A 72,089-nucleotide genomic window follows, 5' to 3' on the forward strand; every position below is an offset into this window, starting at 1 on the left:
TATTGCTATAATAATCAAATTACTGCCATCAGCAGGCAGGCAGTATGCAAAGACATTTCACACAGAAGTTTATATCTTAACTGCAAAACACTGGTTTCACATGATGCAAAAAATAACAACTACGTACGAGTTTACTAGCAACAGGTGAAAATGAGCAACATGGGTAGCTACCCAGTAAAGTAAACATAATAGTTTTTTACTGACATTTAAAGTGAAGCTACACGATGAAACAAAGTAGCAACATTAAAATTCTGAAGGAACATTATGACTTCAGTTTACGTGGTAAAAACACACTGAAGAGTATTTCACACAGACATGAGAACATTCTAAGTGTCAAATAAGGCAACTTTTAATAGCCACTCAACATTTAGAAAAGAGTATCAGCAAAGGTTAAATAATGCTGCCAACAAACAGTAAAAATATTAGTTCAAAAGTACATGGTCTGAAAATAAGTGAAGATAAAATATAGCTATGCATAAGTTAGAAAGAATAATACTGTCCAGCCAGTAACTTCAGCTAGCAATGCAATCAGATACAAAACAGCATTTATGTAGCCTAACGGGGGAAAAAGATCCTCCTCATGACCTAATCAGTTATGGTCCCCTAACAACCCTAGCTTTTTATAAAATTTAGTGACACCATCTGTGAAACATTTCTATACAGAATAGCAACGTTTTACCATCCCCAGACATATCATAAAGGTATCCTTTAAGTGTATCAGAAATGTTCCTTGTGAACACCACTGAGTATAGAACTTTCAGAATTATACCTACTTATATCTGCAGGGATGAGGAAGTGATGGGTAGGTATTGTGTTAAGCAAAGGAATGCAGAAGGTCAGATGGTAGTGGATTTTGTGAAAAGGATGGACATGGCTGTGATGAATACGTATTTTAACAAGAGGGAGGAGCATAGGGTGACATACAAGAGTGGAGGAAGATGCACACAGGTGGATTATATCTTATGTAGAAGGGCCAGTCTGAAGGAAATTGGAGACTGTAAAGTGGTGACAGGTGAAAGTCTAGTTAGGCAGCATAGGATGGTGGTTTGTAGGATGACACTGGTTTTCAAGAAGAGGAGGAGGATGAGTGTGAGGGCAGCACCAAGGATCAAATGATGGAAATTGAAAAAAAAGGGTAATTGTGAGGTGATATTCAGGGAAGAGTTAAGCCAGGCACTGGGTGGCACTGAAGAGTTACCTGGGTATCTGGGTAACTACAGCAGAGTTAGTAAGAGAGATGGCTAGAAAGGTGCTTGGTGTGACATCTGGAAAGAGGAAGGAGGACAAGGAGACCTGGTGGTGGAATGAAAAAGTACAGGAGAGTATACATAGAAAGAGGTTGGCAAAGAAGAAGTGGGATTGTCAAAGTGATGAAGAAAGTAGACAAGAGTATGAGGAGATGAGGTGCATGGCAAAGAGAGAGGTGGCAAAGGCTAAGGATAAGGCATATGAAGAGTTGTATAAAAGGTTGGACACTAAGGATGGAGAAAAGAACCTTTACTGATTGGCTAGACAGAAGGACCGAGCTAGTAAAGATGTGCAGCAGGTAAGGGTGATAAAGGATAATGAGGGAAACATACAAGTGAGGAGAGTGTGTTGAGCAGATGGAAAGAGTACTTTGAGGGGTTGATGAATGAAGAGAATGAGAGGGAGAGAAGGTTGGATGATGTGCGGATAGTGAATCTTGATGTGCAGTGGATTAGCAAGGAGGAAGTAAGGATAGCTATGAAGAGGATGAAGAACGGAAAGGTTGTTAGTTCAGATGACATACCTGTGGAAGCATGGAGGTGTTTAGGTGAAATGGCAGTGTAGTTTTTAACTAGATTGCTTAATGAAATCTTGGAAAGTGAGAGGATGCCTGACGAATGGAGAAAAAGTGTTTTGGTACCAATTTTTAAGAATAAGGGTGATGTGCAGAGCTGTAGTAACTACAGAGGGATTAAACTGATCAGTCACAGCATGAAGTTATGGGAAAGAGTAGTGGAAGCTAGGTTAAGAAGGGAGGTGATGATTAGTGATCAGCAGTATGGTTTCATGCCAGGAAAGAGCACTACAGATGCGATGTTTGCTCTGAAAGTGTTGATGGAGAAGTACAGAGAAGGTCAGAAGGAGTTGCATTGTGTCTTTGTGGATTTAGAGAAAGCATATGACAGGGTGCCTAGAGAGGAGTTGTGGTATTGTATGAGGAAGTCGGGAGTGTCAGAGAGATATGTAAGAGTGGCACAGGATATGTACGAGGGTAGTGTGATAACGGTGAGGTCTGCAGTGGGAATGATGGATGCATTTAAGGTGGTGGTGGGATTACATCAAGGATCAGCTCTGAGCCCTTTCTTATTTGCAGTGGTGATGGACAGGTTGACAGACGGGATCAGACAGGAGCCCCCGTGGACTATGATGTTTGCAGATGACATTGTGTTCTGTAGTGAGAGTAGGGAACAGGTGGAGGAGACCCTGGAGAGGTGGAGATATGCTCTAGAGAAAAGAGGAATGAAGGTCAGCAGGACTAAGACAGAATATATGTGTGTGAATGAGAGGGAGGATAGAGGAATGGTGAGGATGCAGGGAGTAGAGGTGGGGAAAGTGGATGAGTTTAAGTACTTGGGATCAACAGTTCATAGTAATGGTGAGTGTGGAAGAGAGGTGAAGAAGAGAGTACAGGCAGAATGGAGTGGGTGGAGAAGAGTGTCAGGAGTGATTTGTGACAGACGGGTACCAGTAAGAGTGAAAGGGAAGGTCTACAAGAGGGTAGTGAGACCAGCTATGTTATATGGGTTGGAGACAGTGGCATTGACAAAAAGGCAGGAGTCAGAGCTTGACGTGGCAGAGTTGAAGATGTTAAGACTTGCACTGGGTGTGACGAGGATGGACAGGATTAGGAATAAGTATATTAGAGGGTCAGCCCAGGTTGGAAGGTTTGGAGACAAAGCCAGAGAGGCAAGATTATGTTGGTTTGGACATGTGCTGAGGAGGGATGCAGAGTATATTGGGAAAAAGATGCTAAGGATGAAGCTGCCAGGTAACAGGAAAAGAGGAAGGCCTAAGATAAGGTTTATGGGTGTGGTGAGAGAGGACATGCAGGTGGTTGGTGTGACAGAGCAAGATGCAGGACAGAAAGAAATGGAAACTGTTGATCTGCTGTGGCGACTCCTAACGGGAGCAGCCAGAAGAAGAAGAAGAAGATCTGCAGGGCTTCAGTTTAATAGCAACAGATATATGCTCATTTATTTTCTTTTTTGCATTATAGGTATTTGCTCATTTTACCGCATCACCATGTACTGCAGTATATTCCAAGCAGACCTTTCAATTAAGAAAAAAATATCGTCCAGTGACATGAGGAAAATACAACTCCTGCATAGTAAACTCTTCACTTGATTCGTTAAATGAAGGTTTCCTGTTCTTGTGTGTTTTGCTGTCTTTCAGTTAAGGCAACTGATATTCCTTAATTTCAGTATGCATATACATTCATTGCCATCATCCTAGTTCTGAAACTAATCTTTTCAATTAAGTCCAAAGTTAATTTTTTATAAGATGGGTTAATAGTTTCCTACTATATTTATTGAAATCAAACAGTTGTTGAAATTAAACAGAAAGACATCAGCTGAAGTATCTTAGAATGTAAACTACCCAAGAAAAGGTAAAATGTTGCTTTTCAGTACACAGGCAGTAACATTTCAAATAAAATGCAGCAACATGGCTTTTGTGATGTACTTGTTAGTTTTATTTTAGGATTTATGTGCTAGTTTTATTATATTTGTATCTGTTCTGAAGCCATTCTATTTGATTTGATAATTTTGGCAGTGAAAACAGAATATAAAAAGTATTTATTTATTTATTTATTTATTTATTTTATTTATTTGTTTGACATTTGTTTACTGGGAAAGTCTGACTGAGGTCCTAGCATCCCATTTTCAGCAGAGGCCTGCGGATAAAAGTTGCAAGGTACATGGTAATTAATAAAACTTTACAACAGAATTCTTATACAAATAAAATATACATATCAAAGAAATTTCACTGGAAGGGACATGCTAGACATTCACAAAGGCAACCAAAGTAGGAACTCTACTAGAATCCTGATTAACTACCTGAATAGGAAAAAGGGAGGACAGACAGCACAGAGGGAAGCACAGGAGTAGACGAGAGGGTGAAGAAGGGAATCAGTGTGTGCAGCAAGAGTAGTAGACATGGAAAGACAGGAGAGATGTGAGGGGTAACAGAGGTGCAGTCAACATGTAAGTATAAATAAAAGCAGAAGTAGCAGGGAGAGAATGCAGAGAAAGCATAAGTGAGGAGCAGAGGTAGTCGAGGACATAGTTAGAGGTGTGAAGGTTCTTGTAAAAGATAGCCAAAGCAGGGGGATATAGAACTAAGTGGGCTTAGAGCAGGGAAAGATCCATGCTTTGCCTAAGGATTCTTTCAGTGAATATTTAAATTAAACAAAGTTAGAGGTATTTCTAATATTTGTTGGAAGATCGTTCCAGGCTTTGGTGATGTGATGGGAGTGTATGCAAGTAAGGGGAAATATTAATTATAATTAAAAGTATAATGACTTCACATCTGATTTTCAGGCATATATTACAATAACATTTTACAGCTCTCTGGCAAAAGTGCAAGGAAAGCATAGCTTGCTTCTTTCATGGACTCTTGATTTTTTAATATTGGTCAAAAACAGCATGATTATCAATTCCAGCTAAATAGCATTATAGGTCACCAAGAATGTAGAACATTTATTGCCAGAGCAAATTTCAATTGCCATTTTTATTTTCTTATCTTAACTCATGGTGGTACTGGGACAAGTATGGGCAGTTAAAATAAGAAATATATTATGAACTTTAACACATCCAAGCAACCTGCATTTTGGGAATTGAAAATCTATAGCTGGAAGTGTCTAGTAAAAACAATAAAATAGTGATTAAAGTATCGTATTGTATTCAAAGTAAATACATGCATTCATAGGTTCACAGATTAGTACTAGGCTACCTATGCTTTGGGGCATCTACTGTGGTGCACAGTATCCTCAAGACAGGAGAACATGGATCACAGACTGCATGCTGTGGCAGAGCTAGCCAGTTGACGGTGTAAAATATGGCTCTGGGTGATTCAGTCATGTTGACTAATGTCTCCAAATGGGCATGTATAGTTACCAGTGATAAGTGGGGTGAGGACCTGGTCTACTCCGACCTACCCCAGGGACCCATGCTAATGGTGGGAAGGGTGCATGTGCCCCTATTGGCCAGTGTGTGCCCACCATAAAGCTCAGTGGGCCTGGGTCAATAAGCTAATGTCCTGGCAATGTCTAATTGCCCAGCCTGGGTCACCTGGGATAGCTTTGTTGAGTGAAAACTGGAAGTAAATCTAATCAACCTGCCAGACACGAACTAAGAATTGCTACACTTAATGTGGGTTCAATGATGGGACACAGCTTGGAAGTGGATGGCATGATGATACAGAGGAGGCTGGACATCTTATGTATCCAAGAGACAAGATGGAAGGACAGTGAGCAAAGCCACTTGGCATGGGATCCACAGTCTCCTACTCAGGATGGGGACAGGCTAGAAATGGTGTGAGAATAGTGGTGAGAGAGAAGCTTCAGAAGGCAGTGAGGGATATCATCAGAATTAGTGACAGACTCATGACAGTCAGATTCCAATGTAATGATAGGGCAGTATTCATAATCTCAGCATATGCCCCACAGCAGGGTTGTGATGGTGAGGAAAAGAATGCAGTCAGACAGCAGTTGCAGGACCTACTAGATAAAGCAGGACAACATGAATTAGTGTTGATAATGGATGACTTAAATGCACATGTCAGGACAGATAGAACAGGATAAGAGGACTGAGTGAGTCCACATGGTTGGGGAAACAGGAATAAAGAAGGAGAGGCCATTCTATACTTCTATCTAGCAAATGGCTTGATAGTAGCTAACACATGGTTCAGAAAAAGAGACAGTCACAAGATCACATACAAGAATGGCCAACATGCAACTCAGGTAGACTTACTCCAAGTAAGGAAAAGGCACTGGGAAGAATCAGTGATTGCAAAATCATCCCCAGTGAAACGGTCAGCCCACAGCATAAATCACTGGTTGCCCCAAAAAATTGCAAGCAGTGGTCAGAGAAGGCTCTGGCTGAAGACCTGGAAGTTGACTGGAGAGAAAATACAACAGTTGAAGGAATTACTCAGGGCTCTAACACCCCAAGAAGAGGCGGAAATAGGTGGAGTTGAAGAAGAATGGCAACGCCTCAAAACAGCAGGTGTGATGACTGCAGAACAGATATGTGGCTGAGCCATCTATGGAAATAAGGTACACAAGGAAAACTGGTGGTGGACTGCAGAAGTCCAGGAAGTCGTCAAAAAAAAGAAGGAATGCAGGAAAAAGTGGGAGATAAAAAAGACCAACCAGGCTAGGAAATAATACTGGTTGGCTAACAAAGAAGCTAAGAAAGGAGTTACAAAAGCAAAGAATTAGACATCAGAGGCACTCTACCCGCTTCTGGGAAGTGACTCATTAGGTAGCACAAAGAAACTACATCAGGTTGCAAGACAAAGACAGAAAGACAAAGAAGATAGTCAGATATCCTTCATAAGGGATGCCAGCAACAACTTGCTCACCAGTCCACAGGACATCAAAGCCAGATGAAAGGAGTATTTCCAGCAGCTTCTGAATGAAGAAAACCCCATGGAAGTTTTATTGCCCCAGAAACAGCCTACGATGAGAGAAGAATAGGAGCCCACCCTAGATGAAGTGAGAACAGCACTAACGAAAATGAAGTCAGAGAAAGCAGCAGGCTTGGATGAGGTCACAGCAGATGTGATAAAGATGCTGGATAAGATAAGGGAGGAATGGCTCCTGATGGTACTCATAGCAGTGTGTAGAAAAAGGCATATCCCTGATGACTGGAGATGACTGGAGAATAAGTATACTCATGCCAGTGTACAAGAACAAAGGGGACATCCACAACTGTGGGGAGTACAGAGGAATCAAACACCTATCAGTTTGCATAAAAGTTCTAGAGAGTGTGATTGATAAACAGATATACAGAGTTGTACAATGTAAGATGGAAGATGAGCAGTTTAGATTTAGATCAGGATGCAGCACAACTGACCAAATGCAGTGAGGCAGGCAGCTGAGAAGAAACTAGAGATGAGAAAAGAGTCCAAATGGGCATTCCTAGACTTGGAGAAAGCATATGACAAGGTCCCAGGAAAGCTGATCTTGGCAGTACTGCGGTGGTTCAAAGTCCCAGAAACATTGTTAGAATTAATGCAGGCTATGTACAAGGACCCAATGACTAAAGTACGAACAGTGTTCGGCTTGACAGAAGGGTTCCCATTGGGAGTGGGTTTACACTGGGGTTCAGGTCTGAGCCCACTAAACTTCATACTGGTGAGGGATTACATTAGCAAACAGGTCTGAATGCCAAAGAAGCTGAAAAGTAAGATGTACAAGACAGTAGTGTGACCAGTACTACTGTATGGTACAGAAACCTCGGCAGTAAAGGCAGAGCAGATGAAAAAGCTAGAGGTGATGGTAAGGAAGTGCCTGGGAAGGGTGGTAGGATGCACTCAGACAAATGCAGGAGAACATAAGAGCATAAGTCAAAGTAGCTCCAATTGCAGAAAAGATTAAAGAGAACAGATTATGGTGGTTTGGACACGTGCATTAGGGCAGAAGACTATCTGGCGAAGAACATTTGGGGCAGACAGGAAGAAGGTAAGATGAAATGAGGACATTCAGCAAAGAAGTAGATGGATTGTGTGAAAGATTACCTGTGACAAGTCAGGCAGGAGTGTAGCATTGAATCGAGAGAGATATCAACAGTTAACACGATTCCCCAACCCCATGTAAAAAATGGGAAAAAGGGGGCTTATGATGATGATGATGATGAACTACACTTGTGGGTACTGGGACAAGTGTGGGCATTTACAACAAGAACTATATTATGAACTTTAACACATCCAAGCAATCTGCATTTTGGGAAATGAAAATCTATAACTGGAAGTGTCTAGTAAAAACACTGAAATAGTGATTAAAGTGCTGTATTGTATTCAAAGTAAGACATCCAATCATAGGTTTACACTTGTAGGGCATTTAAAGCCTAACCAGTTAAGCCATGTAAGAATCAAACCCTACACCTTGTGTCTACAAAGTAAACATCTTAACAATTATGCCAACCTCCTTCCTCCTCAAAAAGTTAAGCTGTGAAGGGTTTATAACTACATTTTCAAAGGTGGAGAAAAACACTTTTTCTTTTTTTTTTTTCTCTCTCTCTGGCACGCTGTTTAAATTGAGTAAGTGTATAATACAGATGATGGATTAACTGTTAAAGGTTCTGAACAATAGAATCAAAAGACTGGAGAAAATCACTTCTTAATTTTCTTTGTCTTGCCTATCTTGGAATACATTTATCTTCATGGTGTAAAACAAGAAGAATTACTTACAATTAAACATATTGTAAAACTCCAGTGTTATTTTAAAATGCAAACAGCATTAACAATGATATTTTAATCTATCCTACCGAAGAAAGTCAGAAAAATCTTAAATCTAAATACCACATGCTTTTACTAAAGAAAATATATTTTGATTATTTCAACTAAATAAAAACTGGAATGGCTCAGAATAGATGAAGGGCACCTTTAAGAATACATTTTATGTTAAAAGTAATAATTTTAGTCTAGCAGTTATGGCTTACATTTCTTTCGGAGATAATGATCATATTTTTTTCTCAGTGGAACCCCCCAGATAATAAAATCAAGGATGTGCAGATAACAACAAGATGAGCCCTCCCAAGAATTCCAGGGAATCCCCTGCATTAATTAAATTGCTTCATCATGTTTTATGAATAATTTCTTTTTGTGTCTTTAAAAAGAGAGGGCAGAACCTTCCTTTTGCCTCAGTGTAAATGTTAAGCACTGGGTCTATTATGTTTCCCTCAAATCCACAGCTACGCTTTGCGCTCTTATTCTTATGAAATCAGTCCTATGACTTTAGAAGTTATTAGTCAGACATACCAGGAGAAAATATATGAACATGACCTTCTGGCCTTAGTGCTACATTTTTTTTTTATTTTCTAATTTATAGTAATGGTTTAGATTAAGATGGTTGCATGATTCTTTATAATGGCTGACACTTTGCTCTGACCAATATAACAATTCATTAGGTGCAGATAGCAAGAGCTGTAGCTACAAATGCAGTTCCATTTCAAAGACATGGCTAGCAATACAAAGTAGGAGGAGAAATGTTAGGTATATGCAGGTATATGCATGCTGCTTTTGTTTAGAACTGCTTCATGTACCTCAAATATTACATATTATTCGAATAAATATAGCCTAGTAAATTTAGAGGAATAGTTTACTTGTTAATTCCATAGCAGTGTATTCTATATCTGTTTCAGAGTTTCATTCCCTACTACATTTAAGATAAATTCTTGATCTGACTTAGCATGTTTAGGAAACAATCTTTCCGTTGTTAAGTCCATGGTAATGTATGATAATTCCAATTGTTTCCAATTTTGTTTTATTGTCACTTTGTAGTTCTGCATTTTTATGTTACTCTACTCGTGCTTTGCCTAACTATAAATGCATTTAGTGTTGCTTTAGTTAAATTCTCTGTACAACCAGAAGCTATACAATATGGGCCAATCTGCCTAATTGTTTAAAGTTGCTAAATATATAATTTTTAAATTTATGTTTTCTTAGCAGAGTTGGCCTTTGATCATGTTCTGTTCATCTGTGTTTTCTTTCCTGATTCTGATGTTGTCTGTTAGAATTTGTTTATTGCAATACACTGAGGCACTTGCATGTTAACGTCCCACATCTGACCCCCCCCCCCCCCAGGCCTGGAGTTTCTTTTATCTTATCCTGTAAAATTAATGCTATCTGCTAATTCACTCATGGTTACAGTTGGCCTACATTTTTGTCAATTTTCCTAGATAACTCTAGTTGCAAAATGTTAGGAGTTACCAATGTTTAATTCAAAGAGGTGTATATACAGGCAGTTGGAACCTCAGTTCTTTTGTACTAGTCTGATGCACTGTCTGACTCTGTATCATGGATGTAACCTTACCCTTCCACCCGATTTTTTTCTGTAAAACCCTCATGTCTGCTATAGGAAGGACAGAAAAGAGATCCATAATAGCAATAAAGTTATACTGCACATTTCTAGAGGTCTACAGACTGTAATGTGTGATGGATGGAACAGAAACTCTACATAGACTGTATTATGATCAGCATTCATATTGGTGTTTGTTTCTAAGGCTTTCTAATGCTTTGACCTCCAGTTTAGGTGAGATTAAACACAATGTGTAATTGAATATGCATGCAGTCATAACTAACTGATTCTTGTTAGAAGTGTTGAGAAGTGTGATATTCTTTAAAAAAATTAACATAAACATCACCAACTACTATATATTACTTGATACATTAATTTTAAGTCTCGTATACATGTGTATCTAGATTGGATAATGATTTTCTTCCTGAAAGGCACACCCATTTACTTGATTTTCCATTCTTTTTTTTTCTTTCTTTTTTTTTTGATGGCCCTCTCAGAGATGACTCTCCAACTATTGGAGTGGAGTATAACTTCCTATCTGAAAGACATAGTCCTGTATATGATGTTCCTTGTCTTTATGCCCATTTCAGTGACACTGTCCAATTTCTGAGTTGGTAAGAAGACTAAGGTTCCTATAGATATCATTACCTTCCATGATTTTCAGTGTTTTTCTGAACCATCTCATCTGGATGACCTGGTGGAAATGTAGTGGTAAAAGGTCTGGACTTTCTAGGGCTCAGAATCAAATTAATGCTATCCTTGTCATAGCCAGCCATGGTTAACTCAATTCATTTGTGCAGCAGAGGGTTTGGGAATGCCAACATATTTATTAACATAGTCTACACTCAAATAAAACATATGTATATCTCTGTATGCATTACATTTATTATGTGTTCAAGTTATTAGCATAATTCGCAAACAGGATTCTAGCTAATGAGATGCTGACATAAAACTTCTATGCACTGTGTGCTGAGGGAGCTAGATCAAAGTCAAATGGAGCCCTAAACAGGGTAATGGATTGGGCTTTCCCCTACACAGCACCTCCCATACACAGCTCCCACAGTGTTTCCAGTGTCCCATTGCCTATTACTCCACAGTTACCATTAGCACTGTTCATTCCTCACAGTGTGCATACAGTTTTCTGCTTTACTTCTACAATGACTACAGATATTTGGATTTAATTTAAAACTTTTATTTCAAATTTTATAGCATAAACACTGATAGACATTTGCTAAACAAAGCAATACAATCTCAATGAAAACAGACAGCATTAAAACTTCTTTGCCCTTGAAACTCACATTCACTGAAACAGCACTGAAACTCACATTCAAAGAAAATGTGTCTAGCCAGTGGCAGATTAAGTATACCTTTAGGCTTCTTTCAAATCATAGGCCCCTTGCACACATATTAAAGACCGTTCAAGCATGTAAGAGTTCTTTGATTCACCTCCCTGATTGTATTACATTATATCTCTTGTATAACACAGCACCACTTATTAGTGCGTGCTTTAAATTAATAGTTTTGAACATTGTTTTAAGTAAGCAATGAAATAACTAGAAGCCAAAAATCCAAACAAACAAACCAAATAACATTTTTGAATGAAGAAGTCCTGGTTACTAATCAGATGAAAAGCACTTCATTGAATAAATCCTGTGTGGACTACTCCTTTGGTGGCTTTTGTTGCTTTCTAAGCAATGAAATAAAATATGAACCAATAATGACAAAATTCCCCAATTCAGAACATTGCACCATTTAAGGCCACTAAACTTCTATCATTACAATCCGTCAATATCAGTCAAGATGCGCAATCTCTGCAGAAGTAAATGTCATCTGAATAATTCAAAATTAAAGAGATCTGTAACTATTGAAGAGGTTGCTGCTAGCAAACAACTTTATTTTTCAGTGCTTCATCTACAAATCAGTGCCTGTACCCTTAAAGAATAAATTGCCTAAGTTACATAAAAAAATTTATGCTTGTAATATTGCAATAGGGAATGTATGGCAAACTGATAAGAGATTCATAGTTACTAGACATCTCATCCAATGGAGGATATACTCAGCACCACATCCCCTAGCACCCCATCCCCTTTAAAGTAAAACACAATGTCAGCAATTTATCTACATACTGTCAGAGTAGAACACACAGACTTAAGCATCAAGTATGCTACTTGCTGTGCTAATAAGCTTTTCAATTCTATAGCATAATAGTGATTTCATTTGCTAAACAAAATAGTTGCACATAGTGCTATTCCTGTATGGAGTGAATGGTGTCTGTTTCCGCATAGCCTTAACAGCAGTGCACCTTGCATATTCATGAAGGTGTGGTACTGCTAAGGCTAAGCGGAAAAGAACACTACTGAGTGCAGGTGGTGTGTTTTAGTAATGCCCACATTTCCAACATGCCCTCTGCACTCTGAAAATGCTGTACAGCACTTTCTAAGTGCTTTCAGTGTCTGTGGACACTGAAAGTAAGAAATGTAAATAGGAAGCAATGCAAGGGGTGTGTGACAGGTACTGTTGAACAGCCACTGGATTGTCAAAGTGCCATACAGCACTTTTTAACTGTTGCCAGTGTCCTCAGACACTAAAAGCAGCTATTTAGATAGTAAATAATGCAGGGTGTGTGTGATAGGTACTGTTACATGCACCTTGCATTGTCAAAGTGCTGTACGGCACTTACTTACTGCTGTCATTGTCCTCGGACACTGAAAGTGGCTATTTAGTAAGCAATGCAGAGGGTGTGTGACAGGTACTGTCACACACCCACTGCAATGTGCAAGGACCCAATGACACCTTTAACATGTCCCAACCTCTCAGAGCAAAAAGCTGGCCAAAGCCTAAAATAATGGGGGAACAAATAGGGACAGATCATAAAAATTGTCCGTACAAACTTAGAAAGTTTATAGAGGAACAGGGTTTGTATTAACATAACAACATGTAGGGAAGGATTAGAAGTCTGAAACTCAAATGTATGCCATTATGTAGTGACTTCAATACTGATATGTCCCATACACATAGACAGTTGATAGAATGACAGGTAGTGCATTACCAAATATGACTTACAAGTAGTATTGATACATGTAATTAAAGTGCTTTTATTATTATTTTTTTCAGTTCTATGTTAAGTTTAAGTGTAGCTGAGCGGGTTTACTTGTTATGGTCCTCTGCTCAGCATTGCTTAAACATCTCATAGGAGCTAAATAAAAATGTTTAGCAAAAATCCTTAGCAACGGCATATCGTAGTGGTTAGAGGCCTGGCTTTGCATGCAGGCACTCAAGTACCAAGACAGACACTTTATTTTTATATGGAAAAGCATGGTTAAAATTACTTTTTTATGTTAAATTATGTATTAATTGATATTTGTTACCCAGGGTAGTGTAGCTCGTCCAAAATGGAAGTGTGAATGCATATAACATGTGAAATCACCCATGTGAGTGCATATAACATGTGAAATTACCCATGTATACACAAGTGTCCCATACAGTATAGTCACACCCCAAGGTAATGTAAGGAAAACAAATAAGGAAATGCCATGTAAAGTAAATCATATACATATAATAATATATCAGTAATGAATTCATCTACAGTCCTGATATTTTTTTAAAATGAAAATTGAACAATGCTAAGCAGTGCTCAGCTCTGCTTAGCCAGTTTAAGGATTGCTTAGACATAAATTCTAAGCAGCAGTTAGCTCAGCTAAGTGGATGTGCACACTGTTAAGCAGTGCTCATCATTTACCCCTTTAAGCACTGTTCAACTTATCTTAGTAGATTTGCACACCACTTAGCTGAGAACCATGATGACAGACTGCTGCAGGGCCAGTACCAGGGCTCTCAGTACAAAGCAGAGGCCTGGGACCATCTGGCACGTAACCTCACCAGTGCCACAGGAATCCCCCAAACTGGTGAGCAGATATGGCATCATTATGCTGACCTAAAGCAGAAGAAGGGGGAGCTGTTTTCCCAGTGGATCCAAGATGCTCGGGCATGGAATGCTCCAGCAGTTAGTAAGAATCTCATACATAATTGTACCAAATCCTAGCCTGAGTATGTGATAGACAGGTATGCATAATGTTTGTTTTCTCCCCTACAGCTGCAGCAGAGAGGGCTAGCAATTCCGAGGCCCATGCTGACAGACTGACAAGGCTGCACCAACAGGCTGGTGAGTACAGATCTTCCTTGCAGTATATAGTGAAATAAATAAGAAGGAATAAATCATTTACTGCCAGTAGGTGCAGTGTGTTCAGTGTCTAATGATTGAATAAAAGTTTGCCAGACTAATATTGACCTACAGGATATGCAGTAGTAAAGCACTATGTCATATAAATATAATAAAGACCTAAACCTCCAACTGTTGTGTTTACTCTGGTATGTTGTTGTACAGATAAAATGTGTACAGGTTCTTCACAGCAAATATGGCTTTGACAGCATGAATTTACTGTGGATGTTCTGAGAACCAGCTATTATGAAAAACAGTAGATTGTGGAGCTATAAAATAAGTTATAAATGAAATATGAAATATGTTATGCATGAAGATCTGAACCCTGAATAGTAATGTCTAATATATTATAGTGTGTCCCCTGCAGCATTGTCTTGTGTTAACCTTTGCTTTCCATATTGTATTATTTCAAAGGATTTATATACAGTACACTAACTATCTGTCATGCATGAATCTCAGGATTACAAGGTCAGACTGTCTAACCCACAGAGTAATAGACAGAAAGCAGTCAAACAGGAGACAGCAGTTCCCCAGTAGCTCAGTGTGAATGAGAAATAGCCCTGTTGTTCATTTTAGAACACCCAGACATGGTTGGAATCCAGGGAGTGGTACTGAGATGTGTGCATATATACACTCAAGAAATCTTGAATATTTGTAGAAACAGTCAGATAGTGGTAACAGATATTTTCTCCACAGGTCTTACAGGTAAAGAAACATTTGTAGTAGCTGTAGGAAGGGTATACCAATACACCGTGTACAACTGTCCCACTATCCAACCCCATGTCTGCAAATGACAGCAGGATAGATACATACACCATGCACTCTTCCCGATACATGTCTCTCAAGTGTCATGCTGTCATGGCTAGTGGTCACTGCTGCCAATCACCTTGGACACAGATAGGAATCCAGGTGAAGTAAGCCAGTAGCAGACACACACAACATCAGTGCAGGGTACCCTTTCTTTGTCAGATATGTAATGCTGACATGTACAAGCCCCCCTGGTAATGTGGCCATAGTTGTCCCAGTCTGCCCCATACCATTACAGGTTGACAGTTTGACAGGTATGTATATGCTATAAAAGCTATGGGCCATAGGTATATGTAACGTGAGGGCAGACCTGTAGAGTACCGAGCAGTACTGTTGTGAAAAACAGAAGCCTATACAGTTGTTAATGGACTTTTTCTCTCCCCCACCCCTCATCTGCATCACTAATTATTATTCATATACTATGGATATGTTTTTCTCAAAACTTAATTTTGGGACTTCTGTTCTATTATTGTCCATATATTTAATTGGTTGCATATTAACATACCATGTTCAAATACCATTGTTGGCGGCATGTTGCCACCAGTGTAACTAGCATGCTGTTACAATGCCTACTGTTGTTCCATTTATGCATGTGTTCTGTTTGCTATGCAACTGTTTCAAATCTGTTGGTTTGGGTTAACTGGAACAACCACACATGGTGTTATAACTAATTTTGAAATGTTTTGTTCATGACTAACCAATACATTTTGGCATGACTAACCAATATATCTTAGATAACCTCAACACCATAGCATGTCTGGGAAGGCAGATCCCAGCAGATCTGCCTGTCCTGCCTCATCTGGCTGTGGCACTGGGCCCCAGCAAGTCTGGGCCTAGCTTGCAAGTTCCTCATTTGCTGGTCCCGCACCACTTTTGGGTGGAACCACCTCAGGGGATGGGGTCCGTCACTGCCCTTTTGACGGGTGTGGAGAGGAGCCTGACACCAGCCAAAATTTCTGAGGTATGGTGCACAGTGTCATCCACACTGAGTTGGATGGATGACTATGCCAGATGGAGGGCTGCCTGGTGGACCTGGAGGGGCAGGCTGCCCCTGTTGTGCAGCCCCCAGCACAGCCACCTTCAGGGCTGTAAAGGTGCAGTGGTGACTGCCCATGAGTGAGGACCTCAGTCCCACTGTATCCATTTGGGGGCTCATGGGCATCTGATTCCCAACCACCTTCCCCATCCAAGGTGTTTATTCCCCTCGTGTGTCATATACTGCCCCTGTCTGCTGTCTTGTGTGTCTTGTCTCTCTGTGAATGCAACATATCCTACCCAACCTGCATCCCCAACATACCTACAGCCCTTCCCCAACATCCCACTCTCACCTTAATTAAAAAGAAAAAAGCGCATCTGTCCCACAAAAAATCATCGACACATAGCTCTATATTTTATCCTTGTGTCCAGTGACATAAATAAATCAACACTCAAAGTACTCTACAAAATATGTTGCCAACACCACGTCTTGTGGGGTGTGAGGCTGGAAATTCAAAATGTTCCATATCAGTCACAGCTGTTGCTGCAGTAGAAATGTGAGCTATGATCCTTTCCTACACCTATTCTGCACATCCCTAGCTGGTTTTCCTAATATTTTACCTCCTGCTTTTCACCATTTCATCACTTTCCAATAACCTTTTTTCTTTTCTTTATTTAAAAATAGCATGGGTGTAAGCGGGAATAAGCATCAGTAAGTGAAACTAAGGGGACTTAAGTGTCTCTTAGCATTGCTTAGCTTTAGACAAAACTGAGGAAACCCACTTACAACTGCTTAAAAGTTGGTGTCCAATGAACGACAGACCAGGAAAAAAAAGATTTTTAATGAAGCACTTTTCGTTTGACACTATATTCAAACTTCATAAGAACTAGAACTAATAGATATTATTCTCTCAAACAATTATTTTTTATTCGATAATGAATATTACCTCCAAAAAATCGGGGTCATCATGGGCTCCCCATGTGGAGCCAGCCTGATGAATTTGGTCATGGTGTACTAGGAAACAGAGTACATCTTCAAGAAACGTGATATTCAAGACATTATTTCTTTTTATGCACATTATCTTAATGATATATTCATTATACTTAAGGGGAACATTTCACAAGCCACATGCTTAGTGGAATACCTCAATGGTACCAGCAACTTTTTGAAATTTACCTTTAACTATAATGCAGATGAGATAGCCTACTTGGATATTCACCTCAAGAAAGACAGAGTGAGAAATAGATTCATAGCCGAAATACATAGGAAGAGTACCTATTCTAATTCTTTCCTACACTTTTCTAGCTGCCAACCCTACCACGAGAAGCAGTCAGTGGTTAAAGGTCAATTAGTTAGGGCAGATAGAACTGTCACTTTAGATGAGGATTTTCTAGTTGAATGTCAAACATTGAGGAATATGTTTCTGCAACGTGGCTATCCTAATAACATGATTGTCTCCTGAATAGAGGAAGTGAAGGCTAAGAGGCTCAATGGGGTGTATTTACCTATCTTAAGTGTAGCCAATCTCTAAGCAAGTTCAATAGCCCACACCATAGTACAACTACTGCCCTCCTTTCCTTTGTTGACAATCAACAACAATCATAATAACAAACTCATATCCTCTGCCCTCTTTCTGGACCTATCAAAAGCATTCGATATGGTCAATCATCAACTCCTTCTTAACATCCTTGAAACCCTACGTCTGGACACTCCAGCACTAAACTGGTTCAATGCCTACCTCACTGGTAGGCAACAAGCTGTCCTGTGGCAAAACAGAATATCAGGACTGCTCCCTAATACCATAGGTGTTCCTCAGGGCTCGATACTCGGCCCACTTCTGTTTTCCATCTTCATAAATGACCTTCAATCAGTCATCCCTAAATCCACCTGCATCCAATATGCTGACGACTCCACCTTAATCTGCTCAGACGTCTCCCTCTCAAATCTCCAAACGATCACACAACATTGTTTTTCACTAGTTGAAAAATGGTTCACTGACTTAAAACTCCTACTCAACCCAGCTAAAACGAAACTATTACTTTTCTTCCCCAACGTCTTCTCACCCCTAGGTAAAGAACTCCCAAACACTAACAACATAACCTTCCATATTAAATCCAATAATGGGACCCCCGTAACCCCTGTCACCAGTACCAAACTGCTAGGTGTTACTATTGATCATAAGCTCAAATTCGACATACACATTACCCAAACAGTAAAGTCTGTTAACAAAAAACTAGGATCTATGTACAGAATTAAAAACTTCTTAACTCCCACTACCAAATTAACTATTGCCCGTACCCATCTCCTCTCTTCCCTCCTCTATGTTTCCCCGATCCTCTCTTTTCTCAATAAACGTGAACTTAACATGCTCTCTCTTGCCTACAACCACATTGCCAGATTTATTACAGGTTCCCCTTATCGAACCCATCATTGCCTTAACCTGAGGAACCTTGGCTGGTTGGAACTGCCTAATCTCCTCAAACTTAGCCAACTCGCCGAAGCTTATAAAATAATCAACCATCCTGATAGAACTCCCTCACTGTGCAGCATTCTGACTCCATATACTAACCTCAACAGTCTCCGATCATCCAACAGCATCCAGATCCTAACCATTAAAGCAAAAAAACTCAGGCGGGGAATGCCCTCTACGCCAATTCCATTGGCAAGCAGTGGAACTCCCTGCCAAACAACCTTAGACTTACTACCTCGCTCAATCAGTTCAAATTCAACCTTAAGGAATATCTCTCCACACAATGGATATGTCCATGTCGTGAACCTGACTAACTACATATCTCATACCTTCTAGTCCCACATCCCTAGCCCATTTCCCTAATGCAGATCTCTAAAATCTCTCATTCCTTATAGTAATGAGGAAGATCTCCGATTCCAGTCTATTTTCCATTAATATAACGAAATCAATGTTTTTGTATAACCTCCTGTCTGTCCTTTTGTCTTATATAACATCTATGTAATTTTTTTCATTCCTGCATATGTAATCTATATTCTCTTTTTAGTAACTATACTTTGAATCTTGTAATTTAAACATGTACTTCCATTTTGTATTGGAGCTTTTCTCCTCGGGCCTCTACTGAAAACGGATATGTATCCAGCTAGACCAGCCCGGTTAACAAATGTAAAATAAATAAAAAAATAGTCCAGGAGACGGCTTACTCAACATATGGGGACAGGATTAACACCAACTTCACTATGAGTCTTATTACAACTTATGGTGTAGGTAGTCCAGAACTGTCTCATATTATTCACAAAAACTGGGGGTTATTTAGGAATGATCCCTTGGTGATGGATAAAGCAGGTGTGTTTCCTAAAATTATTTTTAGAAGAGGTTGCAACATGAAAAACTTGATAGAGTCTAAGCGCACCAATGTTTCAAAACACCCTGGCATGCTTAGATGTGAGATGTGCAGGTTCTGTAAATTCATGGGTGTAGGCAAGACATTTGAAATCAATGGCAATGTTTATAGGTCTAGGAATAAGTATAATTGCAACTCTAAACTAGTTTTTTATCTAGCAAAATGTGAATAATGCCCAGCATACTATATAGGGAAGATGAAATGGAAGTTCCGAGAATGTGTTTATGAACACCAATATGCCATTAGTTTCATAGTTTCATAGTATAGTACTAGGCTATCTGCCCTGGGGCATTTGTAAGCCTAGCCATAGGGATGTGGCTTTTGCCACCCCATGAAATGGTACAAAGATGTACAGAATAAATCTAGAATATTGTGCCTCTGTCTAGTAGTTGACACAATGAAGGTCCCCTTATATAATAGAGTTAGTTTACTGTGCCCCTGTCTAGCAGTGACACAGATGTGACCCCTGGGGAAAACTTACGATCTCCCATCCACTCATCAAGATTTCTCTTGAAGAGAGTCAGTGAGGGGCTCTGCCTAATACGAACTGGGATCCTGTTCCAAAGCATGGGAAGCCTCTGGGTTATGAATCTATCCCTCCAGCATGTCCTATTCATACTTTTGCCGAGGTTTAAGTCTTTAGCTCTCGTGGTCTTGATGGATTTGGATTTTTTGAGGTGGAGCATGTCCATCAGATCCTGATTGGACATGGCCTTGTACGTCAGGCAGAGATCACCTCTGAGCAGGCGGTATGCTACTGAATAGAGCTAAAGTTTCTTTAGTCTGGCAGAATAAGACATATGTTGGAGACCCTTGATCCTTTTGGTGAGGTACTTTTGTGGTCTCTCCAGCTGTTGCAAATGCCGGGTGAGGTACATACCAAATGGGGCATTGTACTCAATCATGGGTCTGATGAGGGAGGAATATAGGGGTACAATGACATCCTTTGATCTGGATGTGAATCCCTTCATGATGAGGTGTGCAAGGTAGAATGTTTTTCTAACCACTTTGGCAACGTGGATGTCAAATGAGAGGTCACTGTCTACTTGGGTCCCTAGGTCTCTGATTACTTTTTCCGTACTCAGTGGGTTGCTGTCTATGTGATAATTTGTGGGTACTTTGTTTTTTCCAAAAGGGATGACTATACATTTTTTGGCATTTAGTTTAAGGCTGTGACTACGGCACCAGTTGTCCATTTCAGTGAGGCCTTTTTGTAGGATGTGTGTGTCTGCTGGTGTATCAACTATGGCGCCTAGTTTGCAGTCATCTGCAAACTTTGTCAGCCACAGCCCTCCCATGTTTGCTTTAACATCTGAGAAATAAATGCCGAACAAGAGGGGTCCCAGGACAGATCCCTGTGGGACACCACTTGTGACTGGCTTTGAGTCTGACATTGCTCCAGCAATTTTAACTTTATGGGTTCTGTCCTTTAGCCAGTTTGCAACCCATCTAGTGACATAAGGGTTTACTTTTAAGCTGTTTAGCTTATCTATGATGCCTGAGTGGAGTATTGTGTCGAAGGCCTTAGCCAAGCCCAGGTATGCTGTATGGACTGCTTTGCCCTCATCAATGACTCTAGTGACTGTTTTGAAAAAGTCAACCAGGTTTAGAAGGCAGGATCTGCCCTTTACAAAGCCGAACTGGGTGGGGTCAAGTGTCTGTAGGTCCCCTATGTCTCTGTTTATGCGTTCCATAATGATTCTTTCCATAGCTTTGCAGACCAGGCTAGTTAAGCTTATGGGGCGGTAGTTTCCAGGGTCTGTAGAGGCACCCCCCTTGTGGAGTGGGACCACTGTTGCTGTACGCCAGTGTTCAGGTACATATCCCAAAGTAAGGCTAAGGTTAAATAGCATTTTTATGTGTGGGTTTAGCTCCTTTTGGAGTTCACGTAACACGCTCCCCAGGATACCGTCAGGTCTCATTGATGCTGTGTTTTTTGCTTTTTTAGGGCGGTTCTCACTTGGACATCTGAGATGACAGGGAGATTACATTCAGCTGGGATAAGTATTTCTTCTTTTGGGGGTGAAGGAGGGGAGAAATTTGCACTGAACCTGTCAGCCAGAATGTTAGCAATATCTGTGGGTTCAGTGTATTTTTTGTTGTTGTGGACCAACTCTGAGCATATCTGAGGTTTTCCGCCCAGGTTTCTAACATAGCTGAAGAAGGCTTTGTGGTTATCTTCAGTGTCCTTAGCGATTTTTCTCTCAAAGTTTGCCTTGGATGTTTTTATGAGAGAACATAGTTTTCTGCTAATGTTGATCAGAGATGTCTTCCCTTCATGGGATTTCGCTCTGACGTGCAGTAGCTTCCTTCTTTTGTTATACAATTTGTTTATGGCTGAGGTCCACCAGACAGGACGCTTACATTTGGAGGAGAGGGACATGGATTTGTTTGGGATTACATGATCCATGCATTCTTGGAGATGTCCATAGAAAGCATTTCTGAAGGATTCGGCATTGTGGGATGTGGTATCCACTGGCACAGTGGGCTTAAAGGATACCATCTCAGTTTTAAGAAGAGTGAAGTCTGCTTTTGAGAAGTTTTTCACTGTGGTCTTTTGAGCTGGGGGTGGAGGTGGGATATGTATATCCAGGGTGATTAGTTTGTGGTCAGATCTCACTAGTGAGGGGTATACCTCTGGTGTGGAGAATTTTGTCCCCATGTTTGTGATGATCAGGTCTAGTATATTATCTCCCCTAGTGGGAGAGGTGACTAGTTGTTCCAGTGCATTTGAATTTATGAATTCCAGGAACTTTTGGGCTAGGGTATTAGGGCTAGAATAATGTACCCAATCTATGTTTGGGTAGTTGAAGTCTCCCAGTATGATGGTATTTTGTGATACATTCATATCCTCCAATGTCTTCAGGAAGGCTAAGTGGGGTTCTTGAGATTGGGAGGGTGGTCTGTAACATGCTACCAGTTGTATAGCAGTTTTGCCTATAGTTAGTTGCACCTGTATGGTCTCTGATGCTTTATGTGTTGCTACTAACCTGGAGGTGTGGGTGTCCTTTATGAATATGGACACTCCCCCTCCCTTTGTGGTTCGGCCCGGGTTTTGGGGCCGAAAAGCATGATACGAGGTATAGCCTGGTAGTGCTGGGGTGCTATCAGGAGCCTTGAACCAGGTTTCAGTTACTGCACAGATGTCGATGTTCTCCATGCTTAGGAGTGCATCAAGTGCCTGCATCTTGAGATTTAGACTTCTGGCATTGAGCAGCATTACCCTTAGTTTTTTTCCATTTTTGTTTTCTAAGGAGGTGGGTTTGTCTTTTGAGCCTTGCCTAAAAAAGGCACTATGGAGGTGGCAAGAGCCTTAGCCAATATCCGGAAGCCCAGTGATGACAGGTATAAGCCATCCCTTGTGAAGCAGCGTGGCTTGTCCAACATATCATCCCAGGCAGACAGACATTGGAACCCCTTGGAATGACACCAGTACTTGAGCCAATTGTTAAAGCTGATCATCTTGTCTTTGTATTGTGGTATCATTCTTGGTGAGGGCAAGATGCTGCTCAGGGTCAGGGTCATACCAGCCTGGGCTACATAATCGGAGAGCTACTCTATGTCTCTTTTCATGTAGTCCAGGGAGATATGTCTCAGGTCATTCACACCAGCATGGACAATGACGGAGTCATATTTGTACTTGCTTTGGAGTGACCTGAGTGCATGTGTTATGTGGCGGATCCTAGCTCCCGATAGACAGCTCACAGTCACCTTCTCCTTGTTCAGTCTGGTCAGTGGGACATCAGTGTGTCTGACTATGGAGTCACCTATTACTAGTGTATCAGGCAAGGTGTTTGGCCTTAAGGGCTGCGATTGGTCAACACACTGATTTATTGAAGTATGTGTTGCATGTGTTTTGTTTTGAGGTGGTGGATTTTTGGATGTCTGCTTTGGGAGCCTCTGATGTTTTGGTAAGTTTTTTATTAGAGCCTCCGAGTATGTCTTGGTGTTTTTATGTGTTTGGTTTGCAGTTGTGGTAGGTCTATGTGGGACTGGGATTGTTGTGTGTGTGGTTGCCATCTCCTCCTGTCTGGTCATGCCAGCCCTGAGTTGAGAGAGTTCAGCCTCCAGTTTGGCTATATAGTTGCATCTCTCACATGTATTTGTGTTTGTTGGGAGGAGGAGAGGGTTGTCTGTGTACATGAGACAATTGTAGCATTGTCTCAAGATACCAAGATTGACCAGCTGAACTGGAGACGACGCCAGTAATCTACCACTCGACATGCTAGAACAGTATAAGGGAGTGGTATACCTTTAAGGGAAGTGGATATTCACAGGGGTGGTAAGTAGATGTAGTGCTTTACTTAGTACGAGAGTGCTTACTTAGTAGAGAAGTATTGAGAACAAGTGCTAGGCTTATAATACAGTGAGTAGTCTGGTTATACTAAGAGTAGAGCTTCCTTAAGGGAAAATTTGAAGAGCAGACTTGGCGGAGCCAGAAAAAGTTTAACCTTGTTTAACCGGATTTTAAACAGTGAACTACAAAAGAGCTAGAAATGGTCCAAAACAACCAATTACTACAGCTTCTTGTGCTGAGGTCACTTCCCCCAAGGACAGGTAGGCTGGGGCTCCCCACTCCCACTGGTGAGCAAAGAAACTTCCTTCTATCCAAGTAAGGTAATGGACAACACAGGAACTACACCACAGCCCAGAATACAGCAATGCCTGTAAACTGGTCTAAACTAGTCGAGGAAGGTGGGAAAACAAGGATTTTTTTTTGTTTTTTAGTTTTTTTGGTATAAACACGCAGAAATTGCAGAAACAGTGATAAATTAGTTACACAGGCTAGCACACTTTAGTGGGCAGCCTCCACAGTTAAATTAAACAAACAAACAAGCACACTTTTGATCAAATTTGACTAAAATGTAACTCTAAGTGCAGATTTTAAAATAATGCAGCAATCAGTTAAAAAACAGTTCAGGCTAGTTCAAGGTAAGCTACAGAAGCTATTTCAAGTGAAAAAAAAGCAGAGATACTTAAATCCAGAAGGTAGTCGCTTTTCTGAGTTCCCTGCTGCTAGGACCACTCTATAAACCCACGTGGAGCTTGTCTGAGCAGTATAGCCAGAAAAAAACGCCCAGAGGCGGATTTTAAACAGTGAACTACAAAAGAGCTAGAAATGGTCCAAAACAACCAATTACTACAGCTTCTTGTGCTGAGGTCACTTCCCCCAAGGACAGGTAGGCTGCTCAAGGCTCCCCACTCCCACTGGTGAGCAAAAAAACTTCCTTCTATCCAAGTAAGGTAATGGACAACACAGGAACTACACCACAGCCCAGAATACATCAATGCCTGTAAACTGGTCTAAACTAGTCGAGGAAGGCGGGAAAACAAGGATTATTTTTTGTTTTTTTGGTAGAAACACACAGAAAATGCAGAAACAGTGATAAATTAATTACACAGGCTAGCACACTTTAGTGGGCAGCCTCCACAGTTAAATTAAACAAACAAACAAGCAAACTTTCGATCAAATTCGACTAAAATGTAACTCTAACTGCAGATTTTAAAATAATGCAGCAATGAGTTAAAAAACAGTTCAGGCTAGTTCACGGTAAGCTACAGAAGCTATTTCAAGTGAAAAAAAGCAAAGATACTTAAATCCAGAAGGTAGTCACTTTTCTGAATTCCGTGCTGCTGGGACCACTCTGTAAACTCACGTGGAGCTTGTCTGAGCAGTATAGCCAAAAAATAATGCCCAGAGGCGGATTTTAAACAGTGAACTACAAAAGAGCTAGAAATGGTCCAAAACAACCAATTACTACAGCTTCTTGTGCTGAGGTCACTTCCCCCAAGGACAGGTAGGCTGCTCAAGGCTCCCCACTCCCACTGGTGAGCAAAGAAACTTCCTTCTATCCAAGTAAGATAATGGACAACACAGGAACTACACCACAGCCCAGAATACAGCAATGCCTGTAAACTGGTCTAAACTAGTCGAGGAAGGCGGGAAAACAAGGATTATTTTTTGTTTTTGTTTTTGGTAGAAACACACAGAAAATGCAGAAACAGTGATAAATTAGTTACACAGGCTAGCACACTTTAGTGGGCAGCCTCCACAGTTAAATTAAACAAACAAACAAGCAAACTTTCGATCAAATTCGACTAAAATGTAACTTTAAGAGCAGATTTTAAAATAATGCAGCAATCAGTTAAAAAACAGTTCAGGCTAGTTCAAGGTAAGCTACAGAAGCTATTTCAAGTGAAAAAAAGCAAAGATGCTTAAATCCAGTAGGTAGTCACTTTTCTGAGTTCCCTGCTGCTAGGACCACTCCCACGTGGTGCTTGTCTGAGCAGTATAGCCAGAAAAAAACGCCCAGAGGCGGATTTTAAACAGTGAACTACAAAAAAGCTAGAAATGGTGCAAAACAACCAATTACTACAGCTTCTTGTGCTGAGGTCACTTCCCCCAAGGACAGGTAGGCTGCTCAAGGCTCCCCACACCCACTGGTGAGCAAAGAAACTTCCTTCTATCCAAGTAAGGTAATGGACAAAACAGGAACTACACCACAGCCCAGAATAGAGCAATGCCTGTAAACTGGTCTAAACTAGTCGAGGAAGGCGGGAAAACAAGGATTATTTTTTTGTTTTTTTGTTTTGTTGGTAGAAACACACAGAAAATGCAGAAACAGTGACAAATTAGTTACACAGGCTAGCACACTTTAGTGGGCAGCCTCCACAGTTAAATTAAACAAACAAACAAGCAAACTTTCGATCAAATTCGACTAAAATGTAACTCTAAGTGCAGATTTTAAAATAATGCAGCAATCAGTTAAAAAACAGTTCAGGCTAGTTCAAGGTAAGCTACAGAAGCTATTTCAAGTGAAAAAAAGCAAAGATACTTAAATCCAGAAGGTAGTCACTTTTCTGAGATCCCTGCTGCTAGGACCACTCTGTAAACCCACGTGGAGCTTGTCTGAGCAGTATAGCCAGAAAAAAACGTACAGAGGTGGATTGTAAACAGTGAACTACAAAAGAGCTAGAAATGGTCCAAAACAACCAATTACTACAGCTTCTTGTGCTGAGGTCACTTCCCCCAAGGACAGGTAGGCTGCTCAAGGTTCCCCACTCCCACTGGTGAGCAAAGAAACTTCCTTCTATCCAAGTAAGGTAATGGACAACACAGGAACTACACCACAGCCCAGAATACAGCAATGCCTGTAAACTGGTCTAAACTAGTCGAGGAAGGCGGGAAAACAAGGATTTTTTTTGTTTTTTTGTTTTTTTGGTAGAAACACACAGAAAATGCAGAAACTGTGATAAATTAGTTACACAGGCTAGCACACTTTAGTGGGCAGCCTCCACAGTTAAATTAAACAAACAAACAAGCAAACTTTTTGATAAACATAGGGCTGAGAACACACTGGCCAAACATATTTTGGCAGTAAGTGGCCATAATTTTAAATTTAGGGTGATAGACCAAGTGATCTTGGATGGTAGAGGTTCACAAGGCTCTTTGAAACTTGAAGAACTGGAATTGTATTGGTAAATATACTTGCATGCCTATAACCATACAGGTAAAAATGATGCATGCTCGATAGCCTGTCTCCTAAGAGTCTTGTGAGGTAATTTTACATCCATTTTATTTTACTTTATTTGATCTAATTATTTTCTTGTAGAAGAATTTTAATACATATTTCAGATAGAAGTTACATTCTTTGTAGCTGGTTCAGAATGCCTTATTCGAGTTTTGTATTGAAATTTATCAAGTTGTATATGCTCAGATCATACAATAATTTGTTACATACTGAGTGCAGGATTTATTTTAGGTATTAATGTGCTATACAATATAGTATATGTATATTTTATGTCATTGTTATGTATCACAGGATTACTTATATATATATATATATATATATATATATATATATATATATATATATTTATATATGTTTGTAGATTGTGTATGGTTTAATGAATATTTATTGCAGAGGGTAGGACTAGTTGGCCTTGGTTTATTTTGATTGGTTGTGTTGGATCACATGATTTTCTAGGCAAAATTTTAAACACTGTGTTTTTTATATGTTCTTACTTGATGAAGTTTGAATATAGTGTGAAACGTAAAGCACTTCATTAGAAATCTCTTTTTTTCCTGGTCTGTCATTCATTGTACACCAAGTTTTCATTTGTTTCAATAGTTTTCTTTTGTTTTACATTGTTTCAACTGCTTAAAAGTGCTCTAATCACTCTGCCTCCATCAGCCCTTGCTCTACCCAGCAACAAAATAATCAATACTGCCAAGACTTGAACCCATGACCCTGTGCACTACAATCACAGCACCATAACTCTACACCATCTGAGTTGTGGGCATTTATAATGCTTTTACAAACATATCATGCACTACAATCACAGCACCATAAGGAAAAATACACATCCATAGTACTTTTATATACATATATATATATATATACATATATATATATATATATATATATATATATATATATATATATATATATATATATATATATCAACCTCTTACTGCAAGACTTCTGCAAAAAGCTTGACAAAGTAGGGGGATAAAGGGCAAACAATAGTGGCATATGTGAAATATGGCTGTTATAAGCGTAGACATCTGCTAGAGTAGCACAGTTTGTTTTAATATGTATTTTCTGATAGATTTCAGGTCTGAAACACAAATGATTGTCATAATTTACTGATGTCAATGCTCACATCAACCCAGTGATTTGTCAGAATCCCACACCTGTTAAGAGGAACAGACCAAACATATGAGCCACACATCTGGACAGTGTATAGAAATCTGGACAGTGGAGAAATATGACTGCAGTCATGTAACAGAAGGGGAAAAATACTGAGATCTGCCAACCATTTCACCAAGCACCTTTTGAACTACAGTCAGACCAACACAACACTATCCCAAATCAGCTCTGAGGAATTACTCATGGATTTGCAAATATATCATGCACTACAGGGATGTAACTGTAGGGAAAAGTAGACATTGGTGAGAAATGTTCCACCCACAATCATTTGCACTACAGTCACAGCAACATACCAGTACCCCAACTGAACTCTGCAGTATAATGACTGTTTGACCAAGCATACCCTGATTGCCAGTCACATACTACAATGACATGTACTGCCCCAAGTCACAGTCTACTGGGAATCCTGAGGTGTTACAGGACATTTCTTAGTCTGCCCCTACAAACAAATATTCCTGCTAGACCACCAGCAACTGTAGCAGCATGCACAGTCAGACAGAAAAGGATCTATGACACTCACATCTGCCACTCTCCCTATTCAGCCCAACAAACATTTACATACTACACTGCTACACAATCTTGGCAGTCTGTTAACAATGGCCAGACATACATATTCTCAACTGTTCAGATTTCCACAGAATGTCCAGGGTGTGGGACCATATTTATGGCCACTACCGCATACCACTTCTGGGAGTCTGCTAAGTCACTGGGACTATATCAGGAGTGAGGTCACTAAATAATGATATACTGTACCTCTGAACCTCTTACTGCAAGACGTCTGGACAAAGCCTGACATATTTGGGAGACAGGGGGCAGAAAAGAGGAACATATCTCACATAATGGTGTTACAAACTGAAACAGTTGCTGATGTTACAGGGTTTATTGTAACATAACATCTCTGAAGGATATGATGTCTGAAACACAAATGGATATCAACATTTACTGCCTTCAGTCCTTACATTATCCTACTGATTTCTCAAAAAACAGAAATTGTCTGAGAAACAGACCAAATATAAGAGGCAAACACCTGGGCATTCTCCAGACATCTGGATAGTTAAGAGGTATGTCAGAGACATATCACTGTCAGACGTCATGTCAAACAGAAAATTCATGCCCAGACAAACCCTGCTAATCTAGCAATCTTCTATGTGTACCTAACTCTGGAACTATGTCCCCCATTTTGTTGGGCTGTCTCCAAATTTCTTGTTCTGAGAGGTATTTCCACTTACCTTCTGTGAAGCTGTAGCCCCAAAACCTCCATAATGTCCTCCTCACGGGCAAAGAAAAGGGGCAAGGCCCACATGAAGGACTTAATTATAGCCCTGTGTTGCTATGGCATTTGCTAATGGAAAGACAACACAGCTGTTCTGGATGCAAGTAGCAAGTGGGAGACACCAATTGGTGCACAGGCCATCACATTCTCATGAGCATTATCTACAAAAGGCAAGCTGCTGCCTATGCAAAACAGGCCTGAACCTGTCTACTCAAAGACAGACTGTGACTACAGAAACCTAAACATTTACATTATTCTGAGGAAACTCTTCAGGACTATAACAGGTATGTCAATCAATTAAGCATGTAATGGAATGCAGAAGAGGGGATGCAATAATGTGAAATAGGAAGTTAAACACTAGGTCACAACAAGACTTGCTGGACTCACATGTTGCTGTCCAGCACCTATGGCCATTCCTGTGGCCCTGTCTGCAGTGACATGGATCACAGCTCTGGTCCCTGAGTCACCCCAACAAAGGTAATCTCATGTATGACTACTACGAGAGTGTCTGTTGTCCAATACTGACAGTGGCACTACTAGACCAGCTACCTGGGATGTTGTAAATATTAATATGTCATCTGTGAATGCTACTACGATACATATGCTTGTCTTACAAATGTAAGAGACTTATATAGGGTATGTGCATAGTAAACAACTGGCACAGACGTGCGTGTTGAACTGTATGTTATATACTGAGCTTATACCTTCCAACTGTCCAGAATTTTGCAGACTGACTACATGTTTGCCTCATATTTGTAGTCAGTGCCTCATACAGTTGTGTATTGTCTGGCAAATCACTGGGAACCCAGTAAAGACTGAAGTCATAACATAATAGCATACATTTGAATGTCAGGTGTCATATCCTGCAAAGTATTCCTGTGAATGCGAAACCGTCTTTGCTAGCAACTAAGACTATTACAGCTAGATTTATAAAGAGTCACTATTTTCCAGCCTTTGGCCCCCATTGATGTGTGCCTTTGTGCAGCTGTCTTGCTCTAACAGGAACAAGGAGGCATAGCATGAAACTCATGTCATTGCAATTGTACCTTGTCCTGGAGGATGCTGACATTTGTGCAGTCACTGACACCTGGTTTGCAGCTATGGAGAGCACACTAACCTTCCTAGGTTACTCATCCCACCATACTGTTAGACCCCAAATTGAGGGCTGCAAAGCCCACAGGAGGTGGAGTTCTAAACATTATCATACACATACACACCTACAGGCTAGCAAAACAGTATGACACATGGGAGACATCCCAAGTGTAGTTAAATGTTGACAAAATACCTGCTCATATCATAGCTAGCTACAGATCTCGAACCATGACTCTGGACACCCACTACATCTATCTGGACTTGCATGAATCTGTCAAGATTCAACCATCTACCCTGCTGCTGCGTGACTTAAACTACTGAACCATACTGTACATGACATATTCTACCTGAATATGGATGCACAGGGATTCCTTGGCTTTGTCATTGGCAATGCATTGAATCAGCTGGTCAACACTCCTACAAGTGGAAATATCCTGTATCTGGTCCTAACCAACATGAGTAGCCACTGTAGCACTCCTACAGTGTCATCCTCCTTGGTAAGATCTGACCATATAGCCATCACTGTGGAGGTCATCATTTCCCCTGCCTCCCCCATCAGGGTCAAACAAAAAACACTTTCTAAAACTTACTGTAAATCTCCTCAGAGCAGATATAAGTAGATTTAAAGCCACCGTCCTATCAGTTGGAACAACTAGCAGTAGTGTCCAAGCCTACACCACGATACTATGTGAGCACCTACATAGCTGTATGGACTCAGCAATACCTGACAGGAAAAAAATCATCTCCCTCAAGGTAGGGTAAACCTCTATGGTGGGCAACAGCAATACACAAATACCATAATAGGTGGAAACAATTTCTGGTAAAGGCGAAGAAGGTGCAGGTGTCTAACTGGAAGCAATGTCACCTTGGTCTGATCAAGCAAATAAGGTCACAGGTGAAATACCCTAAGGCTGACTTTGAGTGCAAATTGGACACATCCACCAAGGCCAATCACTAGGCCTTTCACACATATGTCTGCATTCCCAGAGGCAACACCCAAATCTGCTCTGTAGTAGTGGTCAATAACACCACATACACATATGGCATAGATATAGCCAACCTGCTGCAGAGAGGTTAAGTGTAAAGATGATGCCCCTGTCCCCTCATCGGTACATATGGACATATATAGCACCTGCCCCCCTCCCCTCATCATCAGTAAGTAGGTCCATAATCCCCTCTCAAAGGCAACACACAGAAGTTTCCATAGGCCTGATACCATCCCTAGCTGCATCCTACATGAACTCAGGCATGCACTCTCAGCTCCATTATACACTGTAGTCAACCAAAGCCTGAGCACCAGTGTCATCCCATCTGCACAAAGGACAGCACTGTCATTCCTATACACAAAAGCAAAGCAGTCCACTGACACAGCCAATCATATGCACATCAGCCTTAACTAGTCTGATCTGCAAGGGCATGAAAGGCAATATCAGGGACCTCATAACCAGGGACATCAGTGTGGTATTGTCAAAAGAAAGATCATGCCTGTTAAACCTGGATGACTTCTCTGAAGCAGTCAAACACACAAAGAAGAGGGGAAGATAGTGCACACTGCTTACCTTCACCTAGCCCAAATCTCTCACAATAATCCTCATGCGGCCATGATACATAAGCCTACACTGTTAGGCATCAGCCTGTATGCTACCAGATGGGTAGCTAACTGGCTCAATGATAGTACCCACTCAGTCAAAGTTGTGGAAGCCACCTCTAGTAGTAGACTCTTACAGAGTGGTGTACCCCAAGGATCTGTCTGGGGCCTCTACTCTTTGAGCTATAGGTTTCTGAGGTACAAGACAAAACCAGGAGGCTGTGGCTGACCAGGTTTACAGATGATTGTAAGCTGGCCACTGTCTTACATTCCCCTACTGATGTGAGCATCCTACAAGAGGCCCTTACCCAAATTAATGACTGGTGTAAGACGCATTGCCTCAAACTGAATGCCAGGAGATGCATAATTTTCCCTGTTGTTGTAGATGTCAACCTCACTGATTATGACAGTAATAATGTACTGAGCATGCATCAGGTGCGAAGTGACTTGTGCACCAAGGTTGGTAGCAGCCTGACAGTTTCCCAGCATGTGGGCACCATTGTACAGAAGGCTGTCTACATGGCCCACCTCAGAAATATGGGTATGTCATCAAGGAACCAGGAGACCACAACATCCCTTTACTCCACTCTTATCAGATGCATTACCAAGTACAATAGCTCCTTTGGCATGTACCTTGCCAAGCAAATGCAGCAGTTGCAAAGAACACAGAGGTTCCTGACCAGGCAAATCCAGGGTTTGCAACACCTATCCTATACAGATAGGTTGAAAGCCCTGTCCCTGTACTCATACAGACTGATCATAGGTGACCTGTGTCTAGCATATAAGGCCATTTCCAAACCAGCCTTGGTTGCATTTCTGCATATCCGTAAGACAAACCCCACTCATGCAACATGCACCCAGGCCCCTCACCTGGTCTCTGACATGTATAGTACTTGTTGGCATGATAGTGTAGTGTCCCACACAATACACTGTCTGTAAAATACACTCACTCCCCTTTGTCTAGAAGAGTATGTGTATAGCCCTCTTGAAGAAGAAGCTGGATGACTACATGGGAAACAAAAAAGACACCCATGGGATCCCGCATGTGTCCCAGCTGGACAGGAGAAACAGGTGCTGGCTTTGAAGGGACATGGGCCAAAGTCTGGACTAGGCTTATGAGGGCATCCAGGCCAATAGCCTGGTATCAGCTTATGAACCTATGCACCTAGTACTTTACATGTTTCCTGTATGTATTGCAGACTGTCCTGCAACTTTGTCTGAAATGAATCCCTGTGAGTCTAAACTGTCTAGGTACTGCAGTGATAGAGTAGTCTCTTGTTCCTTCATTAATCATTATCACATATCATTAAACCTTGTCATTGTGTCTGGTCTGTATAGCAGTAAGTCAGTTCTTACAGTACTTGCATATGCACTTGGTGACACTGTATAGCTCACTCCAATAGCCTTGGTCTTGGTCACGCTTACCATTCTGGTAAAAGGCTCATAACACAGTTGGATTTGTCACCTGTTGTTAAGGGCCTTACCGTAGCTGTTGAAGAGATGGATTGCGGCAGTCAGAACTACCTTAAGGTCTGGCCTGAAGGACCCATAGGTGGCACAGCTGTGGCAGACTTTACCAGGTGTGTGTGTGTGTGTGTGTGTGTGTGTGTGTGTGTGTGTGTGTGTGTGTGTGTGTGTGTGTGTGTGTAAACCGCAAACATAATACTACAGGGTATTAATTTACAGATCTTGCCTCCCCCTCACAGGTGAACATGGGGGTTGGTGTCTCTCCCCCCTCACAGCCTGATGTCAGTATCTTAGTGAACTCTCATGATGATAGTCATCATAGTGAGGCACAGGTGGGGTTGCTTCAGCCTGAATCTGTGCCATTGGTTGGTATCCCACTTTCACCCACAATGTCCCTGCACACAGTCAGTATGCCCACACATACCCAGTCCCCAGCAGCGATAGATAATGGACAGTTTGAGGGTGGTGGCAAGGAAGAGGCTAGTGTAGTGACTATGGCAAGTGTGAGTGTAGACACCAGCCATAGCCAGAGAGCAGGTAAGGTCACACACAGGTAGATGGACAGGGGTGCTCGATGGAGGACTGCTGCCCATCAAGCCCCAGTCAGCTGTCGTAAGTGTCACAGCAGGTGTCACCAGATGCATATGACTGTCCATCATGGAGGCACAGGTGTCTACTGACCACAACACCAGACAGATGCTAAGGGTCATGAATGCAGCACTTCCTGCCATGCATGAAGACCATCATGGCATTTATGATGCCATACATAATTTTCCCGATGTCATGGATAGACAGTGGGTTGAGACATTGTCACTGCTCAACTGTGCCATGTCTGTGCCTGAGCATGTGAGGCAAGTAGGGTATTGACCAGGTGAATGTAGGTCAGCAACATGATCAACTGAGAGCCCATTTGGCCATGCACATTCACAGTCCTGTAGTGGCAGTACCTCCAGCACTAAAGAAAGAAGGGTTCTGACAAGACCACACTGGAGCAGGCCATAGGCACATGACCCTGGCAAGTCCCATCAGGGACATGGATCCAGCAGACAGCAGTCACCATTGCGGAGTAGTACTGCATCTGCCCTTGGGCCTGATGGTTCCAGTGAGACTCCTGGCAGAACCAGTTCCCGTATCCCTGCCAGGAGATGGTGAACCATACAGTCTACCATGTACGGTCCATGACTGTCCAACATAGCTCTTTGTCGGGCATCCACATGACTTGATTGTGTGCAGACAAACACTCACACATCTCCCTCACAGGCCGGTCATCACCAGACACACACAGCTCATCTGCACAGCCCAGTTGAACACCACCCTTCTAGAGACACACACACACACACACACACACACACACACACACACACACACACACACACACACACACACACACACACAAACACACACACAAGATGTCAACCATATCACCCAGCCTAGGCCTCTGGCGATCCCACATCACACCCTGTGCATGTGATGATACTTGTACCATAACCCTGTTATCCATACCACCGATGCAGAGACATGTTTATATGGGTCTGATGGACAGCATAAATATAGTACAGTGTAATAATATAATGCTATGTAAGGTGCTGTCTGCTGGCAATAGTTATGAGTACACATTGAGGTGTATGTACCTTGTTAGCCATGATGCATTATTGCTGTTAGTACTGACTGACTAACTCTAATGTCATGTACTGTATTCTGTTTGTGTTCCAGGTGTGTGCAGGTTGTGGGCTTGTTGACAGTAGCAATCATGAGTATGGCGGTGTGGTAACGCAGTGACCTTCTTATAGCCAAGGTACAGCTGTACATGTACATGTTTACCAGGTGTGTTTATATGCAAAAGTGTGTGAGAGACAATTGTGGCAGACAATGTGACCTTGCATACATACCCTTGACTCAGCCAGCTAGCATTCATACATGTCACCTGGATGTTCTGTAGGACCGCAGGCTCACACATACAGAGGAGGTTACTTGAGTACTGGCACTAGGTCCCTCACAAGCTTACCCATTACTTTAACTGCAACAGATTCACCTATCAGCACCTGTTGTCCCTGTCATTTATGTCCCATCAACTCAACCTTCATGCAGTTGATGAGGGTATGCTTGGTACTGTGTATGATAGGTTTGGGGTATGTATTCCTGACACAAGTCAGCCTGTGTTAGTCTAACCTGACAATCACCAGCATGTCTGTCTGCTAACTCATATGCTTATTTGGCCTCTCATGTTGGCAGGTCTCACAGAGTCATAGTCCAGTACATGTGGCAGCTATTGAAGGGCTGAGCACAGCCCCTACCTGCACAGTCTTACAAATGATAGCACCAGATACATAACATAAATAGCACAGAGCCAATGTAGTGTTGCAGTGTCTGCCACTACTATTCAAGGGGGTGACAATTTCATGGGCTGTTAGGATTGCCAATAGTGGGTTCAGAGGCCCTTAACATGGTAGAGCCTTCTGACACACACACACACACACACACACACACACACACACACACACACACACACACACACACACACACACACACACACACACACACACACACACAGTGCTGCATGGGAACATCCATTGAAACACACATGCACATGGAGTTGACACTTCTCAGTGTAGATGACCTACCCATCTATTTATGTACAATATATAGTGATACAACCATTATATGCACCATAGTGGCTTGGTGTTATAAACTGTGTAACTGTGCTTGTACGGTGGATGACATCTGTATGGGTTGAAATTAGGCTAGCAATGGGGGAGTTCACAGGGTGGAAGAGGCACACAAAATGGTATAGCCATCACATACTCACAGTAAAGACAGCCACAGAAACTGTGTATACAAAAATGCATACACAGTTTCCAGTAGACATATTAGTAATCCTATCTATCCACTTGTACATACACATGACATGCTTCACATAGATTACATGCCTGGGACATAACACAACCTCTTACAACAAATAATCTTGCAAATGCATTCATGGATGGTGCAATAACCCACCAGAAATAGTGATTGGTTTCATCTACTGCTCCTACAAACTTGCACAAGTGATAGAGTGACAGACTTTGCATCAGCATGATGTGTCAGTCAGGTGCAATGTTTGATGCTGGCATGTGTGTCACTACGGTAACTCTGACATATTTGGCACTGATATCACAGGAATGCTCATTGTTAGGAGACGCAGACCACATATAGGTTGCAAACATGTGGATAAGCCATGTACATCTGTACAGATGACTGGGATGGGCTGTATAGTGTTAAATGGTGCAGGTTAGGCAGATGCCATTAACAGGGCCTTTAAAGCAATGTGAGGGGTAGGGGGGTCAACAGGTCTTAAAATGGTGTAACCTAGACAAACAGCAGCCACAGGGGATATGCTACACACACACACACACACACACACACACACACACACACACACACACACACACACACACACACACACACTATTATAGCTGTCAGTATTGAGATTAGAACCCCTACCTCTCTAATTATTTGTACTGCAGTAATACACAGTTATTGCACATGCCACAGAGCTTAAAGGGCTGACAAGTGTATACAGGTACATCTAATGTGAATGACATCAACAGGCCTTGTAAAGTAGGGAAATGGGAAGTGTACTGGGTGGTATATGCCTCAAAATTGTATAACCCACACCCCCAGAGGATATGATTCTCATCTAAACACACACACAAAGGGAGGATAAGATTCTCTCAAACACACACACACACACACACACACACACACACACACACATGCACACACATGTGTGCGCACACACACACACACACACACACACACACACACACACACACACACACACACACACACACTCTCTCTTGCCAGAACTGAGAATAGAATCACTGCCTATCTAGTTATTTATACTATACTGTTACACAATTATCGCATGTGCTACAGAGCTTATAGAGATGACAAGTGTCCAAAGGTACTTCTAAGATGAATGACATCAGCAGGACTGCTAAAGTAGGGCACTGGTAAGTGTTGTGGGTGGTAAATTCCTCACAATACTGCATTCTACAAACATACATATTTACAAACACACTTATACACACACATATTTGCCAGAACTGTGAACAGAAACCCTTGTCTATCTAGTTATTTGTACTACACTATTACATAGTTATTGCATGCACCATGGAGCTTATAGGGTTGGGGTTGTCCAAAGGTGCTTCTAAGGGGAATGACATCAGCAGGACTGCTAAAGTAGGGCACTGGGAAGTGTACTGAGTGGGAATGGCCTAAAACTGTTTCACCTATAAACAAACAAGCACACACACACACACACACACACACACACACACACACACACACACACACACACACACACACACACACACTTATATTTGCCATGACTGAGATTAGAACCCCTATCAATCTAGTTATTTGTACTACAGTGTGATACCTTTATCACATGTGCTACAGAGCTTATAGGACTGACAGGTGTCCAAAGGTATTTCTAAGGTGAATGACATCAGAAGATCTTGTGACATAGGGCAATGGGAATTGTACTGAGTGGGAATGGCCTCTTAATACTTAAACCTACAGACAAACAAACACACACACACACACACACACACACACACACACACACACACACACAGGCAGGTGATGTGATATTATAACCTCCACCTCAGTACCATTATACAATGGAGCTCACCTTCATACTGGTATATGACAAGTTATGACCAGTATGCCACTGTCGGCCGGCAGCAGGACATCACTCTATGCCTTTCATGGTATCCCTGTGTATGACTCACTCTGTATGTGAGTGTATGTGTGTGTGTGTGTGTGTGTGTGTGTGTGTGTGTGTGTGTGTGTGTGTGTGTCTCTCTCTCTCTGTGTCTCTCTCTATCACTGTCTCTCTCTCTCTCTTCCCCACATCTATGTGTGTGTGTGTGTGTGTGTGTGTGTGTGTGTGTGTGTGTGTGTGTGTGTGTGTGTGTGTATGGTTAACATATTGTTATATGTTGCCCATATGTACTCACACGCAACAGATGTAGATATATCACATATGGGCCACCTACAGAAAGCTGAGGGTACTCCAGTCTGATGGGTGTGTGTAGAGACAGTTAAGGTGTACATAGCTGTCTGTATGGAAAGACATATATGTACAATACAGTTATATAGTCTGATGTGGGTTCCGACATGGAGCTGTGATTCTTTAAGTGTAGGATCATGCCCAGTATGACCTTCTATAGTAAGAGCGGGACTCCATTCCGGGGATTGTTGTTCTCTGGTCTGGGATTTTGTGTGCTACAGCCATACCTCTCCAAAGTAAACAGGAAGTTGCTAGAGGTACAGGGTTTGTTTTAGCAGACATTTTCTGACATATGTGAAGTCTGACACTGAAATGTATTGTGTCATTACCTAGTGGCAGACATTCTGCAATCATCACAGTGCTTTACCAGAGGAATACAAGATGCAGGATGCACAGACCAATATTATGAGTCAAACTATACACATTCTTGCCCAAAAAGGCCAGTTTAAAGGTGTGGCGACAGCCAGTTGACTGATGAAACTGTGTAAACAGTCCAGCAACTTGGTGATATACTGGCTGGAGAACTCCTGCTTGTGTGGTATTCTTTTTACCTGAAAAGTCATATCCTGGTCCATACCTCTCAACTGTACAGTTTTTGGCAGATTGACCAGGTGTTTGTCTAGAAGTTTCGTCCAGTCTGCATAAACTTGTGTTTTTATGGCAAGTTAGTTGCAAACAATTAAAGACTGATGTCACAAAATAATGACAGACATTAGTGTTTCAGACTTTATAACCTTCAGACAATTCCTGCTAATGCAAAACCCATTCTTCTACCAACTTTCTCAAATTGTAAGAGCAATATTTACAACATGTCCCTAGCATTGCACCTTTGGCCCACTTTTATTTATGCCCTTGTCCAGATGGCTTGCTGTCAGAGGTTAAGAGGTATGGGTATGGGTACAGAGTGCATTCTACTGTGCAGAAATGTCCATTATATTTGTAGTATATTCCAGATAGCGCTGCGACTTCCAGGTATTTCAGTGACAGAGCAATACAGAGTAATGTGGTGAACCACTGACATTAGTAGGGTATTGGCCCAGAAGCCCTTATAACCCAAGCAGACAGGAGTGCAGCCCATGTTAAGACATGTCAGCAGACACAGCCCTTGTCCAGCAGGGACACAGGTGAAATCACAGGGCTGTATTTTGTGTTTCCCATGCACTTATACAGGGAGTACATACCAGGGGGTATTGAGGCACTTGGCTTAATTTGGACAGGGAATTTATTCCACAGATGTGGGAGTGTGTGGGACACATATCTGTTACACCAACAAGTCATACTGATATTGCAGTCCAGGTTGATGCTGCACTTATGGGTTGATCAAGTTGGCCTTGACTTTCAGATATGCAACAGTCCCATCAAGGCAGGGTCTGGATTGGTTTGAACGCCAGACAGGGGTCACCTCAGCAGAGTCTGCATGGAATGGGGTAGAGAGACAGTGCTATTAGCTTATCTATGTTGGGCGGGTGTTAAGGGTTTGGGGTAAGGCCTTAGTGTTTGCAAAACTCTAGTGTGTGGAGTCTGCATGGTCTGTGGTGTGTACGTTTGTGGAGTTCTCGTGTATTTTTGCCTCTGAGGTGTCCTTTGTTTGGGTTTATGTTTTGTTGTGGACCTCCACTTACATGGGTGTGTGTTATGTATTTGCAGATGATGTTTCCTGACTCCATACACTGCATGTCACCTATATTGCTGCACAATTTGTTCTGGTGTGCACATTCTCCATTTGTCTGGCCAGTGCTTCCCCTTCCCCTTATGTGTGTCTCTTTGCCCTTCTGTAGTCCAGTCATAGGCTTTGCCCACAGTGGCCACTGTTATGTATTTGTAATTCTGATGTGAATGGGGTAAATGCTGTAAAATCACACACAAGGTTGTGGACTTCACACCTCTGAGTGTACCTATTTAGCAAGTTGGGCATCATTGCACCGCTACATTTGCTGTGGTCCTTAGACAATTTGTGTTCCTATATGTTATTATGAGGCTACATGTTGGCCTAGCTGTCAAACTCTCACATACTGACATCTAGACAGGCCCATATATGACAGTCAGACAAAGGCACATACATGGGGACAGGGTGTTAATACTGTTCTGCCAAACATAGAGAGTTGGGAGACTAGTTTGGTATTTACTGGCTTTCTCTTATGGATATGACACCTGTGTCCCCACTGTCTATCACTGATGTTTTGACAAGACCCTTTCTTGTTTTGCAAATACTTGGCAGGCAAATGCAATGCTAGGACAAGCAGAACAGATATACAAGGCATACTTGTGCACCTTCTGTGATGGTCTGTCATTCCAGGGGTATGGATGTTGGCCAATGACATGTTGTCAGTGCTGACACAGTAAGTTGGCAACCTTTTATGACCTGGCAGTACACTGACCTTCAGGTACCTGCTGTCCTACTAAGCACCATACCTCCCAACTATTTAGTGCCAGTCATCATGACAAAGGCCTACATATAGGGACCATTGGTAACTTTTGGCCTTACAAACCAAGAAAGGTGATACAATAATAGGTTTTGCATTAGCATGCATTTTCCTAAATGATATGAAGTCTGAAACTACAATCTGTTATTATTTTCTGACTTTAGTCTTTTGTGATTTGACAGTGATTTGCCAGACAACCATGATTTCATAATAAAGGGACCATAAATATAATGCAAACCTCTGGACATTCTGCAAAATGTCTGTACAGTTGAGGGGTATGCTAGGCACTGTGTAGGTTACTCTGAGCTGTGTACTGTCCATGCATGTGGCCCCCTGATCCTGACCTGTCCAGCTTTCCTGCAGTAACAGATATTGATGTCTGGACAGTGTGTACAACTCCTACTGTAGCTGTGTTTGACATGCAGAATAGTTGGCAAGGCAGTTCTTGGAACATGGACCCTCTCAACTACAGTACTCTAACTAGGCCACTAAGACACGACAGCCAGGAGTACATACAGGCCACATACTGACAGTATTGACCACACATATACATAGCTCATTGACCCATGCATATTGTGGACATGCAACAAGTTATCAAGTTGATTTGTACAGCCCTGGGAATGTGTGATCTGCTCTTTATACCCTAAAAACATTACTGTTACTGCATTTCTATGGGAACATGTGTGTGTGTGTGTGTGTGTGTGTGTGTGTGTGTGGGGGGGGGGGGGCACACCTGTCAACTGTCCACATTTGCACAGACTGTGCTGATGTTCCCTTTACATTTTGGAGACTACGGGCATATCACTAAAGACCACAGGTTAGATTGTAATGGCAAAACGTAGAACAGGAACTGCACCAGCATAGCTTGGCTAGACACCAAGTTAGGATTGTATTCACTTATAAACCTTTTGGTGAGAAACTTCACTGTCAGAGCTGACTTCCTTGCTCCTTTGCATCCTAATAGGGTATAAACGAATAGGTTTATAAGTGAATACAATCTTAACTTGGTGTCTAGCTAAGCTGTGCTGGTGTAGTTCCTTTTCTACATTTTGGGAGTAGATGATTTTTGAACTTTGTTTAAGATTGCAATGACAGACATTTGGGTTTAGATTTCTTACCCTTCAGAGCCTTACTGCAACTGCAAGACCTGCTGTGATATCACTGTGTAGGTCTGTATGGGCATATTTCATCATTGTCTCCATTTGTAGGCCTTTGCCACACATTACTTTATGGTTTTCTATGGCTGACTTCCTGGGTGAGGCTGAGGTGTGAGTATGGGACCCCCACATTGACATCCATGTATGTGACCTATGACCCTTCCAGTTTTTTAACCCCCGCATATACTGCAGTGAGATTTGTCACCTAGGGGACTACTACATTCTATGGGGAAGCCTGTACTGGGCAGACATTTCCTGTTGTCCCAGACAGCTGTCAGTTGTATACTGCTATCCTGGTACTTCTCCCCATTCCCTTGCATGCATGCAGCAATGTCATAGCTATGCTGCCACAACATATTACTCCATTTATTTATTAAACAAAACCAGATAAAAAATCCAGATAAAAACTTGTTTCCAAAAGCAGAAAAACAGTGTGGTTCAGCTGGCCAATATAGTTACAAAATAAAAGGCTCTAGTGCACTTCGAAGTAACCCAAGAACAGCGACAGTTGTAATTCCAATAGAAGGTTTAAATCCTTTCTTTTGACAAACAACAGAACTCTTCAAACACGCGCTTTCGCCTGGTTGTACCAGAATTTATCAAGTTGAATTAAATGAATGCTTTCTGTCCTTTATATACTAAAAGCATTTGATCATGTGATCTTTTTAGCACTTGCTAATTACATTAATTAACAAAGCTTATACTATTAAAAAATGCAGTTAAAAAATGTTTTAAATGGTTCATAAAAAATGCAATGTTAAAATAAATATATGCTGACATAACTATTTTAAAATCTACCAAGTTGGAACATATGTATGCTCTCAATTATATCATAAAAATTGTTCTAAAATATATACACGAAGTAAAAATATTTTGTATACACTTTTAACTGTTATAAATTGTTTTACATTGTGAAGAAAGTTAGAAACCAGACATGGTCAAAGTGTTCTTGACTTGTGTGAACAAAATCTCTATAACTCTTCCTTTCTATGTAATCAGTACTTCTATAACAAATGTCAGGGAAAAAGCTTAGGATATAGGCAGTCTCTATTTGTGAATGAGAGGTTCAGCCAAATCTCTGTAAGGTGAAAATTAAAAAATATATGCATACATAGTGAAAAAGGAGAATCATACAATAAACCTGTAGATGTCTTCAGCTAATATGGTTAATGCAATTTATCTCTATTTATTTTTAATACACTCTTCAAGCTAATGCTGTCATTAAGGCCAGGGCGGTGGGTGGCATTTAACTTAATCTGCCAAATTAGTTTGCGATTTTCTAGGCGAGATCCCCAATCTCCACCCCTGGCGTCCTGCTTGACCTGTTCAATTACAAAAAATTTAAGCTGCATATCAGGGCAGTTTAAAAAATGTTTATAAAATGCATTTGTCTCCCTTTTTCATTCAATGTCATTGAGGTGCTCATAAATGCGTCTTTTGAGCATTCTCTCTGTCTTCCCTATATAAAAACTGTCACAGGACAAACAGACCCCCAAATATACTACCCCTTTAGTTGTGCATGTGTATCGGTCATAGGGGTGTAAATGTGTCTTTCTGGCAGCTAAATAATAACACTCCTTTTCTATTATATAATTGCATTGGTTACAGGCCCCACATTTGTGTGTGCCCAATTTTCTTGTATATCTGAATTTTTTGTTGTCTTTTCTAAATTCAAATAGCCCTTTAAGGTTAATATCTCTCTTCCTGGTATAGCTTACTTTGTCAGGTAAAAACTGATGAATGTCTTCATTTAACGCTAAAATAGGCCAAACAGTGTTGATAGTGCTTTCAACAACATCTGAATCCCCATTAAAAGTGTAAACAAAGTTGTTTTTTTAAGAGTAAATTACTCTGTTCATTTTTAGATTGCTTTGTAACTATTCCTTTTCCCAATAGAGGAGGGTACAAGGAGTCTCTTTTGTTTACTACCTCTGATGCTAATGTTTTTACCAAAGTGTGGGGATATCCTCTTTGCAGGAACATGTCCTCTAGTGTATTCATCTCTTGCAGAAACAATTTGTTTGTGCTGGACATTCTTGAGGCTCTTATAAATTGCCCCTTTACAATACCTCTCTTAGTGTAATGGGGGTGTCCACTGTCATAATGCAGGAAGGTGTTAGAATGTGTCTTTTTTCTATAAATACTCATTTGAAAGCACCCTGCTGTGATGTTCTTACTCAACAATACATCCAAATAATGTAAAGAGTAATCACTAATTTCATGTGTGAAAGACAAAAATGTAGTAGTTGAGTTCAAATAGTTAAAAAATTCTCCAAACTCTTCCTTGTTGCCCTTCCATAAAATGCATATATCATCTAAATAGCGTTTGTAAAATGTAATGTGTTCTTTCCATTTTGTGGTGTGGATAAAGGCCTTCTCCCATCTATAGAGGACAATGTTAGCATAAGAAGAAGCACATGAGGTGCCCATAGCCACCCCTTTCTTCTGTTGGAAAATTTCCCCGTTGAAGTAAATATAGTTGTTAAGTAATACAGTTTCCATGAACTCAACTATTAAATTAATTAAACTTCCTGTCAATCCAGATTCGGTGGCCAAAATTTCGTTGAACCAGTCCAGACCTGTACTGTGTGGTATACTAGGGAACAATTCTATAACGTCTATAGTGACTAATAAAAGATCAGGGTCAAACAGGTTGGGTGTAATGTTGCCTATAAATTCCCATGAATCCTTGCAGATATAAGTAATAGTTGAAATAAGATGTTTTAAATTCTGGTCTATAAATATGCCTATCGGCTCCGTGATGCTCCCTGCCCCTGCTACCATGGGTCTAAATTTCAGGGGTGCTAAGCCCTTATGTAACTTAGGTATCCCGAACATAACCGGGATTTTAGGTTTGGGTACAAAGAGAAAGTTGTAAAGTTTTTCATTGATGCCCCCCTGATTGAGGTAGTCTTTAAGCATGTAATGTATCTTGGAAATAGTTAGGTTGTATTCATTTCTTGAAATAAGCTTTTAAGTTTCTCCATCTTGCAGAATGTTGTGTATGTAAACATCATATTCAGAATTATACATAAGGACTACCCCTCCCCCTTTGTCGGGTTTCATCACTCTGATATTTTCTTTGTTAATATGTTCAATAAGTTGGAATAAATGGGAATTCAAGTTGTTTTTGGTTTGTTTATCCTGTGTGTTAATTCTGTCCCTGAGTGCATTTTCCACTAGTTCATCAAATACTTTCAAATTAGGGTGTGTGGGGGGATTGAAAGTACTTCATCTGCTAAGTGTGTCCTCTAATCTCTCTTGACCTTTAAAATAAATAGCTAGGTTCAACTTCCTAACAAATAATTTAAATTCAATTAATGTTTTAGAAATATTCATAGGGCGTGTAGGAACGAAATGCAGCCCTTTGGTAAATAGCTGAAAAAATTCAGGAGTGATATTGGCGTCTGTGTAATTATAAATCTTAAAATTATTTTCACTAGAGATCTGACAACCATTTGTGTTTGTGTACAATTCTCCTAAATGTTCTAATATAGTAATTAAATTCTCTTCACCTATCTGCGCCCCTTGTTCCAACCTTGCTGTGGATACATTTGATTCCTCCCCATTGGTCTGCACTGGGGGTATTGAAAAACCTGAGACTGATTGCTAGTATCTTTATTTGCTAACTGCTCACTCCTTCTCAGGGGTTCATTCCCAGGTGTGGCTGTTACCTCTTGTGAGCTGTCTCCAAAATAATTATTATCTTTCTCTGTTACTTGGTTACTTGGTCTATTATTCCTTGGTATTGGGTAAGCCCTACCCTCTTTATACTCCATCAAGTCCCTGTCTAGCTTCCTCGCTTTGCGTTCTATAACTTTAAGACAATGCTGATCCACTTCCTTAAATACATCGTCATATTTCTTTTTGAAACTCAAAAAATTCCTATGATTCACAATGTTTTCATTTAAAGTAGTCAATTCATTCAATAAAATGTCAGCTTTTCTCTGATAGTCCTGGGTCATTAGATTCAAAATCTCAAGCCCGGTCTTGTCAAATAAATCTATCAATTGAGAATGTAAAGTTGAACCAACTGTAGCATTATTTGGAAACTTGAAGCAGCGAAGCCCTTTTGGCACTCGCTGCACATTAATGCATTCATTTAAGTAGTTAATTTCTAATTGCGTATTTTTATAGGCATACAGTTTGTTACTTAACATTTCAAAATCAGTATCCATTCTCTCAAATTGCTTATGCCCAGTACCTTGCTTAAATACGTATTGCTGTTCTGTCCACGCTCTGAAATTGAATACGTTTTGGTTTGCGTTTAGTGAACTATCATTACAACCATTCCTTTGGTCATGTCTAGGTTGCTGGTCTTGTTCAGCGTTGTTATTAACCGCCGTTAATAAGCTGGAAGCAACATTCTCACCGCCATTCGGCTCCTGAGTTCGTGTGTGTAATTTTCCTTTAGTTTGTCTTTGTTGCTGGTTTCCCGGCAACGATGAAGGACAGTCAGGTTTGGTTGCAGTTAGCAAGCTGCTAATGTGCATCATCATAGCTAACAGTTTGTTGAATTCTTGCCTGGTGACTGGGGAATCTTCTTGTTCTTCCCTCAGCAATAATGGCGTATTAGGGAAGTTTGAACCAGCTAGATCTTCTGCCATGGAAAAAATGAAGCAAACACCAAACAAAACCAGATAAAAATCCAGATAAAAACTTGTTTCCAAAAGCAGAAAAACAGCGTGGTTCAGCTGGCCAATATAGTTACAAAGTAAAAGGCTCTAGTGCACTTCGAAGTAACCCAAGAACAGCGACAGTTGTAATTCCAATAGCAGGTTTAAATCCTTTATTTTGACAAACAACAGAACTCTTCAAACAAGCACTTTCGCCTGGTTGTACCAAGCTTTATCAAGTTGAATTAAATGAATGCTTTCTGTCCTTTATATACTAAAAGCTTTTGATCATGTGATCTTTTTAGCACTTGCTAATTACATTAATTAACAAAGCTTATACTATTAAAAAATGCAGTTAAAATTTTTTTTAAATGGTTCATAAAAAATGCAATGTTAAAATAAATATATGCTGACATAAATATTCTAAAATCTACCAAGTTGGAACATATATAAAGGACAGAAAGCATTCATTTAATTCAACTTGATAAAGCCTGGTACAACCAGGCGAAAGCGCTTGTTTGAAGAGTTCTGTTGTTTGTCAAAATAAAGGATTTAAACCTGCTATTGGAATTACAACTGTCACTGTTCTTGGGTTACTTCGAAGTGCACTAGAGCCTTTTACTTTGTAACTATATTGGCCAGCTGAACCACGCTGTTTTTCTGCTTTTGGAAACAAGTTTTTATCTGGATTTTTATCTGGTTTTGTTTGGTGTTTGCTTCATTTTTCCATGGTGGAAGATCTAGCTGGTTCAAACTTCCCTAATACGCCGTTATTGCTGAGGGAAGAACAAGAAGATTCCCCAGTCACCAGGCAAGAATTCAACAAACTGTTAACTATGATGACGCACATTAGCAACTTGCTAACTGCAACCAAACCTGACTGTCCTTCATCATTGCCGGGAAACCAGCAACAAAGACAAACTAAAGGAAAATTACACACACGAACTCAGGAGCCGAATGGCGGTGAGAATGTTGCTTCCAGCTTATTAACGGCGGTTAATAACAACGCTGAACAAGACCAGCAACCTAGACATGACCAAAGGAATGGTTGTAATGAAAGTACACTAAACGCAAACCAAAACGTATTCAATTTCAGAGCGTGGACAGAACAGCAATACGTATTTAAGCAAGGTACTGGGCATAAGCAATTTGAGAGAATGGATACTGATTTTGAAATGTTAAGTAACAAACTGTATGCCTATAAAAATACGCAATTAGAAATTAACTACTTAAATGAATGCATTAATGTGCAGCGAGTGCCAAAAGGGCTTTGCTGCTTCAAGTTTCCAAATAATGCTACAGTTGGTTCAACTTTACATTCTCAATTGATAGATTTATTTGACAAGACCGGGCTTGAGATTTTGAATCTAATGACCCAGGACTATCAGAGAAAAGCTGACATTTTATTGAATGAATTGACTACTTTAAATGAAAACATTGTGAATCATAGGAATTTTTTGAGTTTCAAAAAGAAATATGACGATGTATTTAAGGAAGTGGATCAGCATTGTCTTAAAGTTATAGAACGCAAAGCGAGGAAGTTAGACAGGGACTTGATGGAGTATAAAGAGGGTAGGGCTTACCCAATACCAAGGAATAAAAGACCAAGTAACATAGAGAAAGATAATAATTATTTTGGAGACAGCTCACAAGAGGTAACAGCCACACCTGGGAATGAACCCCTGAGAAGGAGTGAGCGGTTAGCAAATAAAGATACTAGCAATCAGTCTCAGGTTTTTCAATACCCCCAGGGCAGACAGATGGGGAGGAATCAAATGTATCCACAGCAAGGTTGGAACAGGGAGCGCAGATAGGTGAAGAGAATTTAATTACTATATTAGAACATTTAGGAGAATTGTACACAAACACAAATGGTTGTCAGATCTCTAGTGAAAATAATTTTAAGATTTATAATTACACAGACGCCAGTATCACTCGTGAATTTTTTCAGCTATTTACCAAAGGGCTGCATTTAGTTCCTACACGCCCTATGAATATTTCTAAAACATTAATTGAATTTAAATTATTTGTTAGGAAGTTGAACCTAGCTATTTATTTTAAAGGTCAAGAGAGATTAGAGGACACACTTAGCAGACAAAGTACTTTTAATCCCCCCACACACCCTAATTTGAAAGTATTTGATGAACTAGTGGAAAATGCACTCAGGGACAGAATTAACACACAGGATAAACAAACCAAAAACAACTTGGATTCCCATTTATTCCAACTTATTGAACATATTAACAAAGAAAATATTAGAGTGATGAAACCCGACAAAGGGGGAGGGGTAGTCCTTATGTATAATTCTGAATATGATGTTTACATACACAACATTCCACAAGATGGAGAAACTTATGAGCTTATTTCAAGAAATGAATACAACCTAGCTATTTCCAAGATACATTACATGCTTAAAGACTACCTCAATCAGGGGGGCATCAATGAAAAACTTTACAACTTTCTCTTTGTACCCAAACCTAAAATCCCGGTTATGTTCGGGATACCTAAGGTACATAAGGGCTTAGCACCCCTGAAATTCAGACCCATTGTAGCAGGGGTAGGGAGCATCACGGAGCCGATAGGCATATTTATAGACCAGAATTTGAAACATCTTATTTCAACTATTACTTATATCTGCAAGGATTCATGGGAATTTATAGGCAACATTACACCCAACCTGTTTGACCCTGATCTTTTATTAGTCACTATAGACGTTATAGAATTGTTCCCTAGTATACCACACAGTACAGGTCTGGACTGGTTCAACGAAATTTTGGCCACCAAATCTGGATTTACAGGAAGTTTAATTAATTAGTAGTTGAGTTTATGGAAACTGTATTACTTAACAACTATATTTACTTCAACGGGGAAATTTTCCAACAGAAGAAAGGGGTGGCTATGGGCACCTCATGTGCTTCGTCTTATGCTAACATTCTCCTCTATAGATGGGAGAAGGCCTTTATCCACACCACAAAATGGAAAGAACACATTACATTTTACAAACGCTATTTAGATGATATATGCATTTTATGGAAGGGCAACAAGGAAGAGTCTGGAGAATTTTTTAACTATTTGAACTCAACTACTACATTTTTGTCTTTCACACATGAAATTAGTGATTGCTCTTTACATTATTTGGATGTATTGTTGAGTAAGAACATCACAGCAGGGTGCTTTCAAACGAGTATTTATAGAAAAAAGACACATTCTAACACCTTCCTGCATTATGACAGTGGACACCCCCATTACACTAAGAGAGGTATAGTAAAGGGGCAATTTATAAGAGCCTCAAGAATGTCCAGCACAAACAAATTGTTTCTGCAAGAGATGAATACACTAGAGGACATGTTCCTGCAAAGAGGATATCCCCACACTTTGGTAAAAACATTAGCATCAGAGGTAGTAAACAAAAGAGACTCCTTGTACCCTCCTCTATTGGGAAAAGGAATAGTTACAAAGCAATCTAACAATGAACAGAGTAATTTACTCTTAAAAAACAACTTTGTTTACACTTTTAATGGGGATTCAGTTGTTGTTGAAAGCACTATCAACACTGTTTGGCCTATTTTAGCGTTAAATGAAGACATTCATCAGTTTTTACCTGACAAAGTAAGCTATACCAGGAAGAGAGATATTAACTTTAAAGGGCTATTTGAATTTAGAAAAGACAACAAAAATTTCAGAAATACAAGAAAATTGGGCACACACAAATGTGGGGCCTGTAACCAATGCAATTATATAATAGAAAAGGAGTGTTATTATTTAGCTGCCAGAAAGACACATGTACACCCCTATGACCGATACACATGCACAACTAAAGGGGTAGTATATCTGGGGGTCTGTTTGTCCTGTGACAGTTTTTATATAGGGAATACAGAGAGAATGCTCAAAAGATGCATTTATGAGCACCTCAATGACATTGAATGAAAAAGGGAGACAAATGAATTTTATAAACATTTTTTAAACTGCCCTGATATGCAGCTTAAATTTTTTGTAATTGAACAGGTCAAGCAGGACGCCAGGGGTGGGGATTGGGAATCTCGCCTAGAAAATCGCGAACTAATTTGGCAGATTAAGTTAAATGCCACCCACCACCCTGGCCTTAATGACAGCATTAGCTTGAAGAGTGTATTAAAAATAAATAGAGATAAATTGCATTAACCATATTAGCTGAAGACATCTACAGGTTTATTGTATGGTTCTCCTTTTTCACTATGTATGCGTATATTTTTTAATTTTCACCTTACAGAGATTTGGCTGAACCTCTCATTCACAAATAGAGACTGCCTATATCCTAAGCTTTTTCCCTGACATTTGTTATAGAAGTACTGATTACATAGAAAGGAAGAGTTATAGAGATTTTGTTCACACAAGTCAAGAACACTTTGACCATGTCTGGTTTCTAACTTTCTTCGCAATGTAAAACAATTTATAACAGTTAAAAGTGTATACAAAATATTTTTACTTTGTGTATATATTTTAGAACAATTTTTATGATATAATTGAGAGCATACATATGTTCCAACTTGGTAGATTTTAGAATATTTATGTCAGCATATATTTATTTTAACATTGCATTTTTTATGAACCATTTAAAAAATATTTTAACTGCATTTTTTAATAGTATAAGCTTTGTTAATTAATGTAATTAGCAAGTGCTAAAAAGATCACATGATCAAATGCTTTTAGTATATAAAGGACAGAAAGCATTCATTTAATTCAACTTGATAAAGCCTGGTACAACCAGGCAAAAGCGCTTGTTTGAAGAATTCTGTTGTTTGTCAAAATAAAGGATTTAAACCTGCTATTGGAATTACAACTGTCGCTGTTCTTGGGTTACTTCGAAGTGCACTAGAGCCTTTTACTTTGTAACTATATTGGCCAGCTGAACCATGCTGTTTTTTTGCTTTTGGAAACAAGTTTTTATCTCCATTTATTTATTGTTAAGAAGACTGACTTACCTTGCGGCTGCGGCAGTTGTGAGGATGGAGATTGAGGTCTGGCTCTGTCAGATGCATGCAGTACACAGCCTATATATGATAAGATACAGGTAGTGTGATGTGTGTGGCATCCATTTTACTGTGTGTATAAGTCAGAGAGAGGTGTCAGTCCCTGGGTCCCTACAGTGTCAGTGTGTGTGCTATGAGTTGCCTCTTTGCCAAGGCCTGGGCATAATGGGCCCACCTCCATCTGCCTTTAGGCGCAGGCTCAGGGAGTTCCTCCTCTGAGTCCCCATGTGTCTGTGGGGTCCTTGGTAATGGTGGGAGGCTGTGTGGGCCTTGCCTGTGATGTTTCTTCTGTAGCTGTTTCCACAGGATCATATTGTGTAGCATGGTACATACTATGAACATGTGTGCACATGTGGTTGGAGAGTACTGCAGGGCTCCGCCAGATATGTCAAGGCAGCAGAACGTCCATAACTTGAACATCCCAAACACATACTCTATAATCTTCCTGGTTTGTGTGTCTGCCTCATTATGGCATTCTTCAGTGTGTCTGTGTGCATTTCTGATAGATGTTGTCATCCATGGCTCCACTGCATAGCCAGCATCCCCCAGCAGATGGCCATATGGAATGTGCCCCCGGCAAATGCCTGGTACAGTTGTGAGGCATGCCAGATATTGGAGTTGTGATAACTACCACAACTGCACATTACCTGGCAGTTGATAGAGTGATAGCCCTTGCAGTTGACATAGACTCTACTCTCTTCACCGGGTGGTGCCTTGATGTGGATGTGTGTGCAGTCTATGGCACCCAGTACCTCAGGGTAGTCTGCTACATGGTGGAAGAAACACATATTGCTGGTCCTCTTCTCATGGGCTCTGGGGAAATATATGTGCTCACCAGCATGTGTTTGCATGACATACAGGAACTGGTGGAGTGCCTTGGATGCAGGTGCCTGTGAAACCCCCATGATGTCCCCAGTAGGTCTTTGGAAGGTACCTGTAGCTAGTATTCTTAAGGCTACACATTCCTTGATTTGAACTGGGATGGGTTCCCCTCTGTTGGCTCTGGGTCTTAGGTGAGGCCAGCATAGCTCACAGAGTTGCTGAAGGACGTCCCTGTCCACCCTGTAGTGTTCTAGTATCTCCAGATCATGTAGCTCCTAGTAGGTTACCCTGGGTCTGAACACACTTCTCCTGCTCCTCAGTCTGGGATGGTTGTCAGCATTATCCTCCTCACCACCCTCAGCCTCTAGCACATACTGATGTATCAAAGCAACAGAAGCCTCTAACATTTTGTCAAAGTTCCCCCTAGTGTGTACACCAATGGTGCAGAGTTTGTGGGAAAAAACAGAATGAAAGGTGTTTGCACAGTTTATACTGGTGTGTTGCAGATGCTGCCTGTGTGATTGGCTGACTATGATACATTTCACCTGCCAGCTATATTAGTTATACTTGAGTGCCTCTATTCTGCTATTTCACATTTTTTTTCTTCCCATCTCTGCCCCTTCTAACCTCCGTGATGTGCCACACAAACCACTGCTCAAATGTAAACACTTCTGCTGGTTCCTGGTTTTTTTTTTTTTTTTTTTTTTTTGTATTTTCTCTTGTGTTTAAGCCCAGTGGCACACTATGCAAAACCCTGCAGCTATAGTAAAGAGTATTGAGCAGAGAGGACCCTCCCAGGGATGCGAACACACTCAGCATTTCTTAAACTAGCTTAGACACACCCCCTTGCTTAGCTGTGCTTAGCTGAGCACAAACAGATGCAGCAGAGCTCCATCATGCTTACCCTAAGCATGGCATACCCCCTTTTCATTTCAGCTGCCTCTCCTGCTTATACTACAGCATTATAGCTCCTACATGGTTGGGTGTAGCCGAACATGGTCTCCCATTTTGCTATTCAATAAATTTAGCTCATTTGCATATCCCACTACCTTAGTCCCTTGTTACATCACTACACTGGAGCATATCTCCTTAGCTACCAGTGTTACCTGTTATTGTTTTGGTTCTGCATACTACCCACTATAATGGCAGAATTCATATTTCACATAAAATTGTCTTTTTACATTTTTTTTATTTTCTGCATGATCTCGTTTGCGCGCCACTGTTTTATGCTTAAATGGCCGAAATGGGCCAAAAAAAAAACTTTGATTTTCATAATTTAGAAACTGTTTTCTATGCCAATGGCCATATTTCTGGCCATTGGCATGCCTAAACATCATAATACATGCTTTACTTTGAGCTATCATGCCCCTGCTTTGACTTTTGTAGAAATGTACACGGTTAGTAACCAAATACATTTCTGCTATGACATTGCTCTGACACGGATGCCTGCCTGCTTACTGAATTACTAATTCACCTAATTTGCGTGGTTTTCACTAGCAAATGAGGTAATCAGCATTATTAGTGGTGTCCATGACAGAATAGTGATGGCAGGCTAGTGCACACCCCCAGCCTTGTTTACTGGATCGCTCAACAGCCATATTCTGTCCAGAAGCTGCTACACTATTCTTACACGGTGATTTGGCTTTATTGTATCCCATTCTTGGCATGTGCAGCAGTAAACGTATCTTCCCTTAAAGCTCACAATTCCTTGAAAATGCATTGAAATGCAATTCCTTGAAAAATTTTTAACCTGAAAGTCAAACTCAGTTCCTTGAATAAAATAAACAAACAGATCGAGTCAGTTACTCCACTCTTTAATAAAACCAAAAGACAGTTAAGCACTTTTGGTTTAGTCCGTTGACTAAACTTCATCAGACAATGTACAGAATAAAATAATTGCAAGCTTAAGTACAAATCCTAATTACCACATAATTAATGGGCCAGCCCTAATTTCTAAATTAAAAGAGTATTTCAGTCCAACAAAACATGATTCACAGTTCACTGATAATAATGCTACATCTTTTCAAAAATACAAAAGTAAAAAAAATCTAGGAAATAATAGACAAAGAGTGCATTATGCTAAAGTTAAAAAGTAAGGTGAAATAAATATTTAAACCTATCAAGCAGGGTATTCTGTTCCTTTAAATACCTTCCTTCTAATGTAAATATACAATAATACACAGAAGAAACTCTACTGACATAATAAACAACCGGAATAATGATGATACCTATTTACAAGTACCCCCCCCCCCTTTTTGATGTACTTATAGTTAAATAGGGTAAACGGAGAAGTGAGTTAAGGTTTACTTTCGTCATCTCAATAGGCTCTTGAGTTTTAAAATACATGCTATTGAACAAAACTCAATCAGTATAGGTTGCTGATAAGAGTTAAGTCTAAATTGCCAAAGCATTTCTAGTTTCTCTAAAAGCAGGGAAAAATGCCCACCCCTAATATCTGGTCTAATACAATCAATAACACGAAACCTGAAATGGTGCCCTTGAAATTCTAAACAATGCCTGGCTAATGGGCTCTCAAGTTTTCCTCTGCTAATATAATATGCGTGTTCATAGACCCTTTCCCTGAATTTATGGTCGGTTTTACCGACACAGAATGCTGAGAAGCACTGACACTGTGCTAGGTATACTACAGACTTAGAGTTACAATTAAATGTATCTTTTGTATAATATTGTTTCCCTCTTATTATAAATTTAATACCTGTTTCAATAAACTTGCACTGATTACATGCCTCGCATTTATATGTTCCAGTATATTTTTTGATGGTTGCCCTTGAGTTTTCTGTAAAGTTCTTCAAATGTTGCCCTTTCTTATAGATGACTAATGGTTGTTCTTCTACCTTCCCCTGAATGTCTCTATCATTAGTAAGTAGTTCCCAGTTTTTTACTAGATTCCTTTTTAGTCCTTGTGCTTCAGGATTGAAGGTAGTAATAAAACTCAAGGAAAAATTAATTTGAGGTTTACCCTCCTTGATGACTGATGTGCTTCCCTCTCTATTAGTATCCACCTGTTCTACATTCTGTGTTAATAAAAAATCACTATGGGGTTTGTTGTTAAGACTCGGCTTAAAAAGGCCTAAATTTCATTTCCCACTGACCTCCAGAATAAGTTCTGTTAATAAGTCACTGGGGTACCCCCTCTGAAGAAACATGATTCTCAAGGTGCCACATTCTTCCTCAAAATGATTTTGTTCTGATATCATCTTTGCTGCATGCACCAGCTGCCCCTTGACTACAGACATTTTCTTGTGGAAAGGGTGGGAGCTGATGTAGTGCAGGAAGGAGTTAGAGTATTTTTTTTCCTAAATATACATGCTATATACATTTTCTGAGCACATTTCTTAGACAACTCAACATCTAGGTAATTAATAGTTTCTCTGTTGAAATAACCAGTGAAACGTAAAAAGGGTGTAAAATTATTAAAATGTTCCACTAATTCAGTGGCTAGGTTTAAGTCCCATTTGATGACCATAAATATGTCATCCAAGAAGCGGGTATAATAGTAAAGGTTGTGTTTCACCTCATCATTATCTAGGATGGCTTCCCGTTCCCAGTGAGCCATCACTAGATTAGCAAAACTAGCCCTGCATGGGGACCCCATTGCCACACCGATTTTCTGCGGAAAGTAGTTGTTTTCAAGCATGATGTAATTGTCAGAGAGAACAATACCTAAAAGTTCTTCCATTAGTCTTACCTCAGTCTGTTCAGCTCCCAAAGATCTAATATGTTCCATTACCCATTCAATACCTGTATCCTGTGGGATAACCGTATACAGGTCGCATACATCAATGGTCAAAAAATTGTAGTCCTCCCTATAATCTAACTTATTTATGTTAGATAAGAAGGATGAATCTTTGCATATTTGTGGTTCTAAAGTAACATGTTTTCAATATGCTGTCAATGACTTTTGCGCATGGGTAAGTAATAGATTGTCTGGCATCCACCAAAGATCGCATTGGTGGATTATCCTGATTTTTGTGGATTTTAGGGACCCCAAAATAAATAGGCATTCTGGGTGAAGACATTGTAAAATAATTAAATGTTTTAATGTCTATCAAAGAGTTAATAAATAAGTCATTTAAGTAAGATCTTATTCGGTTGTAAGCTATGTTCACTTCATTTAAACTCACATTGACATAAGCTTCACCTTCCAGTACTTTAGTCATTCTTTTAGTGTAATCAACAGTATCCAATAGCACAAGGCCACCACCTTTATCAGGTTTCATAAGGCGGGCAGGTAAGAATTTAAAACAGTCAAGATCGTCCAATTCTTCTTTATTCAAGTTCATTCTATGATCATTCCACCATACTGTGTAAACTAAAGTCCTAAAGTCCATCTCACAGATTCTGTCAAATAACAGCAATGTTGGATGGATTGGTGGATTGTATGTGCTACTAATTCACAATTGCTGTGTCTCTTTTTGCTCCCTGTACCCCAATAATAAATGAAGATTCAGTTTTCTGATATATAACTTAAAGTCAACTAGAAGGTTAGCTAAGTCAAGTGAACGTGAAGGTATGAAGATTAAAGCCTTCACAAATACTTCAACTAAGACAGGGTCTATTTCAAAGCTGGTAAAGTTATAAATTTTGAAGTCACCTTCCAAATTCATAATGATCTTACAATTTCCACTATTATGGTCATTGTTGTCACTTACCCCCTCATTGCCCTGTCTGTAAACCTCTTGTTCTTGTTGGTTCTGTGGGTGTTGTACACGCTCTGTTGTTTCCATTGGGTCTTGTTGCGGTTTTGTGTTCAGGGGTTTGAAAACATTTTGAGTGTGGTCGCTGTTGTTATTAAAGTTTGTTTGTTGGAATTCTACCTGCACAAATTGTGGAACAGGTAAATTACTCCCGTTATTCCTTCCATTAGTGTCCATTGCCCTTCCGGTTTCCCAGGAAGTTCCTGATCGTGATATAGAATTCTGCTCCACCCTAGGTGTCGATGTAGCCACTTGAAAGGTTGGGTTAGGTTGTTCTCACCCAATCGAATTCCACGTTTGAGACAGGGGAGGGTAGTTTCCTAATTTTCATTTCCCTGATTTTCAACATCTGTTAATTAATACTAGTGAATATCCTAGTATAATCAAACTGATATCTAAGAAAGTAACAATCATTTCTGATGTCCTTATCGAGTTCACTCACATCATTTAACAAGTTATTAATACAAGTTTGGTCATCAGGTGCAACAGTTCTAGCCCCTGTTTGTTAAAGAATATCAAGTCATGGTGAAATGCAGTCCCTTTCTCTAGCCCTGTAGGATATTACCATGATCAGAATCCTTTAGGGAACAAGTCTTCCCTGATACATTTGTTGAAATAGCTTATTTCTAGTTGAAGTTTTCTTATTTTTAACAGTTTGTAATCCAATGATTTTAGTTTTTCCACAATGCATGTGCCTCCTCCAGCCGGTTGCCCCTGAGTTTCATTGCTGTTACTAAGGCTCAAATTTGGTTGTTCACTGAGCCATGTATTCAGGTCAGAGACTCCAATAAGCCCAGAGGAGTGCTCTGATAGTAGATGGTTGGGTTGGGATGATTGCTGTGTTGTGTCGCCCGTTGTAACGTTGACATTTCGTATTACATTGAAGTTAACTCCATTCTCTTTTCCATTCATGTTGTTTCCTCCATTATGTAGAAAGGTAGTATTTATACAACTGCCCGATCCCTGCAGGTTCACTTGAGATAAACATTCAACCCAAGCAGTAAGAGCCTCCAGCCTGTGGTTCATTAATTCAATAAGAACTGTTAAATTCACAGAAATGTTCAGTCCTTCAGAAGTCATGCTGACTACTAAAAACATGGAAATTCACAAACTAAGAACAAAAAAACCAAACCAATTGAGTCGGTTACTCCACACTTTAATAAAACCAAAAGACAGTTAAGCACTTTTCATTTAGTCCATTGACTAAACTTCATCAGACAATGTACAAAATAAAATAATTGCAAGCTTAAGTACAAAGCCTGATTACCACATAATTAATAGGCCAGCCCTAATTTCAAAATTAAAAGAGTATTTCAGTCCAACAAAACACGATTCACTGTTCACTGACAATGCTATGTCTTTTCAAAAATATATTTACATTACATTTTTTTTATTTTCTGCATGATCTCGTTTGTGCGCCGCTGCTCTACGCTTAAATGGCCAAAGTTGGCCAAAAAAAATAAACTTCGATTTTCATAATTTTGAAACTGTTTTCCATGCCATTGGCCATATTTTAGGTCATTGGCATGCTTAATCATCACAATACATGCTTTACTTTGAGTTGTTAAGCCCCTGTTTTAATTTTTGCAGAAATGTACACGGTTAGTAACCAAATACATTTCTGCTATGGATACTGCTCTGACACGGATGCCTGCCTGATTACTGAATAGATTAATTCACCTCATTTGTGTGGTTTTCACCAGTAAATGAGGTAATTAGCATTTTTCAGTGATATCCATGTCAGAATAGTGCTGGCAGGCTAGTACACACCCCCAGCCTTGTTTACTGGATCGTTCAGCAGCCATATTCTGCTCAGTAGCTGCTACACTGTTCTGACACAGTGATTTGGCTTTATTGAATCCCAGCCTTAGCATGTGCAGCAGTAGACATCTCTTCTCTTAAAGCTCACAATTCCTTGAAAATGCAATGACTTGAAAAATGTTTAACCTGAAACTCAAACTCATTTCCTTGAATAATGTACCAGAAAGGGATTTACTTCATAATCTAGAAATATTGAAATCCCGAATTTCAGTATCTCGAGACCACTAAGCCAAAAATGAATAAACCCAAAACCGTAGAAGCGCAAAATTTAAAATCACGACTTCTACACTAAACATACCACAAACACAAACACAAATATACACCTCCCTGCACATACACAAACACCTACCCTACATACAAGCAGGCGGGCAAGCCACCCTGCACCTCCCATGTGGGGGGCTGTGCCCCCACACCCCCCTACTTAAATATACTAACTCCGAGGTCGCACTACACAGACAAACACACAAAAACACCACCATACAAACTACATTCCTCTCACACACACACATAGGTTTGTACTAAGCTAACTGCCCTTGAGAGCCATTTTAAGCTTAGCAAATTATCCCTTGTGAGAATCAAGCCCTGCACCTTGCGTTTGCAAGGTGAACACCTTAACCATTAGGCCACCCTCCCACATCACACTAACAAAACACACAGACATTAAAATCCTACCCAAAACTCATAAAACACACTTACCTACATCTCCAACCACCCACTCACACACTGCAACACCAGAACCGCAAATTCAAAATTTCCGAACTTCGGGATTTTGAATTTCGTTCTTCTGTGGTTTCGGTATTCTGCACTTTTGCCCTTCTGGTCTCGGGCTACTGAAATTCGAGATTTCAGTAGTTCGAGATTCTGAAGGGAACACACCAGAAAGCCAGTTCTTTGAAAAACACAGCTTGGTAGTTGGGGTAGAGGATTCAGGCTGTTGTTTCCTGTAACTAATATACAGGGTTTGAGACTGAGCAATTTACTAAACACCTGCTATCCCTAACTAGGGCATTTCACTCTCATACACACATACCCCTACCCACCTCTCAACATCTTAGTGCAAGAAGTCTGGACATAGCGTAAAATAAATAAGAACAGATTTAAAATATTGTTCTCATGAACTTAGAAATTTGCTAGAATAACATGGTTTGTGTTATTATGCATTTCTCTATAGGATATGAAGTCTGAAATTCAAATGCCTGTCATTATTTAGTAACTTCAGACCTCAATGACTTTCCAAAAAGTCACAAATTTTATGAAGAACCCTCCAAAAATACAGTGCAAAAATCTGGACATTCTGCAAAATCTGGAGAGTTAAGAGGTATGTTACCTCCCTCTTATACACACCTACCTATCTACCTCTTATACACAGACACACACGCATGCACATGCGCACACGTGCGCATGCACACACACACACACACACACACACACACACACACACACACACACACACACACACACACACATACCTACCTATCTACCTCTTCTCCACACACCCACACACACAGGTACACACACACACGCACACACACACGTGCACACACACACACACACACACACACACACACACACACACACACACACACACACACACACACACACACACACCTCTTGTCTGTCCATGGTCTGCAGCCCAAACATCTTCTTGTATTAGAATTTTGTGCATGCTGAAGACAAAGATGTAAACGGGCCGCAAGGATGCAACAGACGTGTGCAAACAGATGCAAAGGATGTTAGTAAAGAAGAACACTCTTTAAAAAATACATACTTTTTTTAAATTAAAAAAAAATTAAACCCTGACCAGCAAGCCCTTTACCAGTCAGTGGGGGCCCCCTCTCAGCAAGTGGGTTCGAGGTGACTGCCTTGGTCGCCTAGTGCTGGATCCAGCTCAGTTTACCAGTACACATAATACATACTTGTGTAATGTGCATAACAGTAGCAGGTATGACTATGATCATGTGTCTGCAAGTTGTGTGCTTATTTGTCACCCTAAAAGGATTGTGTCCCCACCAGAGTGTGTGTACTGTTTTGACTGGTGCAAAAAAATGACAGAATTGGGGGTTGAAAGACTGAGCTAAGTTCTACTGCAAAGTGCTAAAACCCTGTAGAATCTTGTAGATGCATTACTGGAGAATGACAATGGCAGTAGATAATGTGGCATAGTGATGGCTACAGCAACTTTGGTTGACCCCTATCTCATGCTTGATCACATCTTTGTTGTCTGATAGTGCTTTAACAACTAGAAGCAGTTGGTGGTACTTTGTGGTTTAGTATTCAGCAGTTATGCCTGGTGTGATTTAAAAGCTTCTTATGCACCTAACTTAGCCATGACTGCAGATGTTGCATCATATATGGTTTCACTTTATAATCTCGAAATGCTGAAATCTCGAATTTCAGCATTTTGAGGCTATAAAGCCGAAACTGTACAAAACCAAAACTTCACAAACCCGAAACCATAAACCTGAACACACAGCATACACCACACCACACACAAACCACAACAGCCACACCACAAAACAAAAACACACAAAAAAAAACACCAAACATGGAAATACTTACACTACACAAAACCAGGGGAGAAAGCAACCCCTTCACCCCCTACTTATATATACTAACTCTGAGATCGAACAAACAGTAACAGACAGAATGCTCACACCCAGACATTCCACAGTCCCTCGCGTGGCACACACACACACACACACACACACACACACACACACACACACACACACACACACATACACACACACACACACACACACACACACACACACACACACACACACACACATCACACATGCACAAACATCAACACATCCAACAATTACACACTCATACGTTAACTTACCAACCCTAACCCAAACATACGACTTATAAACAATCTAACATACACTGAAACTCCCCTCCAAAACCTGTAAAAAACAGTCACTTACCTTACACACCATGCAAATCCATACACCACATCAAACTGCATCCAGCATAAACACCGCATGTAACGTAACGTCATAACCGTAAATTTGAGATATTCGAATTCACATTATGCACTTTCCACATTTTGAAATTCAGCTTTATAGTCTCAAAATGCTGAAATTCGAGATTTCAGCATTTCGAGATTATAAAGTGAAACTATGTATGTATATATATATATATATATATATATATATATATATATATATATATAATTATTAGGAGTGCAGTGTCATCACATGTGTGGGAGAGAGAGCCTGTGCTGCAGCTATACATAGTTTGTCTGTCAGCACACTTAATATGCTTTGATTTGCATGTATTACTACTCACATTTTGTAGGCTAATATTGCTGCTCATCACTTATCTGTTTAAAACAGATCTCTGTCCATGATATGGGTGACTTGGATCATTCTTTTTGTCATGGTAGTACACAGTAGGAGATCCATATAATTTATATCTTCTCTACACACTGCACTACAAAATTCAGAGGTTTCTGAATTGTAGAAATCAATGCAACATATCATTTGCTAAAACACTGCATACCTGGACACCTGTAGTTACTGAGTTGTCAATTTTCCTACTGCATCGCATTGCAACATTTTTATGAATCATGCAGGTTTCAGATAAATGGTTCAGACCATGCATCATCAATGTGTGATTGCATACATTGCCTTTGAATACTGGCCAACATTCATTAATGATTGGGGTGGTATTTTAAGCTAATAAACTCCAAAGATACTATATCGAATTGAAAAAAATGATATTCCACTGGCACTAGGGAATGAGTCAATTCATTATGGAAGTAGCCAAATACAACAAACACAAAGAAATGGCTAGAGAACGAGAAAGAAAAAACTTTATAATAATAGCACCTCGGCTTTCAAGCCTTCAAGAGATCATTATGGAAGTAGTGTAAAAACATTTACATCACAGATCGTTAGTTATTGCATTCTGGAACAAGGTAAAACATTTCAGTAATCTTGCAGAGTCTTAAAGTCAGAGTTACTGTTACTGTTGTTTTCTTAAACACCATCATCTTTCTAGTTGCCTGCCCCTTATGTTAATTTGACCATATATCTCATTTCCTCTCTGCTTTTACTGGCTGGTGTGAGTAAGCACAAAAGTATAGTTTTGTGAAATCACTCCTCTTCAACTATTTATATTTATTGGCCATTCTAATGTATTCCATAGTACCAGAATACAAAAGTGCCCACCCCCTTTCAATCTATCTTGCTCTTTTAAAAATAGTGGCTCTCCACTAAAACTTAACTCTTTAGACAAGTTACCCCCTTTCATATCTAACTGCTTAGTGCACACTGCAGTGTTTAGGATAAACCATTTTTTTATCTTACCTTCAAGCCTCTATTGCAAGACCACTAGTTTTTGGAGAGCTGACATTCGGCCTCTCAGTAGTCATCTTGGAATTAGTTTTTCTGTTTTCTCCTGGTGAGAGAAGGAGTGCAGTTACATTATTTCCCGGAGACTGCTGATCACCAGAAAGCCTAACAACTGCTTTATAGCTGACAGCTTGGAATCTGTGCTTATATTCTGATCCTCGTGAGAGTAGGAGCAGAGTGCATTGATTTCTGACTCTTTCTGGTTGGAGAGTGAGTGTCGGTGCTTAACGTACCTGAATGGTCTAGTTGCTATTCGTGGCATCTGCCAGAAAAGGGCTACAAGCCTGCAGACCCTTGCATCATCTGGGACAAGACTGTGAATCACCAAAAATGCTGTGGCCTGCTTCTCTTCTTGGGATTGGTGTTAACATTTTGCTTCTGGTGAGAGAAGAAGCAAAGGAGCACTGTATCCTAACAGAGTGACGCTGCGGTGAGACCAGCATTAGTAGTAGCCAGGCAGTAGCTATTCATGTGACTCCCCTCTTTTCATCATTCTTGACAAGCTAATTCTTTGTTTTCAGTAAGTACTGCTTGATTTATTTTTAACTTCAGAATATCTGCCTAAATACTTCATCCTTAAATTTTTAGGGTCTGTGTATGTTTCCCCTCAAGTGTTTGGCAATGCTCTGTACAGACTCAGACACCTTGAGTGATATTTTTCCTGTAAAAGCACAACTGAAATTTCTCCAATACCTAGTTGCACACAGGACAACTAGTTTGCAGTGACAAGCACTGTCCACATAGTTGCAAACCAGATACTCCTGACAGAGATTGATATTCTCACTCCAACAGTCTAATCAATAAAAAAGGGTCTGTTGCCGTGGATATGAACTTTCCTACTGTCTCTACTACCAGGTTGGTGGATATGGGCATCCTGGGGCAATGTAGAAATTGCCTCATATTTACTGACATCCAGTTAATTCTCAAACAAACTGATAGGGTATGTGAGAGATGCATTTACAAAATGTCAATGGAGGCAAAGCTCTCACATAAAAGTACTCCTAATGTCAATAAGGTTGTCAGTAGTACACATGCTGCACCCGTCACACACAATTCAAAGCAGACATGTAGACCCACATATACTGAGGCACTTACATGTAACCTTCCTAAACCACAAAGACCTCCTAGACAAAGTACACATAAGAAATACCCTCAGCAGCCCCAAACTCACTCTTTCAAAAGAACACCCACATCAACACATAGAGCTACATCTCATGGAGCCTCTACCTCTAAGCCCATAAGGCAAGTCACCACATAATTCAACATTCTAGCCATTGGAGGCTCCATTGTGAGACACACTGATGTCCCTCTCACCAGGCTGAGTAAAGAGAAAGTTATGGTCAGTTGCTTATCAGGGGCTAGGATCCACCACATTACACGTGCACTCAGGTCACTGGATTACAATTACCAATATGACTCAGTCATAGTCAGTGTGAGAGTAAATTACCTGAGACGTACCTCCCTAGACTATATAAAGAGAGACATCATAGAGCTTTTGGAATATGTGTCTCAGGATGGCATGATCCTAGCATTAAGCAGCATTTTACCTTCTCCAAGGTTGATGCCACAATACGAACAAAAGATGATTGACTTTAATAATTGTCTTAGTTTCTGGTGTCATTCTAAAGAGGTGCAATATTTTTCAGCATGGAAGGAGATGATCAACAGACCATGCTGCTTTTCCAAGGATGGTCTGTACCTCTGACCTCTAAGCTTTTGAATATTGGCTAAAACATTGTCTTTCCTCATAGTGCCTTTTTTAGGCAATGCCAAACTGAAAGTACTTCCAACATAGCAAATCAAAACCAAGAAAATCTAAAGGTATTACTGCTCAATGCTAGCAGCTTAAACAAAAAACTCCACTCCCTGAAAACTCTCTTTACCCTAGAGAACGCTGATGTCTGTGTAGTCTCAGAGACATGGTTTAAAGTCCTGGACAGCATATCAACAGTGCAAGGTTATAATGTCTTCCACGCATTTAGACCAGTTACTTCACAGCCAGGGACATAAGTTGGAGGTGTCTCTATTTACATAAAAAATAAATATACTTCAAGGTTGATCAAACAGGATGATGCACTTGAGCTGCTCCACATTCAAATCACCATAGGTAAAATCCAATACCACTTTCTTGCAAGCTATAGGTCCCCCCTTTATGACCCAAGAAACTCATACCATGTATTTAAATGTATTAGAAACACTAACCATCCAACCGAATACCCTATTCATGGGTGACTTTAATTACCCCACTATTAACTTGGAATCCTGTACGACATCAAACGTACATGCATTGAGATTCCTGGATTTTGCAAACACAAACTCCCTGGACCAGATAGTCAATACACCAACCAGGGGTGCAGCCATACTGGATCTGGTTCTCACTAATATGGTAGAGTGCTGTACATTCTTTACCTATGTCTGCCACCTCAAAGGCAATACACAATTGTGTGCAGAGCTCATTGAAAATGGAGCCACCTATACTGAGCCAGAAGATATAACAAACCTGCTGGCTAATAAATTCAGCTCCAACTTTACTCCTCTCTCTTCCTCAGCCTTTCCTCAGAAATATCAACAAATATAACTTCCCCTACTATCACTAAGGAACAGTTCCTCAATGCTCTCTCTAAGACCAAGAACACTGCATCAATGGACCCAGACAATATCCTAGCATGCCTTCTAAATAGCATGAAACATGATCTATCAGGGCTTCTGGAATTACTATTTAACTGTAGCCTCGAAACAGGCTCTGTGCCTCATGAATGGAGAAAGGCAGCAGTCATTTCTCTGCACAAAGGTGGGCCATTTACAGACCCTGGAAACTGTAGACCCAAAAGTCTCACTAGTCTTATATGTAATGCAATGGAAATAATTATCATGGAGATGATCAACAGAGATATAGTAAACCACCAGACACTGGACCCAACCCAGTCTGGTTTCATAAAGGGCAGATCATGCCTACTCAACCTGGTGGACTTCTTTGAGAAGGTCACCAAACAATGGATGAGGGCAAAATTCTTCACACTGCCTACCTTGACCTGGCAAAGGCATTTAACACAATACCCCACTCGGGCATTGTTGACAAACTCAAGAGGCTAGGTACAAACCCATATGTCACCCAGTGAATAGTCAACTGGCTGACAGACAGGACCCAGGAAGTTAGAATTGGGGAGTCCACCTCTACAAAGAGGCCAGTCACAAGTGGAGTCCTTCAGGGATTAGTCTTTGGAGCGCTCATTTTTGACATTTACTTCTCAGAATTCAAGGCCAAAGTCAGTGGTCTTTGGCTGACTAAATTTGAAGATGATTGCAAATTAGGAGCTGTTATTGAGCCACACACTGACACAAAAGTTCTCCAGGAGGGGCTGACACAGACAAACAACTGGTGTCAGAGTCATGGACTAGAACCATATGCCAAGAAATACATAATAGTATCCTTTGGGAAGTCATCCATCACTGGTAACTATCATATTAACAACACACCCCTTAGAGTCGACCAAGTAGCCAGGGACTTAGGGACAAAAATAGATCATAATCTAGCCTTTGATCATTACGTGTCTACAGTGGTGAGGAACTCATTCTATGCTGTGCAACTTATAAACAAAGATACGGCATCTAAGTCCAAGGAAGTGAATGTTCCATTAGATTCGGCACTCATCAGACCTATCATTGAGTACAATGCCCCCTTTGGTATGTACCTAACCAGGCATATCCAACAACTGGAACATTCACAGAGGTTCCTCACTAATAGAACACAGGGCATAAGTAATATGTCCTATGCAGACCACCTCAAGGCCCTATCCCTGTCTTCTGTCTCCTACAGGATTTTTAGGGGAGATCTGTGTCTGGTAAACAGGCATTGCTAGACCCCACTCTGATGGACCTCCTGCATATCCACAAAACAAACAGTACCAGAATTACCCATTCTAAAGACTTAAACCTTGCCATATATATATATATATATATATATATATATATATATATATATATATATATATATATATATATATATATAGGACCTGCTAGACAGATAGTTATGTATCCCAAAGACTACCCCTTCTATGGAACAGGCTCCCCATCCATGTAAAGTAGAGTTCTTCCCTTATCCAATTCAACTGCAACTTGGACAATTGGATGGGAAACTAGAAATGCATCCCTGGTTTGGCACATAATGCAAATAGGTAACCTTTAAATGGTTCATCTCCCACGGCCTTGCTTACACTTATCAAGGGTATCAGAACTCATCAGAGATTTGGAATGCATGGCTAGGCTTAAAAACGCCCTTGTGGTCGTTAGCCTAGTAAACACCTATGAACCTATGAGTAACTATCCTGTTGAGTCTGACATGATGTTTAATGATTGTATTTATCTTATTAACCTCATTAACAAGAACATTAGTTGTATTGGTCCAGACAATGTGTCAGGCTGCTTTCTTGTCAGTATGAAGAGCAGTCTCATTACCTCACTACTAAATTTGTTCATCTTCTATCTTGAAACAGGCTTTGAGCATGAGGTGTAGAGAAACAGTTGTGGTCATCCCCCTACACAAATGTGGATTCATCACTGAGCCTAGCAACTACACACCAATAAGACGAAAGAGCCTTATTTCTAAAGTAATGACCTGTATCATTGTTGAAGCAATAAACAATGATATTGGCAGCTTACGATTCGTGGCTCCACAGCAATGTTCTCTCTAGAAAACACAAGCACCTGTACATGTACCACTTAAAATGACACCTCCCTCCCCCTCCTCTTCAAAACTGACCTTGGCATTTCTGAGGGCAATTAACTTTCTTTTGGCCACCATATATCTACTGATGAGAGAATGTCCTTCTACTTAACTCAGCTGATAATCAAAGGTATAGCTGTTATGTCCACATTAATTATTGTCCCTCTCTAATTATTCCTTATTAGGCCCATAACAGAATATAAAACATCGTTTGGTAATTACCTGTTAAGCACATTATTCAGCTTGAAAAAAAAGCAGTTTTTAATAACTATAAGAATCAAAGATATGATTTCTATGAGATACACAAGTTGCTTTAAAGCATTATCCCCCTTCTTCATTTCATACAGACTTTTAAAGGGTAACCTCTGCCTTAACTACAAGTTCTCAAATGGCACACTTGTGTGACCTCCTGCATATTTACAAAACCTATGAACACCCACTCAAGAAGATATAAACCTTCACTGTAACGTAGAGAACCAGCTGGTAGAATAGAGTCTTGTCTCAAAAAAATCATATGACCTTTATACTAAACAAAATGATGACCTATCCTTCGTAGATGTATGGATGGGTAACTGTAAATTCAATCCAGGTCCACCCTTTCCCCCATCTCTGGAAAGGGAGAGTAAGTGGTGAAATCTGAGGTGGGTGGACTACCAATGATACATCTAATTATGGCTTTGGCCTTATCACTGATCCTTTTTCGGCTGTTCGGAAGTTTTCACAGCAATTTTCCTTCAGTATTTCCTTAAAAGATGGTGCTTCTTCATAAATACAACAGTCAAAGAAAACATTGTGGTACACTGCATTCGATACACAAGATAAAATGTCTTTTTTTTGCATCTTCAGAAATATGCAGGAACACATCAGTTATTGCAATATCAATCTGTTTTTTTTCTTCAAAAAAGCTTCAATTCCTTCAGTTAAAAACATGTTAATTACTGCACTGCTATATGGGCATGGGCCCACTGCTTCAGATGCTTTGTATGGGATACTGAATTCATTGTTCTCATTTTGGATGCTCCGTTTTTTTCTTTTTTCCTTTTTCTACTTCTTCCCTTTTTGGAAATAAGCTACACACATGCCAGTACTCAAGTCACTCTATTTTCTTCCTCTTTTTTTCTAAAATAGTTTCTCTAACATTTTGGAGGAAGAACTACAGCATATGCCTGCTTGTAGAAGATCAGGATTAGATGTCGCAACATGAATGCCAAGAAATTCACATTAAGAGCAAAGCTCTCGAGGGGAATCTTTGCATCCATGATGAGATCGCATAATAAAGATTATGATCATTGACCCAATTATAGCTCTTTGTTGTGGATGGATTTTTATCTGCTTTATGTACTACCAGCTACAGAAAAAAAAGAAAGAGAATGTAGGAGTGTAAAGTGCAAAGCTGATCAAACAATTGGTGCTGTCAATCAGACACAACAGTGCTCTAAACTTCCTTTTAAGTCTGGACAAATGAAAATAACAGGGAGACTAAGGTTCAGGAACAGTTTTAAAATATTATCACAGTTAGTCTAAGTACTGCATAAAATAAAGTCTTTATGACTGCAGACGTGAGACATGATACTCTCATGTTGATCTCATCCATCCTTCACTCCACTATTTAGACTTAAATTGTGTGTATAATTTATTCTGTTTTGTATTATGTTCAACTTGCTATTTGGGGGAACCAGATTTTCTTAACAGTTTTTCAGTGTTCATTTTCCAAGGCATGTAATGGGAGAGGTGAGGTTACATGACATGGAATTTTCTTGCCTTTCCACTTAACTGCTGTGCATCAAATTATGAATTTCATTAAAAAAGCAGAATTGCATATCAGGCTCAGTGGGGTGCAGAAGAACTATGCCTAGAGCTTACAAATTATGACATTTTGCCCAGTACTTTATTATCATGGGGAAGTAAGACACAGCATTTTAAAATGTTTTCAGAAAAGCAGCACTTTGTAATAATGTATACAGAAAAGATGAGACAAGCCAGCACCAGGGGTACAGAGAAAATAAGCCTTGACTAGAGTCAGGGATACCTGAGCTCAGCTTGCAGATCAGGCACCTGTCAGGACATATAGAGAGGATTGTATATGTCATTCCTTGTGGGAGGGACAGCAGTTCATGCCCAGCTTGTGCCACTGTTATGACAACAGGGTATATGCTTTAGAGTGGAGGCCTGTCATGATGCAGGGAGTTAATGGTCGGAAAACTGGGCATGGATACCCAAGCCAGTGATAGTAACCCCTGTCAGTACATGTTGAGGATTATACAATTGTGGAGAAAGAGAAATAGGCAGCACCTGAGCTAAAACAGATGCTCATATCACCACTAGAGTTAGAATTAGGCCATAAAATAGAACATCCCGCTGTTGCTAGAATGGCAGTGAGACAAAACAGCACTCTAATGGCTAGCAGGATGACCCCCCCCCCCCCAAACAGTGTTATTTCCTATGTTTAACAGGCAGAGGGGCAATGATGATACAGAAAAATATGGAACAGAGGCTATCAAGGAATAAAATGACAATGACGTTGATTTCAGGTTCATGCTGCAAGACATGTAGTATATGCATTGTAATTGTATAATCCATTGTAATGATGTAGCAGATGCATGTAAATAAGCTATCATTGCTATGCAGTGGCGGCTGGTGACTTCAAATCAAAGGGGGGCTGCAGGAGACAGCTGAATGTGTGGGGTCAATGGGAAGGGGTGTGGCCAACTAGAAAGGGGAGGAGCTATGCTCAAAACCACAACAACTAACTAAATACACTGCCCTGGGTGCCAAACCATCATTATGAGAGTCCAATCAAGACTTGAGAAGAAGAAGTAAGTCTTCGTACTGAAGCACGAAAAGATATCAGGAGTCAGCCGACTGGCACTTGCGAACTGCTTTCACCGCACGGCAAGAAAGACTGGAGAACATGGCGTCGGCTGGCAGCTTTGTACTCCTAGTGCTCTGACATCAGGAACCATGACTGAACAGCCGATGCCGGACCCAGACTTTGGGATTCTGGCCAACCGAGGACTGCCTGCCAGCAGGAAGAACCCTACAGTGATGACTGCAACAGTGAAACATGATGAACATCCACAACAACTAACTAAATACACTGCCCTGGGTGCCAAACCATCATTATGAGAGTCCAATCAAGACAAAATGAAGTGTAGAAGAATAAAAATATTTCAATACATTGGCTGCATGACAGCTTACTTAATATCTAGATGGAAACAAAAAGGTTGTGAGGCATGAAAAAATAAATTAGTTTTTAAATGCATTAATGGAATGCCAGTCAAAATCAAGTAGCACTCAACTCAAACCACTTCTTGCACTGCAGTTCTAATTATAATTTATATTCAGCTTTATTAAAGTACCAAGTAACATGCTGAAAGTAGAAATGTCTGATGCCCCCACTTGTAAAAATGTTTCTTATCCAAAAAAAGACCTGCTGCCTGACAACTATCTACTTGTTTCATGGGGAAAACATGATCAAAGTAAAAAATGAAAAGCAAACAAGAAATAAGCTCAAGAGCTCAAGATACATTGCTTAAAAGGATTAGTGTACAGGTTATGGACCACACAATTGGCATTCTGTTTAGTTTACGGGTAAAGCCTGCGGAGATGACTGGAAGTCTCCAAGTGTAATGAGCTTCTTAAAATAATGTAATCTGTCCTTTATTACAAATACTGTCATATGCATTTCAATACCCAAGGGTTATGCATTATCTAGTTAAGTATTCTCTACATGGCAACAACAGAAAGGCTTTCAATGTTGGCAATTCTTTAACAGTATGCTTATTAAAGCTTACTTGCATCTTACGATCTCAGCCAAGTTTACCT

Source organism: Protopterus annectens, chromosome 12.part0 (assembly GCF_019279795.1).
Source record: "Protopterus annectens isolate FY-2018-M chromosome 12.part0, PAN1.0, whole genome shotgun sequence".
In the NCBI taxonomy this organism is placed as follows: domain Eukaryota; kingdom Metazoa; phylum Chordata; order Ceratodontiformes; family Protopteridae; genus Protopterus; species Protopterus annectens.